Raw genomic sequence first — 70,315 nt, forward strand, 5'->3', positions numbered from 1 at the left:
TTTCAGTGAGCAGGAGCGTGCTGCGGCTGGACTAAGGCTTCCAAACAGAAATGACCTTACGTGTTTAAAACCTGTGTCTCAGCCTGAACTTTCTTGGCCTCAATATACAGCTGACGGGTCTTTTTGTAACTTTGCTGACTGGGATATCATCAGTTAGGCACAACATCTGCTGTCGCTTAAGAAGAGAAGCTGTTCCAAGTGTCCTGAGGGGAGCAGACCATAAGAAATGGCTGCACGGTGTCTAACCCTGTGTCCTGTTGCCAGTCGTGGCCACCAGCAGGTGCCTGGGGATGCAAAGCCTCCAGTGACACGTCCTGGTATGCACTCTTGCCAAGAATGTGCAGCTTATGGACCTCTCCAGAGGGATTCAGGAAAATCTTTGCATTTATTAGCTCAACAGAATTTCCTGTCCAGGCTTTTACACAGTGTCCTCTTGAGATCGTGTAAATGGCCATCATTCATAGCATCCTACAGCAAGGCTTTCCACCAGTTTAACTACATATTGTATAAAGATTCACCCGGTTTTGTTCAGTGTGAACTTGCCTCCTGCGAGCTTCATTGGCTGAACCCTAATTGTCCCACAGGGAAAGAAAATAAACAATAAACTTCTCTGGCTATTTGTGCTTTTATATGCCTCTGTCACATATTGGAGCTTTTCTGGGCTGAAGAGTCCTGGTCTGCACAGTCTTCCTTCACATGGAAGATACTCCATACCCCTGATCTTTGCTGTTCTCCTATGAGCTTTTTCCCACTCTGTCTTTATGAGATGAGGCAAATAAAGCAACACATTTAATAACTGGGTGTTGCGACGGAGGGAAGACACAGTCGCTCAATATGAGTGATCAGCAGACTTCGTTTATTGTCCCTTACAGTCACCTTTTATGCCTTGTTATAATTAGCTCATACATATTACAAAAGTTAAGCTCATTATTGGTTAGTTGCCTAAATACCAAGCCCGCCCCTTGTTTCTCTTCTGTAGTTTTCTGTTCCCATCTGCAACATTCTTTTCCCACCAAAATCTTCCTGTTACTGTGTAACAAGGACAGCCAAAGACAGTGTATTTTGCTTTACTTCAGATAAGCTGAGAGCGATGCGCATTTTTGTCCAGCCAGCTGGACTATGTCTATGTGACCCTTTTCAGCTAGCCAGTTATCCACAACTGGGTGCAAAATACATCTAAACAGTTTCTCAGTTTTGTTAGCAGCTTCTGCAGTCCTTGACAGTTGCTCCATCCTGAATAACTTCATATTATTTGTAAAGATCGATACCTCATCTGTCATTGATACCTACTCCTAAGTTGCTCATGAAGGTGAAAAACAGCCTTCTGACCATTTACTGAACGTTTATCCTTATCTTCTGTTCCCTGTCTTTTACCCAGTTATTTAACCATGCAACTGCCTTCCTCCTTATAATGTCTGAATTTCCTTAAGAGCCTTTGGTGAAGGACCTTGCCAAAAGCCTTCTGGAAAACCAGCAGTCAAGCCCCTATCAATATGCTTGTCAACTCCTAGAACCTGCAGGTTGGCGAAACAAGACTGCTCATCACAAAAGCCACACGAGTCTGGCTCAGTATCTATATAATGGTCCAAATCTGCATTAGATACAAATTAAATTTCTAATACAAAACGAAAAAGTCCCAGACATTTGATGTGCGGAAGGAAGAAGACAGAAACAGGGCAGTCAGTAATACTGTTGGAGAAGAGTGCTTCAGCAGAGATGGTGAAAAATTACGGAGGATTAAGAAATATTTCAGACGGAAATAGAAGTAGCAGTGATGAAATTTAACTTGGAGTAAGTAAACACACATTAGCCTAAAATAATCCCATACTTCAATTACTGAGCACAATTACTGTGCTCTAAGTAGGCAGAACCTCTCCATAGGAGCAAACATAAATAGCAATATCGATTTCTGCCCAGCCTCCACCAGAAGTTAACAATACAGATAACGTATTTTTTAAATGAGCAGAGGAAAATCAAACATATGACATCTTTATATTCTTCAATGCTACTGTTGTATTTGAAATTATTTGCTAAAGCAAAGATTTTAAGACAAAGGGACTAGCTGAAATGGTAGCAGGAAAAATAAGCTTTAGAGGTCCTTTTACTGTAATATTTAGCAGTGTCAATGGAGAGAAAGAAAAGGAAAGATGCAGCGTGTTTTACAGTTATTGGGAAATATATTTAACATGTGTAAGTAAACTGTGGGATTCACCGCTGCAGGAGGCAAAATATCTGTGATGACCTTGAATGATTAAATGACACATCCCAAAATATTGTGAAGGAAATCACATGGGCAAGGCCACAAACAGGAGTCAGAAAAAGATATTCCACATTAATCTGTAATATTAGAGAACTGACTAACAACAATAGGAATTATTGGTCCTTGAGGAACTTTTCACTGGATGGATCAGAACATGGTGTGTGTGGGGTGATTTTCCTTTTGAAAATTGCAAAGTAATAAATATGAAATGTAAAAAAATTTCTATTTTTCAAATGCTAACTTAATCCCCCCTAAATTATAGAAGCAGCTAAGCCAAGCAATGTGTGATCAGCCAGCTAGCTGTCTGCAATATTTATGGGTGTCATGGGAATAACAGTAAATGTCAGAACTGAATGTATGCTGTCACGGCCACTAATGCAAAGTCACAGCAACTTAATTCTTCCGGTCTTGTTAGTGATACAAGGCTTAAAATGGTTTTAAATGCATTTGGAGAGTTCTTCGTTAAAAACCTTATGAATGTCCAAATGCTGGCATGTTTAAAAGATTTTTGGAATAACGTATCATGCTAAACTGTCTGAGAATGGCTATGCATCATTGTAAGTATCAGCCTGGCTTATTCATCTCCCAGACACTGTGAATTTGGACAATGAAGCCAAATCCAGAATTCTCATTTTGTTGTACCTGCCCTGACTTCAGTGGAGGACCTTCCTGAGCATGATCACAGCATTAACTGAATACAGGAAATTAAGAACACATTCTGCGTGATGGTGAACGCCTTAACTTGGATTGATTTCAGAGGAAATTAACTTTAGGAAGAGCTAAGAATCCTCTAGGGATGACCTCTTTAAAAAAACCAACCACCAAACCAACCACGACCCCCCAGCCCCCGAAATACAAAATCAGACAAAATTCCCGACAATATGTATGTAGAAGTCCTGATTTGGTCATTCTACAACCTTGGCGAAGAGTGAGCTACCAACTCTTCCTTGAAGATGATCATACTCTGATCTCATAGCCATTGATACATGAGAGTTTCAAAGATGTGTAAAGAGAGCAATGAATTTCACTGCAACAATGATGTAGCCAGGAGATAGCTTTTAAGGACCAGATTATATGAGCATGTAACAAAGCCACTGACTTCCCTATTGTCATATTTTGTTTGCCATTTTACATATAGTCATATTACAATAATGGTAATTTTTCATTTCTGTGATTGATTTGTGAGGAACAAAACTTTGGGTTTATCTTGCCTGAGGTAGTTCAGATACTTACCCACCTGGATCTGAAATATCTATGCTCTTACGATCCAGCCACTTGTCCTACATCTTGGGAACACTTCAAAATTTTTCCAAATTATTTCAAAAAAGATGATCTGTGTGAATGGATAATTACAAGAGACAGCCATGTAAGGCTTGTCCTACCCTTAAAACTTTTTGTATCAGAAGATGCTTATCTAGCCAAACTGCTTTGCAACTCAGGCTGACCAGAGCACACCCGTTGCTACCGTAGCTCAGCTGACAGATAGTCTCTTTATGAAGCTGCATTAGCTTGGTGGATTAGGACCACCAACTAAATTCCTGCGCTCTGCACCCCAAAATCATGGTAGTAGTGCATGAATTTTTGGGAGCATGAATTTATAGAGCACTCGTCTTGATAAACATCAAAGTCATCAACCCTCTTTCCTCCACAGACAATGGAGTAGAGCCCTATGCTGGGAGCCCTCACCAGCATCTTCTGGTTCTCAAATGCTGAATTAGGGGGGCTGCCTGTCCTTGGAGCGAGTGTGCCCTGGGCTTGGGGGGTGTCACCTCAGTACCCTTCCTGTCCCCACCCCCACCCCCGCAGACTGCTCACCCATCAGACCCCAATTCACAGCACAGAAGGGTGCTGTCTGCATCCTGCTGACCCCACACCAGGGAACAGCAGGGAGTGAAATGAAACCGGTTTTATAGAGGGTGCAATTAAAGGAAGCAAGAAGTTCATCATCCCCCTTTAACAGGTGGTGAGTTTAGGTAAGCTGCTCTGATGACAGAACTGCTGTGCAGTTGGATAGCCACAGACTTCTGAACTTTGTGGAAGATAGGTCTTTGGTTTACATTTTGGTCACAAAGGATTTTTCTTCCCACTGACATACAGTCCTTGCCCTGACATACAGCAGACAAGCTAACAATAACATTTTTGTTCAGCTCTGCCGAATCAGTTTGCAAAATGTATAATTTACATCGTTAAGTTGGTAGGGTTTTTTTGTACTATACATATGTATAAGCAAGAGAAATGTAGAAAACTAGGAGGTTATTACAAAAGGTTGGAATGGAGGTTAAGTACTGGCAGAAGAGGATTATGAATTTCTGGCAAAGGCCCACCTTCTCGTCTGTACAATGGACAGATCTCTGGTGTCCCGCAGCAGGGAAGGAGAAAGAAAGCTAGCTGCAGAGAAAGGCACAGCTGTGAGAGAGGCAGACACCAGAGAGTAACTGCCATGGTACATGGCAAATAGGGGCGTGCGGGCTAACAGCAATTTGAGTTCACATGGGTGAAAAAGAAGGAAAGCACTGAGTTCATATGTCAATGATACAAATTAGTAATAAGCTATTTGTTCTTGCAGCTCCCATCACCTTTGGCTAATAACAATCTTTGACGATTTAAGTAACAATTTAAAGTCCTCAGGACCAAATTTAACCCACTGACCAAGAAGTGGCAAATGAATCCACTCTTGTGGCTGAAGTCAAGAATGGCCAGTGGTACGAAAGGGACCGCTGTTTCTGTGTGTTAGTTTTAGGGAATCATGCTCTGCATTTCAGTTATGGACTACGTATTGCTGGCTCTGCCCTGAGTTACGGATGATACACTAAAAACCTCACCTGTCCCACCATCAGGTAGTCATGGTCTTCTGGCACTCTTGCTGCACAAGGAGAGAGAAACCCAGATTCATTTCACTGAAGTAATGCAAAAGACAACCTCAGGAATGCCAAGAAGAATTTATTGTGAAATGGACATTTTTCTGGATTTTTCAGATTTGCTTTACTTAAGTTTTAGCTGTTTACACTGAGCAACATAATTCTTAATAAGTTATTACCGAGGGGAAAAAAATTGCAAAGCGTCTTGGGAAGATGACAGCATGAGCTTACTAGAATCGTAGGCCATTAATTCCTTGGGTAAAGCAGCATCCTTCTGTGGTGCTGGATTTCAGCTTTGATGACAACATTGACAAAATTTCTGCTTCTGGTTTAATTTGAAGTGTGAAACTCTGTTAAGCAACCCCACCCAAACATCATTTTCCTCACTTCAGCTATGCAGAAGAGCAGAGGGATTTTGCTTTCAGTTTAAAAATAGGAACAGTTTCCCATCAGTTTATTCAATTTTGTTCCCTTTCTGGAACTTACTGCGCTTTTACTTGCCTTGGTGGTTAGGGGCTGTGCTGTAAACCAAAGCAATAAGGACGACTTTAGTTAAAGAAGAGGTTTGGTTTTGTACCTTCTTGCTAAGAAAACTTACGACAACTCCAAGATAATGTATTTTGAGGTCACAAAACACACAGGTGCTCAGTCTTCTCACTACTGTCTTGCTTTGAGGGCAGCCAAGACAGAGGAATGTCGTTTTCTTCTGCCACTGCTGGTGACCTGTGGGCAAGATGCAAGCAGAGAGAGAGATCACCGCACTCTTCCTTCCCTGGCTCCCTGCTCTTCTTTGCCTGTTGGTTCATAGCAGATTCCTGTTCTGCAGCGGTAAGGATGGTTCTGTTGGTTCCTGCAGTCTGCCTGCAGTCACAGCTGACAGCACAAGGCTGAGGAGAGGGCAGATCTGCACCAGTGCAGCTCAGGCACCGCCTCAGAGCTGTGCCAGCGCACAGTGCAAGCACTCGCAGTGACAAAGGTGCCGCTTAAGAGTTCTGGCCTTTGTGAATGTAGCTAATCTTGTTCTTTTTTCCTCTCTCTTTTCTTCACACACACGCACCCCCCCACACCCTCCCTTAGCCAAGTAACATTGTGGTACCCAAAACATCCTGTGGCAATTAGTTCCCCGGTTTCCCTGTGATTAAGTACCTGATTTGATTTCTCCTGTTTGAAATCCTCCATGAGTCGTGCTTGCCTCCTTTACACTAACTACAACTTTACTACCTATATTTTTATATAACTGCCCCTCTGAAGATTCCTTCTTCAGTATTTCCTTCCGCTGAAGCTAGTTCTTACCCTCGCTGCTGATTTTCTCTGCCCCATTTTAACTCCACTTGATCTGTTCTGGCGTGGGGATCAGAACTGCACAGGTCTGGGGGGTTTTAGGGCAAATGTGACACAATTCCCGATTTGTTCCGTGTTCCTCTGCACTCCTTATAAATTCGCTTGTCCTTTTGTGAACTGCCAGTGGTTTTTAAGCCGACACTTTTGCTCTGCCGGCTGCATTCCTCCCGGAGGGGTACGCACCAGCCCGGTGCACCCCCGGCACATGGAGCAGCTCCCGAGCCCCCGCCGCCCGCGCCCCTCTCCGTCCCCGCCGCCCGCACCCCGCGGCAGCCGCGGCGCCCGGGCAGGTCCGGCTGCTCAGCAGAACCCGCCCCCGCCCCGCCCCTCCCCTCCCTGGGATTCGATGTTGTGTCACGTGGCCCTGCGGCCCCGCCCCCTTTCCCGCGCGCGGTCCCGGGGCGCCGGGCAGCCATGGCGGGGCGCGGGGCTGCGGAGCGCGTGTTCCCCGCTCTGCCCCGCCTGCAGCCGCTTTCCACGGCCCGGCGCCCACCCGCGCCGTGGTTCAAGGACGTCCAGGCTGCCCCCGGGACGGCTGTGGGCTGGCAGCGGGGCCGCCCCGAGCGGCAGCTTTCGGCCCCGGGCCTCAGCCGCCCGGTCGCTCACGGAAGCTACGGCAGATGCTGGTGGCAGCGGAGCTGAGGGGCCGGCGGGGTGAGGGGACCGGCGGGGCGGAGGGGGTGGCCGAGGGGACCGGCGGGGCGGAGGGGGATGGCGGGGCTGAGGGACATGGCCCGGCTGAGGGGACATGGGGAGCTGAATGGACGGGGGGAGCTGAGGGGGATGGCGGGGCTGAGGGGGAGCTTGAGGGGGATGGCGGGGCTGAGGGGGAGCTGGGGGGGGGGCGGGGCTGAGGGGGAGCTGAGGGGGATGGCGGGGCTGAGGGGGAGCTGAGGGGATGGCGGGGCTGAGGGGGGGCTGAGGGGGATGGCGGGGCTGAGGGGGAGCTGAGGGGGATGGCGGGGCTGAGGGGGAGCTGGGGGGGGGCGGGGCTGAGGGGGGGCTGAGGGGGATGGCGGGGCTGAGGGGGAGCTGAGGGGGATGGCGAGGCTGAGGGGGAGCTGAGGGGATGGCGGGGCTGAGGGGGGGCTGAGGGGGGTGCCGGGCTGAGGGGGGGCCGGGCTGCGGCCGTGCCGTGCCGAGGGACCGGGGCGCTGCGCGGACCAGCGCCGCGGCGGGGCTGAGGGCCGGGGGCCGCGCGCGGCGGGCAGCGCCTCGCAGGCGGGGCACGGAAGCGGAGGCCGCGCGGGCGGCGGTTGAGGGCGCGGCGGTTGGTGCCACCTACCGACACGGACGCGTCGCAGCAGCCCGTCCCCGTCAGTGCCGACACCTTCCCCGCCAGGCTGTGGCGGCTGGTCAACAGCCCGCGCTGCCGCTCCGTTCGCTGGGGCGCCTCCGGCCGGGGGCTGGTCATCAACCAGCCGCTCTGTGAGTGCGAGCTGCTGGGCGCCGGGCCGGCCGTCGCCGCGCAGCCGGGTGGCCGTGGGGCAGCGGCAGCCGCCGGTTTCTTCAAGACCAAGAACTTCAGCAGCTTCATCCGGCAGCTCAGTCTCTATGGCTTCCGCAAGGTGGGGATGTTGCCGGGGAGCAGTGTGGTGGGGCCCGGGCCTGGGCCGGGCCCAGAGGGTGGACAAGGCAACGGTGGCAACTGCACCGGGCCCCTGCATCGCTTCCGCAGCCCCCACTTTCGCCGCGACCGCCCCGACCTCCTCGTCCACCTGAAGCGCCTGACGAAGGGCAACAAGGCGAAGATGGCAGCGGGCCTGGATGTGACCAGCCGCCCACCCAACCGCTTCCAGCGCTTGCCTGGCACGCCACTGAACGGGCAGCCGCTGCCTCCGCCCTCGACGCTCAGCAGGCCTGGTGAGTCAGAGTGGGCCATGTGGGGCCTTGGTGGGTTTTTGAGAAGCGCTGGGTGGCATGGGATTTGAAAATCAACGCTCTCCTGAGGGAGAAGGGTTACCTGTCCTTGCCGGTGGCATCTCAGTTCAGCTGGTGTAGGGAAGCTGTTGTTGTTTATGCAGGTAGATCTGCTGCCAGTAAGCATGAGTAGCATGGTTCACATGTATTTCAGGTTGCCTGTAGACTACAGTACAGTCTCCATTGCGTGCTACACTAAGAACACCCTTGCTCGATCTCTGTGGAGCTGGCACAGCTCTACCAGATGAACGTTACTGCTTCTTGCCCGTCAGTAAGGATGCCCATCAGTAGGGATGCTTAATATGCTGTCAGTACATGTGTGTGAAGCAGTGAGTCATGTGAAGTGATAACTAGAGCATCCTGTTAGTTTTGTGCAAAGGAGACGAGACCTGGTAGTAAGATTTTTGTCAGTTGTCTCCTGAAAAAGAATTCACAAGCTACGTAGTTTTTAAAACTGATTGAATGAGTAGGTGAGAGCTAATTAGAAAATAATACTGCTGAAAAGCCCTAGAACGTGTTTTCTTTCTTTCTAACCCTCTTTGAGAGGATCTGAGTTTTCCCAAGACAAGTGTGAGCCCTCAGGATTATTCCACAAATTTTGTATCGGCCCTAAAGCTTTGTAGTTGGTGCTGTGTAAGGAAGATGTGAATATCTTGCTTTGCAGTGCTCTTGGGCTGCTGCCAGAAGAGCACTCCGGCTTCCCATTCCCTTGGTGGCGTGTTAACTGTCATCTTCCTTGCAGCTGATACAGCAACGTGTTGGTTCAGCGCAGTGATCGGAGAAGACTTTAATAGCCTGGCTGGCTCTTGGACCCGAGTGATGCACCCCATGGGTGCAGAGCTGTAAGGTGCGGTGTAGGAGGAGCGGCAGGACTGTGCGACCAGGAGAAGGGGAGAAGCAGTTGACGGTACTGCTGTCTGCAGCACCGGCTGGCCTTTAGAGCAGAGTAGGGTATCCCCATACTCTTGGTTACTGTGTCAGGGTAGGAACTGTCATCTAATTCAAGTGGTGTTTTCCGTGATGTGTGTGGAACTGCACGTGCAATACCAAGAAGACAAAATGAAGCATCTGAGAAGGGATGGAACTTATTTCAGTAGGGAGGCTAGGAAACATTTAAACTAATGATTTGATGTTAACCTTGTTAAGGCTAAGATGAGTCATTGCAGACTTCAGTGACATGGTTTGTCTGATGTAATGCAGACCATTGGTAAAGGAAATTATGAGAAAGAGATGACTTTCATTTTTTGTCCTCTGTTTTTATGGCTGCAGTTTCAGAGTTTTTGCTCTAGGAGTCTCATTTTCTAGAAAGACAGAACAAGGAAAACATTGGGGTTTCTATGCAGTCAAGTTCTGACAGGCTGACAATGCACTGTGCGCTCTGTACTGACTGTTTAGGGGCACGTCTGTTCCCAGTGTCTTGCAGGGTGTAACGCTCTGTTAAACATTCAGGAACAATTCCTGGACAGCAACTGGAGGTTGGTAACTTGGCATCCCGTGGTGTCTTGTTTACGTGTTAGAACTAGATAATCTTCATGTCCCTATCCAAAGGTAAAATATAAACAAAAGAATTTTCATACCCCTGTTCCTTCTCTGTTTATAAATGGTGAAAGTACTGAACAGGAAATAAACGGTCCTATACATTAAGTCTTAGCAAATCTTCAGGGTCAGCTGGTATTTATTTAGTGATTCTTAATGGTTAAATGTGAACTTGCAGAATAATGACTGTATGTTACTGATTTCATCAGAGGAGTGCAAGAGGTAAATGTGAGGCTATTTTTAAAAAAAGTCCTTTTGGGTGAGAATTGGAAACTACAGGTCTGAGAAAGCCTGGCTTCTAGATAAACCCTATTGACGTGAACCATCCTGAAACTTGTAATTCTCATGGCTAAATGCAATCCTGCAGGGGAGTCACAAATGCAGTAGTTCTTGCAGAAATCAATGAGCACAGGCGTTTGCGGTGTTACTGTCAGTGTTTCCACAAAGTCACCAAAACAGAAATTGAGCTGTCATGGTATAAAAGCAAATACCATTTCATGAAACAGTAACTGTCTGAGAGAGGAAACTATAAAATAATAGAGAAGAATAAAAGGACTGTCTAAGAAATAACAAAATGGCAAAGACTGGGATATTTTAGTCTGCACTGAACTAGTTGAGCTGAGAAAAAATTGGCTTTGAAATTTTTTTCTTGACCAAATAAATGACTTGTCATAAAGTACTTGCAAAGTCCATTGGAGGATTTTGACGTTGCCCTTCCCTTAGCTGTTTGTGAGCTGTCAGTAGTGGAGTTTGGTCAAATCTTGCTTTATGATGTCCCTTTTTTAAAATGTATTGTCTGATTTAACACACAGTATTTTCAAAATTGCTTTTGTTTGGTTTAGTAAGTTACTACACATTTTGATTTATAGCACATTTCTAAATATGGGTAACTCGTTACTGCCAGTTTAAGGAGATTGAATGCTACGCAGACACCTCTGGGTTGGCGCTTCGCTCGTGTGCCACACAGCAGTTAGTGCATGCTCGAGTCTAAGAGTACAGTCTCCTTTCTGGATTAAGTACGCTGGAGCAAAGGTAGTCTTCCCAAATCATGTTGTAGAGCCTTGGCTCCTCCTATTGCCTTTCTTTGCCTGTGAAAACTCCTTTCCTTAACACTTGTTTCGCTTTATTTTGTACCCACTGCAGGACTGCTGACTGTAGGACAGTTTCATCAACTTTACGGTCAAGGTGTTTTCCCTCCTTACTCCTACATGGCAACCTCGTGCCAAGCCCCCAGCACTTTACCAGCACAAAGATTAGATCCGACTCCAGTCCCTTCCACTTGGATCCAGCAGGGACCACTTGGGTTGCTGCCAGGGCAAGGGGCTTCCCCAGCTTTTCCAGATAAAGGGGCTGCGTTTCCTGTACTCCAGACACTTCCAACAGGAGCCACGTACACCCTCCAGCCTGTGGCTTCTCTTCCGCCACTTCAGCAAGGGACTCAAAGCGTTGCCGCATCCATTGCAAATTGCAGCAGCTCTGCATCTTCAGTGCCGTACTCACAAGCCTGCTATCCAACAGGTATGAAAAAAAATTTCTGCATTTGCTTTTCAAAAATAGATTTTAAAGTGAGACTTTCCAATATTTTTCTACAATACTCCGCCATGTGTATATCTCAAGTGAGAATTAGAAAGTGTCAAGTCTAAAAGGAAGATGGACCTAAAGCAAAAGGAGTTTCTGTTTGGTATTCGTGCCCTTCCTCCAGATTTTGTGTGTCCCCTGGTGATTTTCTGGATAGCCTTTCTGTTGAGGTGAAAGGGCGAGGAGAAGAATATTTGTCCAATACTAGTCGGTGTGAGGCTAACTTTCATTTTTGTTTTTTTAATTAAGCAAAACTTGGACAATGATATTAAAGCACTGAGACCTTGTTAAGAAGTAGTATCCTAGGCCTTGGTCTCATGTTTTTCCAGGTTAAGGTTTTAAACTCAAAGATCAGTCAAAAGTATTGTGCAGAACAGGGGTCCTCAAACTTTATAAACAGGGGGCCGGCGCGCGGATTAGATGGCAGGAAGTCATCTGCGTCTGCTTGGTTTCCCCCTCCAACCCCCGGCGCGGGTGGGGGTGGTGTGGGTGTTCTGTAAATAGGGGGGGCTGGATTGAGGACCCTGGGGGGCCATATCCGGCCCGTGGGCCGTAGTTTGAGGACTCCTGGTGTAGAATATTTCATTCTTCTCATACTATTTTTGTATCTACATTTTTTTTCTTGCTTAGCTTCTTTATGTTGTATTTTTTTATGCACTGAAAACTAGAAAGTACAAAAGTCTTGGCTCCTTTCTTTTTTCTAAATTATTTCTGCCACAATTGTCAGTCTCACTTAATCACTCAATTGCAAAGTAAATCAGTCTCACTGAAGTGTTTTTATTCTTCAGAAGAGGAGTTGAAGCAAATTACTGTTCTTTTCCTTGCCCTTACCTTGAATGGGAAAAATCACATGATAGGGTATTTTCTGGGGAGTGGTGGTGTATTTGTTGTGGGTTTGTGGTGTTTTTTTTTAGTTTCCCTAAAACTTCTGAAATTCAGAACAGTGACTCTTTCCTTGAACAAACTAAAGCTCAGTTGTTATTCTTTCCTTCTGCCTGCTCCTCCTTTGGCAGCCGCACCTTCACAAAGACAGCTATCTATCCCTGTTTAGAAATCCTACACAGTGAAATCATTACATCTTTTGTGCATGTCTTCTGAGACCTCTGCTGAGAACATTTCGGACAATAATCAACAGTTTCTGTAACGTCATTTTTGTCAAGGAAGGGTTCTGAGGAGCTGGGCATTTCTTGTAGACACACTTAAATGTTTAAGAGACAGGCAACTTCTGCCACGTGCTCCTTGCCTTGTGCTCCTTATGCAAAGATTTCTGTGGTGGCCAGAGTGTGGAGCCTGCCTTACCAGCTGCTAACTATCAAGTCTTCTCCCAGGAGCAGGTGTCCTGAGAGCCATAGAATGGTTTGGGTTGGAAGGGACCTTAAAGATCAGCAAGTTCCCACCCCCCTGCCATGGGCAGGGACACCTTCTATTAGACCAGGTAGCTCCAAGCCTCATCCAGAATACTTGCTTAATTAAGGTGGGAGGTGGTCCCCGCTTTGCGTTTCTATTGGTTACAGAGCATAGGCTGAAACTCATCATGATGAATTGTAGTTGTCTCTGTCTCAGCTAAGGCCCCAGCCCTCTCCCGTAGTCAAGGGAAGGAAAGGGGCGTCTCGGGTGCGATTTCACGTAGCTCGGTTTAGAGTTTGTCTTGGGGTAAGATTACTGGTGTCCTGGAAGTGCCTGTTTTGAAGTACTGCCTGTAGGGGAGCTGAGGGAGACCAGCGTAGATTTAGACATGAATATGGAGATCTCTCTCACTGGATGACGCTCGTTGCTTTAAGTTTAAAGGATAACTTGGCTATGTTGCTCAGGTAGAATCTTCTCGGGTGGGAGGTGGGTGTGAGAACGCAGTGAAAACATACCAAATTTTGCAAGGTGTAATCAAAACTAAAATACAGAAACTTAGGGAATCTGAGGCGTTTGAAACCTCCAGTGAATTAATTAGCGTTTCTGAGAGTGTAAGTGACATTTCACTGGAGTATGATAAATCTTTTAATTTTCACTGTCACTCTAGGACTGTCTCAGCGGTTTTACTTCTGTGCCTGTGTATCTCTTAATCTCTCTGCTATCCTTTCTTCTATATATTATAACATACAGAATGCTGAAAGCGTGTTTCTTCAAATGTCCACATGAAAAAGTCTGGTTTCCTTCATCATGAAAGCACAGCAGCAAGATTAGTTTGTTTGGAAAGTGATAGTTAACCTTAAGATATGTATTTAGTAAGTGAGAGAACTAAAGAATGTATGTTCAATCTTATTCTTGACTCTCTTCATTTCACTTTTGAAGTCCCATTAAATGAAATCAAAGTAGAACTTTGTCAAAAGATTTCTTTTTGTGTGTATTCAAACTTGTTTGTTAACTTCCGTGACAAAAAGATTTCCCTGGTTTTTCATTATGATTCTTATTGAAAAGTCAGTAACATAAAATACGCTCATCTAAGTCTTTTTTTCCCCACTAGCCTTAGACCATAATTAGTTTAAGGATTTAGTTCTGTTTACTTTCAACTATCTGCAAAACCTTTGACAGTAGTAGAATCGCGTCAAAGAAATGCATTGAAGCTTTATTATCCGAGAGTGTCTAATAATGAAAAATCAGTCATGGAGACCATGTGAGAAATATTAGTTATTGGTGCCACCTGACAGTGCAAGTCCAGTCGCGCCTTTTGAATGCATCTGTGGCTGTAGGGTTCATTTACCTATGAAGACCTTTCTGGTGAGTGGTAGTTTAGGAGTAGTCATGATATTCTTCGGAATGATACACTCTTGGTTAAGATAATTCATTTTCTTTGTAAGTCTTAAAATTCACATGGTCACAAGTGTGTATGAACACCTAGGCTCAGCTATGTGAATACGCTTTCTGTGGTGTATTGTGACAAGAAACTCAAGCAGCCAAATCAGAGAGGTGATACTAAGACACAAAAGACTCTGATTATGAGGTTTCTGCATGTATGTGTGTGTGTTACCAATTTTACAATATATATTTTTAATACATCTATACATATCTTAAATATTTTTAAGGTTAAGAAATTGGTCTTAAAATGACTTGGGAGGTAACAATAAATTTCTGGAATGTCGTTTACTGTGTGATTATTGAAATGTTTAATCAAAGTAAGCAATAGAACTGCACACCAGACACAAGTTCCGGCAGTCTGATAGCTGTGTTTGAATTCTTGCAGCCACACCGCAGAGTTGTTCAGCAGCAGCCCACACAGATCCTCTGGCTGGCTGTGCTGGTCCTACTGCTTCAGCGTGCACCCACGACAGCTTTCTCCAGGTGAGCGTAGCCTACTGAAAGGAGGTGAAAGAGAAGGAGATTGTATGAATGAACTGCAGGTTTATACACTTGTGAAATTAAGGATATAAATTTGAAAACTGATCTGCTTGATGAAGTGAAAGTGATGTGGTTTACAAATACCTATTTCAAAGAACCACTGAATGTTAAACGGGTAGTTTTGTAATTCAGGTTAGGTTTCAGGGTAGCAGCATAGTGGGTGTCCTCATCAGTGGAGTGTTTTTGCTTGACTTCACCAGAATCACTTTTAGTTAATGAGCCTGCATTTGTATTTGAAGAATGTTCTTGCCTGGACAAAAAGAGATTCTTTAATATTATGAAAATACTGAGAAGCAGCTCCACTTCTTTGTCCCGGACAGCTTCCTGCAGTCCTGAGTTTGATTTGATGAACGAGGAAAACTAAGGTGACTTTGTGGAATGGGCCCCACCTCAGAGATCTCTTATTAAAGATAACTCCAGTACTTCTTGTAAATGCTTTATGTAATTTTAGTGGAAACTGCGCCTTATTTGGAGGGCCTGGCTTATCAGATATCAGAAGATCTGAAGTAAAAATGCAAGAGCTTCCTTTTCTATTACAGCATAACGCATATACTTTTTTCCCCCTCACAGAGGACAAGCGAAGCAAGTTATGCTTATGCGTGTTGAAAAAGGGTTGACCTACCCAAGCTTGATCATCCAGTTTCCTGTCTTGCAAATATCAACCTTTCTCTTTTATTCGTGACTTCTTTTAAAAAATAAGCTTATCCAAGATGGGCAGGTTATGGCCAGGGTAACACGTTAGTGTAAGGCTATAAATAGCCAACAGCCAGTCATGCCGTCGATATTGTAGTATTTATTTTTCGCACAGTGCATCTTTGTCCTCTCACTTTCATTGTGAGCTGCTTTTTTCATCCAGGACATGAGGATCCATCTGAGCGATGGGCAGTCACAATTAAATAGCTTATCTCGGAAGGCCGAGATCCATGGGATAGTAAATCATTCCAAAGGAGTTGTCAGAGGTGGTGTTGTGGCTAGATTGAAGGATAATATACAGTGTCCGAAGGGTCTAGTAAAAATCAGTTGTTTGGAGAAGCGAGTCCATGGGCAGTGTGTGGAGTCAGAAGAGCTTTAGGCCACTTGCTAGTGGTTGCTTTGTTTCCTGGAAACCCCCAGCAAAAAGCTGCCAAGCATCTGGGCAGACAGAAGGCCAAAGGCAAGCAGTGCCCTGTATCAGTTCCACCAGGTCAGTAACCGGCTGTCTCTGAGCAGGGTAACACAGCTATCGTACCGCGTGGATCAACGGGACTTCTTGAGATTTCCGAGTCTTAGCATAGCCTAGGTCATTTCTCCTGGAACGTGGTGACAGGCTGTGCAGGTGGTACAGAAGACAGCAGTTTGCCTGCGGTTCTTGCTGAGCTGTGGGGAATAATCAGTTTGCCTTTTGTGTGTTCTGGGGCATATACTTCCCCAAACTTCTGCTGGGCGATGTGGCAAGCTGCAGTACTGAGCATCCTGCCCGGCTGGTGTACTGATCATCCATCAGTAACCACTTGCACAAATCCTCAAAAGCGGTAAAATTTATCAGCCCTGGCTGACTAAGCATTTTTATTGTTCTTCACAAAAAATAGAACTATTGCATGGTATATTTCCTATCGTTCCACTCGATACCTTCTACCAGTTGCAGGAATTCAGTGCGATGCTGTTGAAGTGTGGTTTGCGGGGTGTTTTAGGCTGTTTGGTCCCGCTGTGTGCTGCTAGGTAGGAGTGGCAAAGCCTATACGAAACTGCTGGACCAGTCCCGAAGACAGCGAACCGTATCGGCACACTAGTAGTCAGCAAGCTGGTTACCAGCCCCGTTTCTGTTGGATCCAGACGGTGCTTTGTGGTCTCAGAAGGAAAAGCGGGCACTCTTGGACAAGGAAGCCTAACCTTGTGCTGTTCTTACTGGGTCTTGCAGAGAGCATCACTTTTAAGTTTAGGAGAGATTTAAGACAGGTGGAGTTTCTGGGTCTTGGGGGCCAGCTGCTGGGCTTGTACAGTACGCACCTGAGCTGCTGAAAGTGTTAGGTGACCCTGACTGGAACATGGGCAGACCAGGCCGGTAACTAACTGGTTGGTTGGCTGCAGTTTGCTCTCCAGGAAAAGCTACAGAGAATTACTGCATGGAATGGCAAGGGGACATAGGTGGTTATACCCAGACATGGTGGCTGATGATGGTGTATCTCACCAGGTTTCTGAAATCGGGGTTTCAGAGGTTTGTATTACACTCTCATCACGGTTGGTTACAAAACAGGGAGCTCAGGTACAACTTCTTACCCATTTTTTCATTTGGGTTCTCTTAAGTGGGGTTTGGATTAGTGTGATGAATCAGTATCCTTGGGTAGGAATGAGTCTTTTGAGAGACCTCCTGCTATCTTCTGCAACAGCAGTGCTGGCAGCTCACAACCATTAGCTCAATACTTCCCCGCTGCTTTATCATAGATGTGAACTGAGGCTACATATGGGATTTCAGCGATTTTTTTTTTTTTTTTTTCCCTGCCCCCACCTCGTTTTGTTTTTTTTTTAATAGCAGCCCTGCCGTTTGATTATTGCTATTACCGTGGTTATTAAGCTGTCGGTATTTCCTTGTGGAACTGAAGCAAGAGGTAACGGGAAATGGAAGAAATAAACGTGCAAGAAAAAAGAACAACTTTCTGACCTTAAAAGCAGTCCTAAGTAGTTTGCTTTTATTTGTAATAAGGAATGATAATCAGCCATGTTATTTCAAAAAGAAATCAAGTCTGAACTAATTCCGATTGCCCAAGCACTCAAGCCAGATTTGTGTAGTCCTAGCGGTCCCTGAAAAGGTGTGGTTGTGCTTTAATTCCTGCACACGCTACGCTAATCTTGTAAGTGAAATGCCCGTCTTCTCTTTCACCACTTCTGCTAAGTTAGACCATTTTTCCTCTTGAGCTTGAATGACCAGCAAGCTATTAGTCTTTCAGGCCCTGACTTCTCAATCTTTTATCGGTTTTCCTTGTTTCATTGCTGCCTCCCCCCATCCTTCTCCAGGTGAACTAAAAGGATTTAAATTGTACCTTTGTGTGGCCCCTTTCTCCTGTTGGAAATACACACGAGATCCTGTAGTGCATCCAAGAGGACAATATGTGCTATAACAGCTTCAAGCTGAGGTCCCCTAAGAAGGGGCAGAAAAAGCTTCAGTATGGGTGGGTTGGTTGGTTGGTTTTTGGCAGGGATGATCTTATTCCTGGATGGTTTGGTAATCCAGATCTTACTTAGAATCCTGACTACTTATGACACTAAACAAGCAATGCAACAGAAATGAAACACCTTATTAACATTTTAAAAAAATAGAACTGAAAAAAAAATCAAATGAGAGGAATAATGTTTGAACCTATCTCATAAAAACATAAAGGTGGCTTAGCCTTTAATGAAAAGATTTTGCTTAACTAAACCTAAATTTCTCAAATTCCAGGTTTTATTTCCCCCTCCGTTTCCCCCCACCCTCCACAGTTTGTGGCTATCTGCAAACTGGCACATCTACACGAATCCACGCTAGGACTTGACTTCACACACCCAGGAGACAGGATCTCATCTCTTTGTGGTATCTCCATCAGGGAGAGACCAAGTCCTTCACTGGCATTTGATCTGATACGGCTTTCCTAGTAGGTGATCCTGTAGCTTCCTGTTCTCTAATTTACTCGTCTCTGGAAGTAGCTTTTCATTAACCATGACCTCAGCTAAAAGGTCTAAGGATAGTCAGGCACTAAGGACTACTCCTTCATACTGGATCTCTTCCAAAAGAAGGCTGTATTTTAAATAGACCTGAGTTTCTGTTCAACATCATTGTATGACTTGTATTTGTCAGAAGAAATGACCCTTCTAGTGTCCTTTGACTGAGTCACCTCCAGAAGAAGTAGCAGTACAGACACTGGCTGTTAAAATGCCATCTATCATTTCACTTGGGTAGGACTTGCTGCTTTGGAAAAACTCTTTCATTGTCTTCATTCTGTTTTAAAGGTTATTCGATATATAGGAATGCTACTAAAAAAATCATCACTGGATTGCTGATTGTGTCCTGTCGTCCTGTGATGTCATTACAGTGAAAAATTTTAGTAGTGTTCAGACCTGATCTGTGATGGCAAAGGCAGTCTCTGTAGGTTCTACAAGAAGTGTTTCTGACCTGAAATTCTGTCGGGTTTTTATGCAGATCGATGCAGACTTTGGGTTGTGCCTCTGTGGGACATTGTCATGACCGGAGAGTCCAGATGTGAGGCTGTGACAGGCAGGGCAGTTTTGCAGTATTTGCTTTCACCGGTATTTGAACTCCCACTCATCCTGGGACTGGGGCGTTCCTGGGGGGCACCCCTTGTGTAGATGTGCCTATGGACAATCACTTGAGGAGGAAAATGGTATTATTGGTTAAGAAGCGGTGAGTTCCTCAAGTTGTGTTGTCCATATGCACATTTACAGCATGTGGACCTTTTTCTTTTGCTTAAAAATGATGTGGTTTATACTGATTTTTTTATACTACAACAACAGGAATGCTTGAGTTTTAGAAGGAACTGAAGGCGGGTGGATTTTCTCTCTCATTTTCTATTACGTATGTGGCACGTGAAGAGGGTGGTTCTAGTGTACCCCCACAGGTCCTACTAAGACCAGAAGTCTCTGATTTGAATGCTTGGGTATATTTAACACCTGCGGTGCAAAGGGTGTGCAGACAATGCATCTGCAGGCATACACCAGCTCCTAGTAAGTAACCTTCTCTCCAGGATAGACCATGAATAGAAGAAAGGAAGCGTGCCAAGAGTAAGGTGGTTAATGAAAACCAAGACAAAGCAGTAGCTTTTTTCTTTTTTCTTCTGGTTAAACTTGCTATTAAACTGAGAATAACGGACAATCTTTCAAGCTTTTGGATAAATGGATAAACAGAATCAATACACATCCTGTCATGGTAATTTTTTGATACACAAGTTCACTGTATTTTGTTTTTTCCAGAATCCTCCAATACAGTCATCTTATGAAGCTGAACTGATGCCGTCTGACTGGCTATGTAATATATCTGAAGAAAACAAGAAGGCAGAAGTCAGTCTTGAAGCCACGTTTCAGGTTGCCGCTGAGGTGCATTCATCATGCAAAGCTGAAAAGGTGGGAGTGGCACCTGTAGAGAGCCAGTATTCGATCCTGGAGTTTAATGGAAATCAGGCACCGCCTGTTAATAGTTACGCACCACCTTCAACTGAGGAAGGCCAGCTGGAATGTCTCACTCTGTAACTTCAGACACATCATTTCTGGTGGAAGCAGATGGAGCACTGAATTTGTCTCCATTACAGCCTTCTGACATTCTTTGTGCTGCCGATCCCACTCTGTCTATAGAAACTGCTGCTGCTGCTAAAATACTACAAGAACTTCTGACCACACAGGAAGCAGATGAAAAACGGAGCAAAGAACCAGATCACCGCCCAGCTGAGTTCTCCCTCATGTTTTTTCAGGAAGAATTGTTCAGTCCAGAGCAGGTAAGGGGAGGTAAACCAACATCTTTCTTGAGCTAACTATATTTGATAGTAATGCTAGGGTCTGGACCGGTAGCTTTTCAATATTCTTGCCTGCTTAAGAACTGAAGGCTTCTTTAATTAAGCTTTTAATGTACAGTGAAGGGTTTGCTTGGTAAAACAAGATATAAAAAGACGGAATGAAAAAGTATCCCATGTTTCCCATGTTAATGAGCATGACATGTGTCAGCCTGTTGGCCAAGTTAGGGTGCTCATTTGCATGGGAAACATGCGTAGTGCAGGTGTATTCGTGGTGATGAAGTGGATGCTTTTTTAGGTTGTAACATACCATCTTTAATCTCCAACAAAGAAGAGTATTTTGAGAATTGCTGCTGGAGGCAGATTTTTGCTTAAATTTAGATAAACGGTTAGATTGTTTCTGATAAATAGTTGTAAGTTCTGTTTTCTGTGGAAAGTATAGTTTATTGACATTTGACTGGTATAAAGCATCTTCATTGGTTTATACTTTGTGGTGTACAACAAGTTGTAATTGTACTTCGGTCTACCTGTACCTGGTCTTCCCGGTATGTAAAATTGTAAGTCTCATGAGGGGTGAGGGGCATTCTAGATGTTACTCTGTTAAGGCAGCAAATGCGTGCTCTGCTTTTTGTTTTGTTTTGTTTTGAAAACAAGGTAAGCTCAGGAGATTGACTGCATCTGTTTCTGCTGCATGAGACCTACCTTGCATGTAGGCACTCAATCTCATTTTTGTGTGTGCATTGAAGCTACTGTCTTATTGTTCTGTCGGTAGCTTGACGCCTTCACTGAAGTTTCTAGATCGGAAATCATCAGCTGGCGCAAACCTCCCGTTGTTGCTTTCAGCGTTATAAAGATTAGTATCTTCCTCTTGGGTATCTTTCTAGAAAGGGGTGTGTATCCTGATCAAGCCTCTGCATAGCTCAAGCCTAGACTAGACCTTCTGCTCAGTACCGTGTAGGGAAGAGCACATCCCTGTGCTAGTGCATAGAGTTGGCAGCACTCCTTAATTGGTGCCCACTCATTATATTAAGTGTTGACCGCACTTTAAATGTTGTCAGTTTTAGAATTTTGGAACTGCATTTTTAGAATGATAGGTTGTCCCTTGTTGAAGGCCTTTGGAGTCCGTGACCCGAACTTCCTTGTCAAGAACTGGGGGAATTAAGCACACGAACCACGTAGTTGTTTGGGAGGGAGGTTTTGTATATTTGTGAGAATCCTGATGTTGGTCCTGGACTGTAACGGGTTAAATAACTGGCCTCATTTTTTGAGCAATTGAAAAGCAATTCAGGGACTGTTCAGCGTTTTGTTTGACAGATTCCCTCTTTCTGTTAGAACTACTCTTCAACTAGTCTCCTCCTCCCAAAGTCGGGAGAGGGAAGGTTAACTTTAACACCCTACTTGTCCAGAGCCTGGGGTCATGGCAGGTGCAGAACTCTCCAGAGGAGGCTTCGGTGCCTGTACTCCTCACATCAGGCTCCAGCACAGTTTTCTTCCTCATCCCTGAATCTGGAAGCACTCAGGCTTTCAGTGGCTGTTGGTACCATGTGTTTTAGAGCAAGCTTATGACAGAATAGTGGGCGTGCACAGAAGACCGCTCTATTCCTCTCTACACAAGCAGAGGGGGAGCAAATTCCTCCACTGTTCATACAAGAGCATCAGAACAGCTCTGCTGGGTCAGATCAAAGGTTTGTCTTGCCCAGCGTCAAGTCTCAAAACAACAACTGTAACCTGATGTGTAGGGAAGAGCAAGAACAAGGAGCGCAAACAGAGCAGGGCATTCCTGCTTACACATTCCAGCTACTTTCAGCCGGAAGACTTGCGATGATACTGTGTACTTCATCTTGGGTTTCTGCTCTGTGGACTGAAGTCAGCCCTTGAAACTGTCGGTTTTAGCATACGGGACCTTTTGACCAAGCTGGTACTGTTTTGTTTTCTGTTTCGTTCACAGTATTTCCCAGCATTTAATTATCTTGTGACCAGCACTGAGCCTTGAACTGTCTTCCTTGTAGAAGTAACAGTTTAGTAGAAACCTGCTTTATTCTGTTTTCCCGATTTCCTAAAAGACAGCAAATTAAAGAGCAGCTCTTTACATGAAAAGAGTTAGTACATTCAACAGTTCAGATCCAGCGTTGTCCTCTCAGCCTCAGTGAATTTCTGTCCTAGACTTTTAGAGGCTTTGGCCTTCTATGGGCACCTCTTATTCCACTCCTACTCCTAAGAAATGTTTTATTTTCTTCTTAAAGTGGAAATAGAACATTTCTGTAATGCTTGATCAAGAGGAATTTGCCTCTGATTTCGTTCAGTCTCCTTGGCAGCATACCTATGTGAAGGCTGAAACGCTTGCTTTCTTTGGGGAAGGTGAATCCAGCAAACCCCGTTCATGCGAGTTGCTAATTTTAGTACCTCAGCTTCCCATCATGGTTCCAGCTGGGTATAGGTATAGTCCAGTCAGTGTCTCGTAAGTCGTGTAAGTAGTGAGATGCAGCAGTTTTGGCGTTTTTCAGTAACTGAAGTGAAAAGGCAAAACTTTCACGTCTGTCAGCTTTGGTAGCTTTGCTTGATTCTCTGCCAAACAATGTTTTGGACTCTGAAGTTGCAGAAGTATTAGACCTGAGTGGAGGGTCTGTCCACAGGTGCGGTGAATCCATGGTCAGAAACATGTTCGCTTAAAAGACCGAACAATAAAAAAAAGGGATAGCTTGGGAACCAGACTTGTGTGGGCTAGGCTGATGCTGTTAGGATGAAAATGGTATTATTACCTATTACATTAGATTACTGAAGAGTTGGTGTGTAAGATTCTATAAACACAGTGATAAAAAGAAATCTGAAAGGGGTGCTGTGCAGTATGACTGCTCTTCAGTTTCCACACACGCAGCTGTAAGGGTTAAAATTGGACACAGCATTGGAAGTACAGGTTCACCAGTGAGGGGGAATGAAATTTCCTCAGTTTGCTGGCCACGCTCGTCCCGGTGTAGCCCAAGGTGTCGTTAGCCTTACTGGGCACTGCAGCATCCCCAGGTCCTTTGCAGAACTGCTAGTTAGAGTGTCTAGACTACTTTCACCACGTGTGCTAGTAACAGTTTCTTGATAATGGTTATCCCAATATGCATGTTACTTGTTTTTTCTTTATCAAACACTGCAATTTGGTATCTACATCCCCTGCCTGGTATTGCTTTTCATTAGTCTCTTCTTTTTAAATAATGAAGTTTGCAGAATTGTTTCTAGAGCAGTTGTCCGGTGGAATATCCGGTTTAGAATGCTTACCTGAGAAATCTTCCCTTCTCTCACTACTTGATGAAGGCTGCTCACTGATTTTTCTAGAACTTGCTATTATGGAAATGTCACCAGGAATAGAGAAGTCATCATCACTCGTGAGACTTGGATTCTAGCTGGTGAAGGTAGTGACCTACAGCCTGCCTGCCTTCTTTGTTTTTGTGCCTGGGAAGGAGTTGTGGTTCAGACATCAGACAAAAGGCACTGCTAGCCACGTGTTTTTCACGTGGCCTTGTTAACAGTACTAAAGCAATACATCCAGACAGCACATTTCAAAGAGGAAAAACTGAGTCAAATGGGTATCCAGCAAGTGCAGGAGGTGTGTGGGAGGGAACTAGTTCTCCCTGGAGTACTCCATTACTGTATTTGCACAGGCCTTTTTGAATGTTATTATACAACTTTGTCAAGCAATGTATGTGTGTTTCTATTGATACGTATACACATAGCCTGTTATATACTCAACATTGAGTAATGACAGACTCAAGGTGGTGAGCATGATTTTTGGAAAGACTATCTTATTACCAGGTGTGACCTCTTGTCTTCTGTAAACTCACACATAATGGTTTTCAAAAGCTTTTTTTCCCCTTAATAGAAGGAAACATTGCAGGCTCTGAGCAGTCATTCATCTTTAGGTTATTGATGTATAAGATATTTGCAGAAGAGATGACTATTCTAGAACAGGTGATACTGTGAAAATTTTTCTGTCTAAAGGTAGATTCCAGGTGCTTAACTTTGGGCCTGTACTGCCTCAGTGAAAATGAAACAGAACTTGGTCGTCCGGGTCTTTTTTTTTTTTTTTTTTTAAGCTACAGGTTTTTGCCACATGATCATGGAAATGTACCAGTTTGCCAAATGGTTGCCTGCAAAATACATGTAGAGCAGCAGCAGAGGGCTCTAAAAAGCAAGCAACACGTTGTAACTTAACGTCTTAACGACTGTGTGGGGTGGGGTGAGATTCCCAACCAGAAATGTGTGGTTCACGTGTGGTTCTGCATCACACAGCTCTGTCAAGTTGAGCTAGATCTGTCGTTATTATTACACGTGCTGGTAAGAATGAGTGCACCTATATTTCTTCTAGCTATTTTAATAACTGAGGGAAAAGTTCAGACTGTGGGGACATGTACCCTAACTTTGTGTATTCTAGTTTTCTGATCTCATATTTTGCTTAATATGATGTTTTGTAAGAGGTTGTTTCAATTTAGCAACCTTACTTCTGAGTTAAAAACACTTACTATGTCAACTGTCTAGGCAGTGTTCACCACCTGTTAGATGCCCTTTTGGAGTGGAGAAGAATAGCTTTTATTTTGTTTTATTGGTTTTATATTAGTTTTATTACAAGATAACATTGAGTGATCTTTGGTTTTATTTCTTTTGGTGTTGTGTTGTGTTTTTTTAAGGAGAATACTAGTGTTAAAAGTGAATCCAGGACATCGGAGACAGAAGAGAGACAATTCACTTCAGGAGCTGAGCCTGTGAACGAATCTGTAGAACAGACAGATTCATCTGTAAAATCTTTCTCCTGGAAAAGACGCAGTTCAGACACAGGCAACTCTCTCGGTAAGAAAGATTCTACGTTTTCTCAGAGATTACGGTGACAGCTACTCTGAAACTAACTATTACAGAAAGGGGAGAGTAGAAGAATTGTTGTCTGCCGTGTGAGTACTTCATTGTTCCTTCCGTTAAAATACTAAACTTGTACAACCTCTTAGTGTACTTATCAACACACTTCAATAGAGACATGTATGCTAATTACTCTGATGTGGGCAAGGGTATAAATTATGTAAGTAAATAAAACTTGAAGTTCTGGGAGTTGTGCCAGAAACCTGGATGTCACAATATTGAGATTAAGTCCATAGACGTGTTCGCTGGAGGGCGACAGTGCTGTGAAGGAAACACTGAGTAATGAGGTAACTATGGAAGTTCCAGGGGCAAAACCCACCAAACTGATGAAGCTAGTGTAGAAGTCTGAACTCTTTGTCTCAGATCACTGAACACATTGTACCAGTCTGGTAGTGTCCTGAAGCACATGAGAAAAACAAGCCACAGAGTATCTGAGGCTAAAAACTTCACAAATCTAGTAACTGAAGGGAAAACCTAAATGTCCACAGATTAGAGAGACGTAAGAGGACACAAAAAGTACTTGGGATCCATTCTAGAGGGGAATTTGGTTCAGCCTGCAAGTCTCTAAGAAGCTGTTTCCCTCACAGCTGTTCATCAAAGAGCCGATGGTGGGGTTTGAAGAGCTGTTGCTCACTTCAAAGGGTGGTTTCTAGATTCCAGATCATGATGCTAGTTAATAGTTCAGCTCATAATGCCCATCAGTTTCAAACATTTAAGTAAGGAATAAAGTCTTTCTGTCAGGAAGCTGAGAAAAAAGGTGGGATGCCACCTTGAAAAAAGACAAGCTTTTGTTTAAAACACATAATCAAGAGTTCTTGTTCAATTACTTCCTGGTATCACAGATAACTAGCAACCTTCTCAGCTTTCATATCTGAAGCAAAACATTTGCTTAACGTGCCAGTTGTAAAGTTATGTACAGGAACATGTTGGAAAGCATTCCCATGGGATTGTTCCACAGGGATGAAACACTGTTGTGCTAACGCTTATTAGCAACGATTGGCATAGTCTACTCTCTGGGAAATGTGACGGTCATCCAGGTCTGCATTTCCACTGTTGTACCTTTGGGGCTTGGTGTGCGTGTTAAGGGTAGAGATAGACAGCACACCTGAGCCAAACGTGATCAGGCTCAAGCTAGCCCAAAGTCAGTTGGGTGCATGATAGAAGCCTCCAAGCTGGCATAGCCTGTCGGCTGCATGTCAGCTGTAAGCCTGAAGCAGGCAGGCTCAAGTGCAAGCTGACTTCTGCTGCTCTGACTACACCTTTGTCTGTCAGCACCTCCTGTCCTCTGTGAGACTCTGGAAACAACTTCTTTTTTAATCTCTCTGTGCTAAAATGCATCACGATGATTTCCAGGTGTTTCTTGGCAACTTGCCCTCTGAGTGTGATGGAGTCCTCTCTGTTTTCCTGTTTTCCTTTGGGCACTCCTTTGCAAGTTTTCTGAGCCTGCACTTTGATACATGCACCCTGCTGTGAAAAAGGCTCTTCTTCCATCTATTTCAGTAGGCTGTTTTTTTCTATGTTAATGTCACTTTTCTTTAACATCACTTTTCTTTGTTACGTGGTGACACCAAGTTCTAGATACCACACAGCGAGAGCCAATATAATGTGGTACATTTCAGTGACTGGGAGCAGCTCTGAGCCCAACCCGAGCTGTTAATCTGTAAAAACGCACCAAGAATCAAACCCGCCTTTGTGGAGAAGGCATTGCTTCCCTCCAAAGAGTGGACTGGACTTCTTTGCATTTCACAGCTGTTCTGTAGCAAGAAAAGACAAGCGTCCTTTCCCTAAAACATCGTCCCCAGGGTTTCCCTCCGTAGCTGCCAGCCCATCTCTGCAGCACCATAAATCACTGAGATGGGTTATCTGCTTCCTTCAAATGGAAAACCAATGTATTTAACCAGCCTTCTCAGCTAAATTCTAGTTTACCAGTTTTAAGAACATTCTGCCCAGCAGAATCTAGATGAAAGGTGTCTCTAGTTCATTGTCCTGTCTCCAACAGTGTCTTCGGCATTTCTGTACCATTAAGCAGAAAAGGCCTCAGTAACCTTCAGTTGATTTTTAGAGTCCCTTTTTGAAGCTGTGCAAACATTTAGCATCCACTGTGGTTTTTGTAAGTTAATGTCATTAATGCAGATTAACTACACAGCGGGTGAAGAACCCTCCTCTTCAACTACTTCTGAGTCCTCCCGGGAGCCAGAGTCTGCTACAAAGGGTGCAGAACTTAACTCGGCGCTAAGATACATCATTGCAAATGATTACAGGCTGTGCCATCTGTTCCCTTCCCACTCTTTTTCTTGAGAGGCGATGGGTATGGTGCTCTAGCTCCTGCCATGTTTATCACACGGAGGTGCAAGGAATAGGTCACCTTTCAGGGACTGCTTTTTTTCAGCCCCAAGCTCACTCTTAGGACATAGATTTGAAGGTGCTGATGATGCGTCTGCTTTTCCCACTACTTTCTAGCTGAGCTTGTCTGTTAAAATGGGAGTTTTGAAATAAATCTGTCCGCTTTTGTTGGCAGCATACACACTTGTAACAGGAGTCCTTTTGGACTTCACAAAGGATTAAGAGGAACTCTGTAAATACTTTGAGTCTCCTTCCCCATCTCCTCTGCATTGTGCTCCACAGGCACACTCAGCTAGTGAGCACAGCTGTACTGGACCTAATATCTGTGGCTTGTGCTTCCTCTTCTAAAAGAGCACGGGAGAAGGACCAGATTCTGATGGGAGGAATTTTTGTTTGCAGCCCGTCTTTCTGGAAATAGGCATCTCAGAATGGAGCAGGGGGCATTTGTTACTTGTGGATTGAAGCATTTAAGCTGATGCTGAGACATTAAGCAAAAAATCTTTCTTTCTCGATGGCTGACCATATATTTTCTGTGAGTCGTCTAGTCCTGCAAATAATCTGATGACTTTCTCTGACTTTTTTTCTTTTTTATGCTGCAAGGTGCCCTAGACATTTACCACCCACTCCCATGCCGCTGCAGTTGTGTCACTGTGTGTTCTCTCTCATTCCCTCCAAGGTAAATAGATTTCTAGGTGCAATTGCTAAGGGCAAATCTTCATTCAGGCAAGGTCTCCCATGCTGTCATCTGTTCCCTTGAACTGTTTCCTGCACCTTCCAGCCAAAAATACTGTTAATGTTCATTTAGTTTTCCTATCCGGTCACAGTGAGATCTCTTCCTACAAAGGTGTTAAGAGTTAATGTGGGGACAGGCCTGGCCCTGAGCTCTTGAACATCTGTGTGAAGCCCAAAGCGAAGTTGCTCTCGGGAGTCCGAGTGGCAGCTGCTTGCTCCAGCTCAGTTGCCATTACCTTGACGTCATTATATATTCATTGAAGGCATTTCAAATTGCCTGTCCTGGCAGTCTGCTCTTTGGGATGAGTGGGTGTCATACCCTGTGTCTTAACTTGCCATAATTTAGAGGTGCATTGTTACAAGCCCCCTCATTTCTCCATCCCTATGCGTTTTCAAGATGTGTTCCCAACAGAGTCTGCTTTGGCAGGAGACAGGTGTCAGAAAGTGCAAAAGTGGTGCCTATTGGGCAGGAACTTTGTAGTACAGAGAACGAACAGAGGCTGGAAGATGTGAATGTGTTTGTTTAGAGGTTAAATTTCTTGTGGGTGATGTTTGCAGTGGTAGCGCTGTTGTGACTTTATCGGGGTACTTGTTCACTTTCTTGACCTGCAAGATCTGGCCATACGTGGGAAGTATCTCTGTGTTGCTGTGGATCGAGGTAACTGTCAAAAAAGGAGCCTCTTGTCTGTCCTCTCTGTGACGCCACGAGTTTTTTTCTGGGATCCTGGTGCTGGCTGTGGTGTGCTTTGAGGCAGTTGTGCCTTTTCTGGGTAAACAAAGGGATATGGCACAAGCAGGTCAGGCCTTTCTGTAGATACTGCCAGGGGCTTATAGTAATTAATGTTTGGCTTTTGGTATCCATGGTGGCAAAGGCATTTCTAAATAATACATACTGAAGAAGGGGAGCACTTTTCTTATAATCTGCTTTGGGGTTTTATATTTAAATTTTTGAAAAATTGGAAGAATTCCTGTTTCTTTAAACAGTAGGCCTCAGGTGATCAGGTTATAGTCTGACATTGAAAGCATATTTTATAGTACCTGATAGAAATGCAATTGCTCTGTATGCTGCCAAGGGAAACATATCCAAGCACTGATACGTACTCGGTATTCCCTTTTCTTCCTAGATCTCCGTCTACCGGTGGATGTACCTCGGAAGCAGGGGTGCTTTCTGGAGGATGAAATAAGAGAGTGAGAAGTGGGTGACAAATGTGCAGCAGCTGCCAGCTGGATTCCCCTGTCAGACTCCAGCAGCCGTGGAGCTTTGCCCACAACAGCCACTTTGGATCATTTCAGCTGTGTTTAAAAAAAAAACAACAAACCCCAACAAAACACCAAAGACCACACACAAAAAAGCCCCAAACAAAACAACAAAAAACCAGCAAAAAAACCAGCCCCACACCACTCTATTTTTTGCTTTCTTTTTAACTTGGTAGGGTATTGTTTAGTAGGCCTCTTTCATTACATTTTCTACCTGTCAAGTTATAAAGCACCGAGTGGTCAGAGTAATTAATATGAAGTAATTCCTTAGCTGTTTGTATTCTTTAGATTTGGAAAGTCTGAACTTTACAGGAACCCTTAAACACTTTCTTGAGACATCCTTACTGGGAAGCAGATGGGTTTTAGTGCTCTGTTAGGAATCTGTTTCACTTATTTATTTATCTATTTAACGTTGTTGGGAGCTACAGTATGCTCGGCATAGGTGGTGGTTGGTGCTCTCGCTGTCTTTGCTTGCAGTCGTACCGTGGCCCTTTACTGGGGATCGTGTATGAAACAAAAGCATTGGAAAGTCGCAAGATTCTGGGTCTGAATGGGTCTGAGATTTCAGGAGAGCAGCTAAAGGAAAGATGAGCTAATTTTCTAAGTGATTAACCAGGAAACCTTCTTCCTTCCTGAACCAGCTCTCTGTTTCACCAGCAAGTGTATGTATGTCACAGCTGCTGATCTTTTACGTTCCTGGGGAATTCTTCTGGTTTAATAATTTCCTTTTGATGCTAATGGTATCTGTAATGATAAGTTATTTATTATTCTAGTACTCTGTTCTAATTATGTCTTGAAAATATTTTTTAAACTTTTAGAGGAAGATTGTACTTATGTTGATAGCAGATCTTAAGTTTTTAATAGCTATACATTTGTGTTCATGTTAAAATACTGTTTGAAGGATAAAGGGGGCACATCCTCTACTTGTGGTGTTCAGGAGATCCATGTGGAAGAGCACCTAAACCATCCATGTAATGGCTTCATGCGTGTTCATACGAGCCAGCCCTGAGCAAAACGCACGAGAAGGGAGCAGAGAAGCTGTCAGGACCGCCTCGGCTTGTGTAGCTCCCAGCTGTGGCCGGGATGTGCTAAGGGAGCACCGGGCAGTAAGATGAACTGAGGCGAAACCTTTCCTTACAGCTTCTGTAATAAGATCTTTCTTAACCAGTAGTAACTTCTGTAATAAGATGGTTTGTAACAAGATACTACTTTTTTAAAAATAACTTTTGTAATAAGATGTTTTGTAATAAGGTATTTTAAATAAGTAGCACCTTCTGTAATAAAGGTGTTTTTACCGATAGTCTTGTTACCGGGAGCAGGGTGGGATGTGGTTTCCCATGTGTGCCCTGTTGTACCCCTGCCCAGGCAGGGTCGGCCTCAGGTGATCAGGTTCTAGTCTGCCGTTGGAAGCGTATTTTGTAGTGCCCGACAGAAATGCGGTTGCTCTGTACGCTGCCGAGGGAAACATACCCGGGCCCTGCTGTGTACTCAGCGTTCCCTTTTCTTCCTAGATCTCCGTCTGCTGGTGGACGCCCCTTGGAAGCGGGGGTGCTTTCTGGCGGTGACAGATGTGCAGCAGCTGCCAGCTGGCTTCCCTTGTCAGACGTGTAGCGATGTTGCAAGAAATGGAGCTTTGGCACGGCAACGGGTGTCGCATCGGTGTTCTCTCCGTGTTCTCGATGACCAGGGGTGAGTGTGTCACAGCTGGAAGAAACAGCTGCTTCCTGTTCCAGCGGTTCTCGCTGACACGTGTATCACCCAGCGGCCGCTGCCCGGCGGAGCAGTTCCCAGGCCGGCGGCCGCTCTTCCTTTGCACCCCGTCCCAGTTCCTGCGGGGCGGCTGCGGCAGCGAGGGGGGGCGCCCCGCGGGGGGGGCGGTGCGCGGGGCTCGCGCTGCTGCGGACACTCCGCTCTGCTCGGCCGCGCTGCCTGCGGCGGTGGGTGCTGCCCTTGATGCTGCTGGGGGCTCTGGGCTCCGCTGGCACCTGCCTGCCTGCTGCCTGCGCGCCACCGCGGGGACTGCCTGCTGGCTTTTAACCCTTTGTTATTAGAAATACCGACTGGGGGGGGTGTGGGTTTAAAAACAGCGACCAGACATCACCAGACCCACGCAGTTTTCTTAAGCTGCAGGAAATAACTCTGGCCCAGGATTTACAGCCCAGTTTCCACCCGCCCCGGCCCTGGGCTTCCCGGGCTGCAAGCACACGTTTCTGGGCCAAGTTGAGCTTCTCATCCACCAACACCCCACAGTCCTTCTCCTCAGGGCTGCTCTCCATCCGTTCTCTGCCCAGCCTGTGCTTGTGCTTGGTGTTGCCCCAGCCCACATGCAGAACCTTGCACTTGGTGCTTCTTTCCTACTTTCCGTTAGATCTAAAGATGTGGGTGACTTCCCTTCTATGGAACATGCAGCAAGAGCACTATGTCAAATCAAGGTTCTCTCTCTTTGAGTTTCAGATTTTTTTCACAGATTGGTACTTGCGTAATGGCTGCTTAGAAAAGAAATCTTTGCCCAGAGGAGCCTGCTGCGTGGCCCAGCCCTCAACGAGGTGTTCAGGCCTGGACATAACTTTTAATACCAAAGTGCAAACCAGTTCTGTTTTGATGGAGTTCTGAGAGTTCTGACACCGTTTAGGTAACAGCATGAAATGTTGGCATGTGGCTGAACTCTGTTGATTCAATAGCTGGTAAATATTCCCTGGCCAGCCTTCCAAAAGTAATCTGCCCAGGGGGATGCAGGAGGCTCGGCAGCAAGTAAAGCAGGGCTTTGCAGGGTGGGGGGTGGTTTCTCATTGAACGTGTCCTCAGGGAGACTGACATGTTTGAAGCAAACGGGAGGCTGGTGGAATAGGTGCACACAGCCAGTGTGCGTGTTGTAAATAGATGTTATGATTGCTAGCCTTAGACTCTGTGTTAGCAATTACTATATCCAAATATAAAAAAATTGGAAAATATCAGAGCTGCACAACAAAGGACAGCCCTGGGAAGCACAAAAGCCGGGAAACAAAACCAGTGCATTTACAGGTACCTTAACTCTGCATCTTCGTGTTATATGGTTTGCTGTTAGATGCTGGCAAAACAGAGTGTATTACTTCTGGAAGAACTAAATTCTGCAGCAGAGTAATAATGGGTGCTGCTTATCGTATGGAGCCTTTCCCTCTTTGTAGACAAGTCAGCTAAGAAGTTAACTGTATTTGTGATTGCTTTTGCTAAAAACGGTCTGGCGCTGGAGGCTGTCCCAGTGTGCCTCCCCAGCCGAGGGCAGAGCCGTGTCTTTTTGCTACTCTAACGTTGTTCCTTACTTGATAATACCGCTGTAAGGGTACCCAGTAATTCACAAGTGGAGCTGCGACCCTTTGCAGCCTGGGATCAGATGAGAGGATGCCAACAAGTGATGTTGCAAGGTGGGACGAGTGCTTGCCCCTGTGTCTCTCTCACTTTCATGCACTCTTCAGCCTTTGCCCTCAAGATCGAAGTCTTTTGGCCAGGAGGCTCGGTGAGGCCGTGGCTGCTTCTGGAGTGCCTTGTGCTGCATGAAAGGGGAAGAGATGAGAAGCCCTACGCTCAGTTCCTCCTCCTCCTTGCTCATAGTTCAGGAGAGAGCGCAGAACCCAGCTGGAGTGTGTGCATCCCTGTAGGGACTCTGTAACCGTAAGGCTGGTAGACTTCAGAGCTTTGGGAGAGCAACTCTGAATTCATTGGGTCACAGATCTATACAACTTGCCACCAAAGGTACCACGTGATCAGTTTTCTATACAAAGTGTAATTTAGCTGTTAGGCAAAGCAGAAGTTCAGGTCTCCATCTCTGGGTCCTCAGTGGAGATGTACAGCAGAGATGCAGGAGCCTCCAGGCACAACAGTGAATTGTGTAAAACAACGCCAAGGATGCAATTAACTATTCAGCTGACTGCAGAGGCAGACGGGCACTGTATGCCAGCCGCTCCTCGTTATTACTCTGTCTGCACAGCCACCTTGAGAAGACCTTGGGACTATGTTAGCGAGAGAGCTCCTCACAGACGCTCAGCATCACCTTGCCTTGTTCATGCTGCAGTGGCTGTCGGGGCAGCAGCGGGAAACCAGCGGGCGTTGCTCCAGCACCATGGCTGAGCGCTCAGTCTCGGGCTCTTCAGATCACGCCAGAGTGAGCCAGGAGTTTAGTTGAGACTTGAGAAACGAAAGCACCTGTAGACGTGCCTCTCAGCTGGGAACCTTTAGGTGACAGCTGTGTAAACCCTCTCTCGGCTTTTTCTTGTTTCAGGCTAAGCTGTTTGGCTTTGCGTTGTGGATGAGCACTTTTACAGCCAGAAAATAACAGAGAGGTTACTTGATGCTTTCTGGATGATTGCTGTGGGCTAAATGGCATGTACTGATGGTATCAGATGCACTTTAGCCTTGTGCTCCAAACGAATCTGGGAGTAAAAACTCAACTGATAAACTACAAATGCACCGCATACTCTGGCTTTGGGTTCTTGAGTCATTAAAAGTAAACTGAGGCTCTCTAAAGAATAATTTTGTCCACATATGTTAAAACACGATGGCACCTTCTGCCATTCCAGTTTCAAGAAAGGAGCTTTTTCCTTTCCCCCCCTCCTCCTCCTCCTCCTCTGCGGTGCGCGGCGGGCGAGAGGCACGGGCATCTCCTCTGCCGGGCAAGCTCAGCCGGCAGCCTCTGCACTGCGAGGCCCAGCCAACTCGGGTGAGTCGCCAGAGCCCCGGCGCGGCAAAGTCCCTTCAGTCCCTTCTGGCCACCCTGTCCGGACTGCGCGGCCGGGCTGAGGAGGGGGGCGGCTCCCCCGTCTCTCCCTCCCTCCAGCTCCCGGGCAGGACGAGCAAGCCAGCACCAGTGGGAAGCGCGCGCACCATCATGTCAAAAAAAAAGAAAAATGGACTCCGAGTGCGGGGTGTTCCAAGAAAGGTGGACTTCTGATTATTTTTTCAGGGAGTACAAAGAGCGAGCTGTTTGTCTGATATGCCAGAATTCAGTGTCTGCGTTCAAGGAATACAATTTGCGTCAACACTACGAAACTCAACATAAAGATAAATATGATTCTTTGGTCGGACAAGTGAGAAAAGTTAAAATATTAAGACTGAAACATGGGTTGACAACTCAGCAAAATACTTTTGTGAAGCAAAAGCAGCTCAATATATCATCACTTTGAGCAAGCGATCAAGTTGCCAAGCTTATAGCATGCGCTGGCAGAGCATTCATAGAGGGAGAATTTGTTACGTGTTTTGGTAAAGCGTTTAGAAGAAGAATTAAATTATTTAAACTAACCCTGGTACTGAATTGGAAATTATAATTGAAAACCATACCTGCATTGTGGCAAAATACGTAGATACACTATTCATGGTGGGTGGGTGGGGTTTTTTTGTTTCGAATGATCTATGCAAGTGAGTAAAGTGCTTCATATGTGAAACTGTATTAGGAGTCATCTGAAAATACTGAGGAAAAATAAAATATTGTGGAGGCAATATTGAGGCAAAACCCATCACTTGGATGCCTGGAAAAGGCAAGAGCACGCCTGCAGTCCAGGCAGTGAGGCTGTAAAGAGGCTGTGTAAGGGCACTGGTGATGACTGATAGGTTGTCCTCTCTAGATGCAGACTTGTGTGGTTTGCAGCAAAACAAAACAGCACGTCAGCACAGGATACGGATGCATTTCCACAAGTCATGACAAAACGAGCTGGTTTGCCTTTACAATTCATTTATCAAAGCCGTGGGGGTCCCGGTCCCGGTCCCGGTCCGAGCCCTGTGGTTCCCGGTCCCGGCCTGGTCCGAGCCGCAGGGGTCACCATCCCGGGGTTCCCGGTCCCAGTCTAGGTCTCGAGCCCTAGTCCGGTGAGTCCCAGTCCGAGCCCGGGGGTCCTTGTCCCGCTCCCGGTCCCGAGCCGCGGGGGTCCCGGTCCTGGGGGTCGCGGTCCTGGTCGTCCAAATCCCGAGCCATGGGTGTCCCAGTCCCAGTTCCAGTCCCGAGCTGCGGGGGTCCCGGTCCTGGTCCCGACCTCAGAGCCTCGTCCCGGTCGCGGTCCCGAGCCGTGGGGGCGCCGGTCCCGGCGATCCCGGTCCCTGTCCCGGTCCCCAGCCGCGGGGGTTCCAGTCCCTGTCCCAAGCCGCGGGGGTCCTGGTCCCGGTCATCCTGGTCCCGGCGGTCCTGGTTTCAGGCCCGGCCTGAGCTACGGGGGCGCCTGTCCTGGCTGTCCCGGTCCCTGTCCCGGTCCGAGCCGCGGGGGTCCCGGGCCCAGACATCTCGGTCCAGGTCCCGAGCTGCGGGGGCGCCAGACCCGGCTGTCCCGGTCCCCGTCCCGATCCGAGCCGCAGGGGTCCCGGTGGTCCTGGTTTCGGAACCAGCCTGAGCCGCGGGGGTGCCGGTCCCGGACCCGGTCCCCAGCCGCATGGGTCACGGTTCCGGGGGTCCCGGTCCAGGTCACAAGCCGCAGGGGTCCCGGCCACGGGGGTTTCGGTCCCGGTTCGAGCCGTCAGCCGCAGGGGTCACGGTCCCAGGGCTCCAGGTCTTGGTCTCGCTGCGAGACGCAGAGGGTCCTGAGCCGCAGGGGGTCCCAGTCCTGGTCCCTGATCCAAGCCGCGGGGGTCCCGGTTCCGGCCGTCCCAGTCCTGGTCCCCGTTCGAGCCGCGGGGGTCCCAGTCTCGGTCCCTGATCCAAGCCGCGGGGGTCCTGGCCCAGGGATCCCGGTCCCGGTCCCGAGCTGCGGGGGTCCCGGCCCCGGAGGTCACAGACCTGGTCCCGGTCCGAGCTGCGGGGGTCCCGGTCCCGAGGGTCCCGGTGGGTCTCTAGCCGCGGGGGTCAAGGTCCCGGGGTGCCGGTCCCGGTCTTGAACCGCTAGGGTCCGTGTCCCCGGGGTCCCGGTCCCGAGCCACGGGGGTCCGGGACCCGGTTCGCTCCCGAGCCGCGGGGGTCAAGGGTCCCAGTGGTCCAAGTCCCAGTCCTGAGCTGCGAGAATCCCGGTCCCAGTCCCGGTCTCGGTCCGAGCCGGGGGTCCCAGTCCCGGGGGTGCGGGTCCCGCTCCCGAGCCGCGGGGGTCCCGGTCCCCGGGGTCCCGGTTCGGTCCCGAGCCGCCGGGGTCCCGGTCCCGAGCCGCGGGGGTCACGGGTCCCAGTGGTCCAGGTCCCAGTCCTGAGCTGCGAGAATCCCGGTCCCGGTCCCGGTCCCGGTCCCGGTCCGAGCCGCGGGGGTCCCAGTCCCGGGGGTCCGGGTCCCAGTCTCGGTCCCCAGCCGCGGGGGTCCCGGTCCCGGTTCCTGGTCCGAGGCGCAGGGGTCCGGTCCCGGGGTCTTGGCCCCAGACCCGGTCCGAGCCGCGGGGGGTCCCAGTTCCCAGTCCCGAGCCGCGGGGGTCACGGGCCACAGTTGTCCGGGTCCCAGTCCTGAGCTGCGAGAATCCCGGTCCCGGTCTCGGTCCGAGCCGCGGGGGTCCCAGTCCCGGGGGTCCGGGTCCCGGTCCCCAGCCGCGGGCGTCCCGGTCCCGGTTCCTGGTCCGAGGCGCAGGGGTCCGGTCCCGGGGTCTTGGCCCCCGACCCGGTCCGAGCCGCGGGGGGTCCCAGTTCCCGATCCCGAGCCGCGGGGGTCCCGGTCGCGGTCTCGAGCCGCAGGGGGTCCCGGTCCGAGTCACGTGGGTCCCAGTCCCGGTCTCGAGCCGCAGGGGGTCCCGGTCCCAGGGGTCTAGGTCCCGGGCGGGTGCAGTACCCACCTTTGGTCAGGAGGTGGCAGCAGGTCCCCACCAGCCCTGTGCTGAGCACAGGCCGGGCGAGCACTGGGCCGGGTCTCAGCCCAGTTTACACCACCGGGCCCCGGGAGTGCTCGCTGCGGCTGCGGGGTTCCCTGCGCTTTGCCCTTTGCCCACTCGCAGCCGGCATTCACACTCATTGCCTCCGTATGCAAAAGCATCTACGTGCCTCAAGCATTTCAGTCCTTTGCGTATGATGCGCTCTGTTTCGCTGTGGGGAACGGGTGCATTTGCTCTGTTTGCATTTGGAAGCAGCTGTTAGTAACAGCACCTTTAAATTATTTTTTTACAAAAGAGAAGAGACTTTGCAAGACTGCACTTTCTGAGTAGGGAAAAACGAGCGGTGTAAATGTGTGGCTTAGGAGAAGCCCCCACTAGGTTTCCCCTTGCACCACTAAGCCATCACGAGCTCTTGTGTTCAGAGCCGCTCCCTGCGACGGGAAAGTGAGCCGTTACCGGAGTGAAGGGGTGCAGAGCACGCGGCAGGGCTGAAAGGTGGGACAAGGGAGCGGGGTCTTTCCTTCACCTGCCTCCCTCCCTCCCCCCCACCCGCCGCCCGCCCCCCGCCCCCCGGCAGCGGGTACCCTCCGGCGAGGATTTGCTTTCCGCCGTGCCAGCCGCTCGCAGGGGCAGCTCGGTTGCTCTCGGCAGGGCGTCTGTAAGCAAGTGCAGCGCCTTGCAGGGCGGGGTCAGCGGCGGGCCGGGGGGCTGTGACACCGAGCGGCAGCTGCTCTCGGCCAGCAGCTTCGCCTCGGGACCGAGCCCCCCCCAGGCAGCCGCTGTGGGCACAGCCCGCACCCCGCGGGCGGCCCCCGCAGAGCCCCGGGGCCGGCAGGCTGAGGGGAGCCCGCGGCGGCACCGAGCCCCGGCCCGGCGCGGAACGGCAGCCCAGCCCCCGCCCGCCGCGGCTCTGAACGGGCGGCTGGTGCTTCTTCTCGTGGTGGTGCTTCTCACTTTGCCCTGGTAGCCATGTGCAGCGCACCACAAGAGCTGTGCTGCCCGCTTTCTGGGGCGAGATGCGGAACCGCGGCCTTTTGCACTTGTCCGCAGCCAAAATGCTGCGTAAGCCTGGTTTTGGCTAGCTAACGACTGTGAAGTTGTTCTCGAAGCAAGTGGTGGAGTCATAGTGTTACCGAAATCTCGGAATGAAGAACTTATCGACACCAATGTGATGTAGATAAGCAGACACTTCTTTATTGACGGTCGGGTGCGTGAGCGAGTCCTCTCACGATCAATGCATGCCAGGTCTCAAAATCAGACACCATATATAGAACTTATTCATACATATTAAGTATTCATACATAATCATAACATTTCCAGTAAATCATTAACATACTCTCCTCCTATATCCGATTCTGCGCAGTAGAGCTTAGAAAGGTCTAGAAATGGGTCTGGGGTACGATTTGGGTAGGTGGTATGTGAGTCGGTGGTTGCGATCTCCCCCTGCCGGAATTACCTGCTACTAAAGTTCACGGTTTCTTGGCAGGTAACCACAAGCTGTGCCAGTCGACTCTTCCCAATTTCCATTAATCTCATATTCTGACATCTCAATACACTTTCTACATACAGAAGACTGGTCAGATACAAAGAAACCTTTCAAACCCTAAATTATTACCGAAGTTTCAACAATAATTCCAGCCCATTCTTCTGGCCTTGGTACAGGATGTACAGAGGGTCTCATAGCAGCTTTTACTGAGCAATTATAAGTTTCCTCAAAATATATTTTTATCCTTCTATATTTCTATTCTATAAAATAATTCTATAAAATCAAATAATCAATCAAATAAAGTCAATCAATCTTAACTTATTAACAAATCGATAACATTTCCCCCCTTTGAAAGTGTTGAAAATCATTATTTCAATACTTTCACATTATTTACATATCATTTGTTTCAACATATTTTGGTGGTGGCTATACCTTGGTGGACTGGTTGATACTTCTCTCATAATCATATGATTGATTGCAGTTCTATTGGTAAACTGCTTCTTCAAACATGCATATACCAACATGATCATCAAAAAGACAACCGGTAACAAAAACAAAGTTTTGATTAGGGATTGTATCCAAGAGCTCAAGTGTTGCAGAATGGCTGTGTGATCACGGCCATGACTCCCTTAAAGATCTTTGTGAAACAAAGTTAGCGTAAGTTAGCTGAAGCAGGCCTTGCAGCTATGCTGAGGCATGCTGATAAGGAAGCTGAGAAAAACTGACCTTGTGCCTAATGTTGTAAATAACTTTGAGGAATTCGCGTAGACAAGAGAGAAAAAAAATATGTAGCTAGCTAACCGCAGAAACCGCAAGTAGGAGGACGTATGAAAATGTAACCCTTTAGAGCTTAGCCAATCAGCAGATGACTTGTAGGCATAATTAACTGGAACTGTATATAAGACATAATCGCGCCGTAATAAATCGAAGCTTGCTCTATCACTCATATTGAGTTTGCCTGCTTGACTTCCCTCGCCGTCAACACTCAAGTTCCATCCTAATTTGTTAAAAATTTTTCCAAGCCAATCTCTTCTGACATATCCTTTTGAATTGTTTCAGTTTCTTTTTCAGTTTTTCCTAATAGGTCTAGATCATGTTCCACATCCTGAGTGGCATTTGGAATGTGGATACAACAGTGCTCCAGTTCATCCTTGAGATATCCACATACTCCATGTTCTTTAAGTAGGAGCATATCTAGTGCCATTCTATTTTGTAAAGTCATTCTAGAGGTCGCCTGTAATTGTATGTTCAATTCCTTAAACCCCTTTTTAGTAATGTTTGCTAATTTTTCCACTTGACCAGTTAACTGATAGAGCCATGCTCTGTTTCTATATGATGCTATAGGATTTAAAAGTGATTCACGTGCCCAGCCAATTTTCACTCCTGTAGATGGTTCATTCCAAGTATCATCATTTGTCTCAGATCTCTTTGTTCGTTTCAGTTCTATATTCTCTAGGGATCCTCTAAATGGTGATTTCTTCCAAATCGGACACAATGTTGGCACGCCTAAAGTTATTTGTTTCACTTTACCATCTAATGCTAGATGAGTGGTCCAGGTTCCATCTCTTAATGCCCGAACTAAATGTCCTGGACTTCAAATAGTAGTTTTACTACAACTAAACAAAGTTCCTTTTCTAACTATAAAAGTGCTGGTTAAATTGAGAGTGTTCTTAAGACCTCGACAAAAACAACCATATGTTAAAACAGTGGCCTACAGAGGAATTCTTTGGATTACTAAGTCTGCATTACTGCAATCATACACTTTTTCACATTTCCACCATGGCACTATTTTATTTTCCTTCTCTCCCGATGAAGTTGACCTATCATTGACCCAGGGTAATACTGAAAAAACTTTTCCATCCCAGGTAAAACACCAAGAAGTTCTTGCCATATACTGAAAATGGGAATATAAGGTCATAGACCATATAGAGTCCCATTGTGCTACTAATTGGGTACCTTGGCCCATTTTGTTACACTTCCATTTCATGATACTTCTGCTCACATTGGTTTTAAGTTGTTCATCATAAGAACACCATCCTAAGTGGAGATTTGGACCCCCAGGAAGAAGAACGCAAGCTATGGCACTAGGTCAGGATCCTGTTATAAAATCATAATTCAATAGTTTGGTTGTTTTTTTTTTTACAATCTGTTTCTTTACCTGGCGACTTCCACTGTTTTCTAATAACCTTTACGTGTTCATACCATTGAGTCACTGGCCTTTGTTCACAGTAGGTGGTTTCATTTTTATGTTCCAGATTGGTCAGATTCATAGTTAAAATTCCCCATGGAATAGGTTCACCTACTGCCCTCGGTATTGGCAAACAAGCAGTGATCTGCGTGACATTTTGTAAATTGGCAAATTCTTTAATCAATCCTACCATCAAATTTTCCTCAGCCATTTGTTTGGGAATGTCAATCACTTGTTCTGTTTCTATTTGTCTTTTGTTCCTGTCCACCAAGCCGGCCCATGATCCCACCAACACTACCGACCAAAATAAAATCCAATATAAAAATTAGACATGTTTCAGTGTCAATTTTAAAGTCTCTGGGTCACGATTGACAATCTTCCATGGAATAGGTGCTTTCTTCACTCGAGTATAATGGATCCAAGCATCTGATTCTGCTATCCTGATAGCTGTAAAAGTGGTTAACAGTATCTGGAAAGGTCCTCTCCAGCACTCCTGCAAAGGTTCAGAGGCCCAGGTCTTCACATAGACATAGTCTCCTGGTTGGAAATCATGCACTGAATTTTCCAGGGGTAAAGGTCTATTCCAAATTACTACACTCCAAATCGCAGCCAAAGTTCTCCTTAGAGAAAGCAAATAGTTATATACATCCTGCTTTCCTTTTACATGTACGTTTGGATTTGGTTCTGGAGACTCATATGGTTTTCCATATAATAATTCATAAGGACTGAGTGAGGTTCCACTCTTTGGCTGTACCCTGATACGTAATAATGCCAATGGAAGTGCCTGAGGCCACTTTATAGACTGGTTTCTTGACAAATTTTACTTATTTGTCGTTTCAAAGTTTGATTCATCCTCTCCACTTTTCCACTAAATTGCGTTCTCCAAGACGCATGCAAATCCCAATTAATACCCAATGCTTTGCTAACACTTTGGACTACTTCAGCAACAAAGTGTGGACCTCTGTCAGAGGAAATTCCAATAGGAACTCCAAATATCAGAATTATTTCTTGTAATAACCACTTCACAACCTCCTTTTGCTTGTGTGGTGCGACAGGGAAGGGCTTCTGGCCATCCTGTAAAAGTATCAACCCCTACCAGGATGTACTGGTACCCATTCTGTCTATAGGTAACTCTGAAAAATCTACTTGCCAATCATCTCCAGGTTCTGTACCAGATTTCAGTCTACCCTTTTGAACCTTTTTCTTAATCACTGGATTATTTTTCAAACATACTTCACACTTTGAGTTACCATTTTAGCTATTCCCAACATCTTAACTGATATTACTTGCTTTCGTAAAGATGTTACTAAGGCTTCTGCTCCCCAGTGACATTCCTGATGTCTCGTTTGAATTCTCTCTCTCATCACAGGAGGTGGAATTACTACCTGTCCATTAGGAGTTACCCACCATCCCGCTAAGTTTTTCTTAGCATTTAATAACTGACCCAATTTGTCATCTTCCTCTGAATATCTCGGTTTTTCCCTAGGAAGGGTTACTGTTTTAGAAGGAATTATTGCCATTTGCGATGCTTGTTTCTTTGCTACCTTTTTTTTTTTTTTGCTGTTCTATCAGCTAAATTATTCCCAGCTATTATTTTTGTATTCCCAATCTGGTGTGCCTTACAGTGCATGATTGCTACTTGATCTGGCTTTTGAACTGCTTGCAATAATCATAAAATTTCTTTTTGATGCTTAATGTTTGATCCTTGAGAGGACAATAACCCCCTCTCTTTCCACAAAGCTCCATGGACATGCACTACCCCAAAGGCATATTTTGAATCAGTCCAAATATTTACTCTCTTTGCTTAGTTCTAAGGCTCGAATTAAAGCGATGAGTTCCGCCTTTTGGGCTGATGTGGTACTCACCAATGCTCCTGCTTCTATAACTGTGGTCTCTGTTGTTACCGCATATCCAGCGTATCGGACTCCTTGTTCCATGAAGCTGCTTCCATCAGTATACAATTCCCAGTCTGGTTGCTCCAGTGGTACATCCTTCAGATCCTCAGGACTGGAATAAACATACTCGATGGCAGCCAAGCAATCATGTTCCAGTCGTCCTTCTTCCTGTATGGAACTTAAAAACACTGCAGGATTTACCAGGTTAGTTGTCTTTAGAATCACATCATCCTGTTCAGTCAATACCACCTGGTACTTCATCATTCGGCTGGGAGACAGCCAGTGTCCCCCCTTCTGTTCTAGGACAGTTATCACCATGTGTGGACATAGACTGTTATTGTTCTTCCCAAAGTCAATTTCCGAGCTTCTTGTATGAGCATCACTGTTGCTGCCACTGCTCAAAGGCAGTTTGGCCACCCTCTACTCACTGTGTCCAGTTGTTTAGAGAAATATCCGACTGGTCGTTTCCAGCTTCCTATCCTCTGGGTTAACACGCCCAGTGCAAGGTGTTGCCTTTCATGAACAAACAACTGGAAATCTTTGGTTGGATCCGGCAGTCCCAAGGCAGGTGCAGACATTAAGGCACGTTTCAACTCTACAAAAGCCTTTTGTTGTTGTGGGCCCCATGCAAAGGGAGAGTTCTTTTGGGCCTCGTACAGCGGTTTAGCTATTAGCCCATAGTTCATGATCCAAAGGCGACACCACCCAGTCATTCCCAAAAACGCTCCGAGTTCATGAATATTTCTCGGCTCAGGTATACCACAAATAGCTTCTTTGCGATCTTTTCCTAATTGTCGTTGTCCTTTTGAAATCTCAAAGCCCAGATATATCACAGTCTGGCAGGCTGTCTGGGCTTTCTTCCTGGACACTTTGTATCCATTTAGTCCCAGGAAATTCAAGAGGTCGATAGTCACCTGTATACAGGTAAGTCTTTCTTCTGTAGCAATCAATATGTCATCCACATATTGTAAAAGTAAATGCCCAGCTCTTGATTTATCCTGTTTCCACATTTCAAGTTCCTTGGCTAAGTGATTTCCAAAAATAGTTGGACTGTTTTTAAATCCTTGGGGTAATCTAGTCCATGTCAACTGCATCTTTCGCCCGGTTTGAGGATTTTCCCATTCAAAAGCAAACAGTTTTCTGCTTCCCTTTTCCAAAGGTATACAAAAGAAAGCAGCTTTTAAATCAAGCACTGTAAACCACTGATAAGTCTCCCTCAATGCCGTTAACAGTGTATAAGGGTTTGCTACTACAGGATAAATGTCCTTAACTATTTGATTTACTGCTCTCAAGTCTTGTACCAGTCTATATTCACCCAAAGGTTTTCTGGCTGGTAAAACAGGAGTATTATACTGTGATTCACATTCTTCCAAAATTTTATACTCCAAAAATTTATCACTCAATTTCTTCAATTCCTGTCTCACTTCTGATTTGATTGGATATTGTTTAATTCTCACTGTTCCTGCGCCTTCCTTCAAATCTATTTTAACCGGTTCTGCTAGTTTTGATTTACCAGGAATATTTGTTTCCCATACAGTAGGGATCACTGCCAAATCCACCTCCAGTGGAATTTCTTGATCCTTTACCTTTTCTTGTATCATCAGGATTTCTCCCGGTTTTGACTCAGGTATTTTCAAGAAAAGTTCTCCTTCGTCAAAAACAATCTGTGCATTTAATTTGGATAACAAGTCTCTTCCTAAGAAGGGTATCAGACATTCTGGTACACACAAAAATTCATGTGTAATTATCTTATTTCCAAATTTCAAATCCAGGGGTTGCAGGAATGGCCTGGTTTTGTTCCAATTTTTCCTTTACAGGTATTTAATAGAAAAAATGTTGCTCCTGTATCCACTCCCAATCTCACAATTTGAACAACACTTTTTTCCACTTTCTTATTATCAGAAGTTATAGCCATTACCAAATTATCTCTAATAGTTAGCTTACATTCATCCTGCCAATCCTTTCTTTGTCTTAAGGAAAAAAACCCAAATCCACATTTGGCATTTTATTCCATTTCCCTTCTCTTTTACAATACAGCATTAATTGCAGAATAGTGTTATAATTCAGTGTCCCATTCGTGGGCCACTTTTCCTGATCATCCAATATACACAAAGGCCACCAATTATTACAATACTCAAATTATTACAGTACTCAATCATCTGGCTCTTTTGCAGATCATCATATAAATTTCCCCAATGTGCCAATAAACATCCCAACAAAAAATTTTTCGGGATTTTGTCATTTACAGCAAGATTACCCATGCTTTTACTTTTAAACAACCGAGTTAATTTAGTTGCCATTGTGTAATCACTCACAATACAATACACAATTATTCAACTCTGTCACTCCGATCCGCGGATCCACACTCCACACTCGCTTTTGTTCTCAATTACACATCTCACCCTTACAACCACACTCACACTTTCCCACAGTTACTTTAAACAAACATATAACACAATATTATACCTCTTAATTTTCTTCTTAATACACAAACTCACAAAAACAACAAAAAACCCCCAAAACTTCTTCTAACTTCTTGTTAGAGGCACTACCTTAGAGAACACTATAGCATGTAGTTTCTCTTGTTTCCACTTTTGTCCAACCCTGCAATAGCTTTCGCTTATGTCTTACGGGCAGGCGCCTAGGCTTCCTCTTCCACAAGGATCCTTATAGTCCAACCCTGCGCAGCTCTCACCGCGTCTGACAGGCAGACTTACTCAGTGATACTCAAACCCACTGGTGGGTCTCCAACCCACTGCTTACCATACGCTTATTATAGTGGGACTCCTACCCACTTACTACAATTACAAGAAGAAGTGTCTTACCAAAATCCAGGGAACGTCGCGAAGAGCCTTATGGATCGGGGATCGATGGGTGTCCCCGAGAAATCCTCGGTGCCGGCTGGAACCGATCAGGTCCCCGACTCCTCCGGTCTCCTTCAGCGAGGTCCCATCTGGGTCGCCAAAACTGTTACCGAAACCTCGGAATGAAGAACTTATCGACACCAATGTGATGTAGATAAGCAGACACTTCTTTATTGACGGCCGGGTGCGTGAGTGAGTCCTCTCACGATCAATGCACGCCAGGTCTCAAAATCAGACACCATATATAGAACTTATTCATACATATTAAGTATTCATACATAATCATAATATTTCCAGTAAATCATTAACATACTCTCCTCCTATATCCGATTCTGCGCAGTAGAGCTTAGAAAGGTCTAGAAATGGGTCTGGGGTACGATTTGGGTAGGTGGTATGTGAGTCGGTGGTTGCGATCTCCCCCTGCCGGAATTACCTGCCACTAAAGTTCACGGTTTCTTGGCAGGTAACCACAAGCTGTTCCAGTCGACTCCTCCCAATTTCCATTAATCTCATATTCTGACATCTCAATACACTTTCTACATACAGAAGACTGGTCAGATACAAAGAAACCTTTCAAACCCTAAATTATTACCGAAGTTTCAACAATAATTCCAGCCCATTCTTCTGGCCTTGGTACAGGATGTACAGAGGGTCTCATAGCAGCTTTTACTGAGCAATTATAAGTTTCCTCAAAATATATTTTTATCCTTCTATATTTCTATTCTATAAAATAATTCTATAAAATCAAATAATCAATCAAATAAAGTAAATCAATCTTAACTTATTAACAAATCGATAACAATAGTATACTACCATGTGTGGGTGAGTGTCCCGCAACCCAGGGGAAAAGTGTCTGAGCTGCAGCAACTAGCAAACTAGTTGTCCGATACAACAGTTGAAGGGAAAGCCTCGCGCTTCCCCTGTTCCAGCCTTGCAGTCCTGCTACTGCTTGTTGTGTTTGGTGAGCATAAGGACCGCTGAGCTGGCTGGAATTGACTGAAATAAGGACTGGTTGAGCTGACCGAATAGCGAGTCTCCCCTAGAAAAAGACCATTACTATAGTTATACAGCAAACACCCTAAAAATCATTCTTCTTGTTTAAGTTTTATAAGAAACATATATATATATATATATAAAGAAATATTTAAAGAACTGTATAGATCTGTGCTAGAAAACCTAGGACATCTACTTACAGGTAGTAGAGTAGAACTCCTCCTTAGTGATTCAAAACAATCCATCCAAGACACAAGCTGAGGAAACACTTCTGCTGTTTTTGAGTCGGTTACTGTACTCTGTCAGCAGCACATTGCTGGAGACAGAAGAGAAGAATTAATGTCTTCTGGAAGAATACAGTGTCCAACAGAAACGCAAACCCAGCATCACTAAATTTGCACCCCAATCTAGAACGTTAACTGTGTCCTCAGCAGCATCAAAACAGGTTTGCAAATGCACGAAATTTATAACTATTGCATGTATTCTTGTGATGACGTAATGAAAATAAAAAGGCATGCCCAGTGACTAATGTTCACTCAGATTGAATACTTATTTCCATTGAATTTTAAACTCATTGGATGAAAAACTTGCTCAGCAACTTTTTTTTTTTCTGGAAAAGAGCCGTTTATCAAGTGTTGTGACCACTCCTTAAATGGTTTTCAGTTCATTGTTCCCCCTAAAGAGTTCTCCAGTTAAGCTCATTCTATTATGCAAGTGTGAAATATTTTTTTTCTTCCTAGCCTGAAGTTTTCTTTTAACCTAAACGTAGATAGCTTAAATTGATATCACCTAGGCTCTTTTATCTTTATGCTACTCTTTTCCAATAGCCATGATGTTTTGTTCGCCTCTCAGATGGGAAAAGTGTGTGGTTGTAGAATGGTAGTGCATTTTTTTCTGTGGGGCAAAAAACCAAGGGCGTATTGGAACCCTGCTGTGACAGGTCTGAACGTTAAAGCTTGATCTAAAAATAAAAGAGTTAACAGAATAGTGATTTGAATTTAAAAAAAAAAAAGGGAAAGGCGGGAGGGTGGGGAGACACGGACACGACACACCAGAATACAGCAATATTATCCAGAAATCCTGCGTCTTTGCATCTCACGTACATTCTCATTGTTTCTTCGCTCCTTTCCTGTTTGCATAGGTGAAATGGATCAGCACTTCATCTGGCAAGCTGTTTTTCTTCCCGTCCTCCTGAAGGGGAGGCAACTCCCTGGTACTCTTGGACTTCTTTGTTTCAGCGACACCTTGATGGAGCAGACAGAGATAAGGAGCATTAGATGCGGGAGCTGGAGCAGTATCAGAAGACTGAAGCCTATAAATCTTTAGCAGGAAAGCACAGGACAGACTAAAGGCAAATCACACAGACAAGGTATTGAATGGGACAAAAATATGTGCCTGGAACAACACAAGATTCCCAGCTGGTTGTGCAGACTGACACTCGTTTACAGCCTTTGATGTAAAGGCTTGTTAAAACATGGATGCTCATCTCAGGGAGCTCATCTGTGGGTGTGAAATAGAACATTTTTCTTCCGGCAAATCCTAGTTTCATAAATACGACATACAGCAACCTACACCAGAAATAATAATTGTCATTATTTTGTCACAGCAGTGACCAAACCATTGTTAATTGTTCTCCATTGTTCTGGTATTGCTTGTTAAAGAAAATGTGTTTTGAATTCAGAAATTTAAAGTGCTAAAGCAGCTAAGTGGCAGAACCAGGCCCTGTCCCCAGTATAGCCCTAATCCAAGGCTGGTTTAACACCCAGTCCAGTTAATCACTGGGAGAACAGAGAAACAACAGATGATCACCTTGTGCACACAGGTGCTCACAGAAATGCAGGTGTTTCAAGAAAAAAAAATCAGTATATGTGAATAGGAATTGCTGTTCAAAGACTAAGTGTGCTTGAAGGAGTGTGTGAGTTAAAGCAGGCAGAAAGAAGATCACGATCCGAGGAGGAGCTTGGAACCGAGGCAGAGACTGGAAGCAAATAGATGAATCAACAGGGACAGGGTCAGGTGATGGATTTGCAGAATGGACAAGACCAAAGGAAACTTCTAAAAACTTTGGACGTTGACTAATGATTTGATAAGTGTATATAAGCTGTGCTGTATCCCTTTGCTCTCTGCCACTCGCTGGGGCGGTGGCCCAGCTCTGAGTGGCGATTAAAGCAAACCTAGTGGTACCCACGTCTGTGTAAATTTCTCCTTTAACACTATATGTGAAGCATATGACGGAAGTGCTGGTAATCCACCGGTGTTGTGACTGTTGACTGATGTCCCGTGTTAGAATAAATACAAGTACAATGGCTAACAGGCCTCACATGCATGAAGAACACGAGAACGGTGGTGCTGGGTCAATGGGTCTGTGCTTTTCTCTAGTGCTCTCCTTGCTACCACCTAGCACTCAGCTGGCAAGCTCATGGGCACAGCCAGGACCAGTCCAGCCTCTTGTTTTCCAGGGAGCCGATCACAACACATATGGGAAACAGACAGTAGACAAGACGTAGTTCTTCATATCCTTTCCGTTGTTTTGCTAGAGAATCTAAAGTTTGATAGACCTTATTTTGTTTGTATTTACATTGGCACTTCAGTGGGTCCAGACCAAATGGCCACTCTCTACCTGACTGCTGCAAAAATTGGTTTGAGCCCTCGGTTAGTAACCAGCCGTTGGTTAACTTTGTCTTTGAAATACAGCAACCTATGGTGGAATAGGAAACTGAGACAGTTAGGGACATCGGTTGTATTTACTCGAAGGAGGTGGAAAATTTTCTAGGGAAATTTTTTAATAGTGTTAGCATAAAAATCCTGTATGTGGCACATGAGTGACTGCTCTAGGCATATGACTTTTTAGAATTAGAAGCCATCCCTGCCTTAAGTGACACATTTAGAAAAAGTCTCTACGTGAATATTAAGCTCACACAGCAAAGCTGCAGCTACCTGATAGCACAGTATTTTTCCTGGTTTGGAGGATTTTTTTATTCACCTAAAACTTTCCAACAGTCGTCACAGCTAGTTTATTCCCTGTATGACAAATAAGTAGTAAATGAAGGTGTTTTCATACAATGGAACAATCTGCATGCTTGCATTTTTTTCACAGCTGTTGCAAAGGTGTACTTGAAACCCTGAAGAACTTTTGCTTTTTATACTACTGAAAACCACACTACACAGCTTTTTGCAAATTTCCAGTCTGGAGAATCGCAGAGTAATTGTTCATTTGTTTCCGTGAAAGAAAAAACCCCAACACATCTTCCTTTAGAGGCAATATTTTGCTGCAGATTTTAGTTCTATCTTTTCTATTTCATCTACCTCTTCTCCAGCTCAGAAAGGTCTAGTTCTTTAGAAATTCTTTTCATTTGATGTGTTAGAATATCTCTGTGTAGTAGTCGAAAAGGAACTGGACCTGCCCTTTGTCTCACTAAATTCTCATTTCTATAATACATGCAGTTTTCCTTTACTTACTAAAGAAAAGTACCAAATCCCATACAGCTACCTGGGATCATGGATCAATCCGAATATGCGTGGCCCAGCACTACTTTTTGCAACTGATCTAATATTCTGTGCCAAATTCTATCATAACCCAGGAATGGAAATAATAGGGATGACATACTTTGCATATCTTCTCTGCAGGTTGTTACGACCCGCTGCAAGTATATAAGAAAAAATACAGGTAGTGGACATTTCTCAATAAACCTCTGACATCTGAAGAAGTCATTTTAATATCAGATTTATTCTCACCATACTTTCTGCATGGAAGACCAGAAGAATCTATGCTTTTAATACAATTTGTGCAGGAAAGCATTGGCAAAAATACTAGAGTACTTGTAATGTTTGTTCCTACACCAAACATGCTGAGGTGAGGCTTAAAAGCCCACCTGTGAATTCACATTTGCCGCAGTGCTGTTAGTAAAAGCTGTAACTATCCGTATTTTTTTGAGAATGCTTAAAATGAAACACAACCTAACTCTCAGTTATAGAACAGTGTAGCACAGCAAAGACGTTATCATCTAATTTTTTCATTATAAGATGTGGGTGCATAACCAGGAAGAACACTAACAATTATTTCTTAGTAAACCTTTCCAGCATAAAACTATTTAGTAGGGCAGTGCAAATCAGAACATACTCTGACTTTAACACGAAAGAACACTTCTGCTGTATAGGTAGACAAAAAAATTGACTTAGTGGGATATTTTCGTTCTCACAGTGCTGTTTCCTCTCCTTTCATTGTCAGTAATGCAGTGATTCTTGTGGGACATTAGGGTTAGCATAGATGTTAGGTTAGCTTTAGATGCTTTACATGTTAGAGATGTATTCCTCGTGATTCTGCTCCACGCACAAGAAAAAGCCCGGTTTGCCTTTGCCTGGAGCGGGACTCAGTATGTTTTCAAACAGTTTTCCGCAAGGATACGAACACTGCCCCACTATCGCTCACAATGCTCTGGCCACAGCCTTAGCACAGATCACCATTCCACCTGGCCTCACAGTCTATCGATACATCGATGGCATCCTCAGCAGGGCAGACGGGCCAGAAAGCATTACAGGTGCAATGAAAACCATTTGGGCAACACTAATCAAGTTGGGACTGGAAGTCCCAGAGTCAAAGTGCCAAGGGCCAGCACGAGAAGCTAAATTCCAAGGAGTCTGGTGGGTTGCAGGAGCTGCCTCTCTTCCACCAGACACACTGGAAAAGAAAGAATCTGGGCACAACCCATCCAGTACGCTGGAACTACAACAAGTTCAAGGGACTGTGAAGTACTGGCGTAACCATATTCCTGCCTTTTCCGTCATTGCTCGTCCCTGGTAGAATTTGTTATAAAAGGGAAAATCATGGCAGTGGACATCTCATCAGCTCTGTGGTACCGTCAAGTTCCCCTTCCTGCAGGAGCATAACAGGGCCTGGCCGCGGGGTCTCCACTCCGCTCCAGCCCCCGTTACTCCTGTCAGCACGTGCTGAGGTTGCAGGCTGCGCTGCTTAGGGAGCCGTGGCAGCACACATTTAGGATGGTGAATGCCAGCCATCCTGAAAGCGATAGCTGTCTCTTACCCTAAAAAGTTTCCTGTAATACTATGCTTCTCTGAGGTCCCACTTTTCTCGAATTGCCCCCACCCCAAAGCAATTTCCCCACAGGGTCCCTAAGCAAGGCAGTGGAGGAGTGGCTCTCTCAAACTCCCTCCCAGCCCTGCCCTGGCTGAAAGAAGGCAGAAAGAAGCCTTCAAATGAGGGAAGTTCTGGCTGCAAGAGAATACAAGCTGACCAGGTCTTGGGATCCACTGACATCAACAGAAATTTAGGTGAAAACTCCCCTTTGACATGAAACTCAACTCCCAACCCAAAAAACAGTTGTGATGGGAAACTATGGTGGGGGTGGGAAATCAGCGCTGAGGGCAGGAAGGCATCAGCAGGATGGGAAACCATTGAGTTGGGAAGTTGTTCTGTCATTAAAAGTCAAACTGTCACAACGCTGGCTGACGCAGGTGCTGGCATAATGATCGCCATGGAGATGGAACCCCAGAACACTGCCCCAACAAATGCCACACTGGCCAACTGCCGCAGCACAGAGCAGCACGCTCCTCGTGGTGCTCCTGCCCTTCGGGTAACCCCCAACCAGCTGTGCCGGCCAGCACCTCACCACATCACCCCCCTTCGCTTCTGCCCACAGAGAGGTTCCCCCTCCAGCTGCCGACAGGACCAGAGGTGCCCAGCATGAGCTTCACCACCCTGACCATGCCGCCACCGGTCACTTCTGGTGTGCTGCCCTCTGTCCCGGGGCTGCTGATCACCGTTCGGCCTTCCCAGCTCCACATTGTCACCCACCAGCCCGCCCAGGCAACCTGGCAGGGGGTGCAGGGCCCCCTGGGGGACTCGGGGCAGGTCGTGCAGCTGCCACACGTGCTGCAGCTCCCCAGCGGTGTGCAGCTGCCCCCTCTGCCTGCTCCTTGTCCCCCTGCCTATGGCCAGGGACAGCAAGTGGTGATGGGGACACTTTGCCCCACCAGCCAGTGGGGCTGGGCCCATGGGACGTGGGCCAGGGACAGCCCCTCTACCCTACGGGCTGCACTGTGCTGAATGTCCCTGCCCATGCTGGGCCCCTGCCACCCCAACACCCTGCGGCTCAGCACTGCGTGCAGGTCTCCCCTGTGCTCCGCACCCATCCTGGCAGCGCCCAGAAGCTGTTGGAGGCCTTTAACAACGACGTGGTGGCCAGTGAGGATGGCGTCCCTGCTGCCACCCCCTGCCAGCCCGCCCTGGATATGCTCTCTGGCAGAAGCAGGATCAAGCACCAAGGTGAGGTCTGCAGGGTGGCAGAGCCCATAGGGGGTGACCTGCACCAAGGAAGGCTTGCATCACCCTGGGGGTGGCTTGGCTTCGTTTGCTTTTTCAGAAGTGGTGACCACCCCGCCAAGCCCAGAGAATCTCCTGGACCTGCCCGAGCTGGGGCCAGATGCCTTCAACGAGGCCTTCCCTGAGCTGGCAGAGGACAATCTGCAGTTTCAGGATGAGCATTCGTCCACCGTGGACAGCAGCGACCCGCTCGCCTGGCTCGACAGCATCCTGGAGCTCCCTGAAGTTCTCAGCAGCTCCTGCTTGACCACCCTCCTCAACAAGTTCCCGGAGTTCTCAGAGTACATGGCAAAGGGCGGCTGCTCCAAGGAGCAATCGCTGGTGGCAGGGCTGGGGGACAGCGAGGACACCAACCGTGGTGTCCCTGATGTCCCTGTCTTGACCACCACCCTCAACAGGATCCCTGACCTCTTGGAGTGCATGATGGAGGGCAACTGTCCCAAGGACCAAGTGGTGGCCGCAATGCAGGAGGACACCAACCCCTCCTGGCAGAGGGTGGCAACATCCCCCCTGCTGGACGCCAAAGGCAAGCAGGGTGGGCTGGCAGCGGTCTTCCCCACCCGGCTGCCAGAGAGCCCCATGGAGCCCTCTCAGGAGGGTCCTATGGACACTTCAGAGGAGAGCCCCTTGAAGGGATGCTCAGAGGGTGCCCACAAGGGTCTCCCAGAGGGTCCTCAGCAGATCCTGCTGAATAGTCCCCTGGCCAGCCCCCCGACTGCACCCCAGCATCATCTGCCCCGCATGGCCCAGCTGGTGGAGGAGGTGCTGCGGAGGCAGCCCCCGGTCATTTTGACCCGCTTGCCACCACCACCGGGCATCTTCTCCTGCCGGGTGGTGCCCAGATCAGGCAAGGCTGCTGGTAAACAGGCCAAGCGCCCCACATTGGCTGACACCCTCGGGATGCCAGAGATGTCCCCATGGGGCAGCATGCCACCCAAGAAGAGGAAGAAGATGGTGGTGTGCCCGGTGGCAAAAAGCTCCAAAACCCTCTGGGAGGGGAAGCCACACAGGGATGCCACGGCAGTGGGCTGTAGTGGGGAGCAGGGGGGCAGCAGCAAGCAGAGGCCATCCAATAGCGACTACGTGCCCAGCAAGCGAGCCAGAACCCTGAGGAACACTGGGAGACAAGGTGCTCCACGCTGCTCCAGTCACCGTTGATATATTGATAGAGAAGGTGTGGAGCACAGATCCCTCTGACGTGTGACCTGCACCCACCCACTGCAGCCCCAGCCCTCTACCAGATCTGTCTTTCTTAATTCATTAAAGGTTTGATGTTCCTTGCACAGTGCCTCTGCCTGCGGTCATTCACGCAGCGGGAGATGAGGGTTAATGCAGCCCCTGCCACATGCAGAGATCTGACGCTCCACCTTCTCCTCTGTCGAGGTGACACCTCCACCGAGCTGACCCACTCTCTAAAGTATTTACAAATGAAGGGACTTCCCATCAAGGGAGGCAGCCTTGGCAGGGGTGAGAAACAAAGAGCAGGGAGCGAAAAGAGCACCGTTATCTAAGTTGCGCAGGAAGAAGACTTCCAATGAGGAAAGTTCTGGCTGCAAGAGAACACAAGCTGATCAGGTCTTGGGATCCACTGACATCAACAGAAAATGAGTTTAAAATAGGACAAAGATAATGGTGGCAGTGGGAGATGGGGACCTCTAACTGAAATAGTTCTGCCCCAAAGAGGCCAAAATCCCACTTGGGGAGCATGCGTAGTCCGTAAAACACTTCAGCAGTGCTACTGAGGATGCGTACGCGTTTGCATTAGAAGCCAGAAACCAGCCACCAAACCTGTGTATGACACATGACTATGCAACGTGCGGCGCTCTGAGAAAGGCCCCGAACCCCTTCTCAGTGTTCCAATTGGACCTAAAAACTTTGCACGCACTTTTTAATCGCTGCCCCCAAAGCGATTTCCCCACAAGGTCAGTAAGCAAGGCGGTGGCGGAGTGGCTCTCTCAGACCCCCTGCCAGCCCTGCCCTGGGTGCCGGTGCCTCTGGCCCTGCCCCAGCAGACGTTGCTGTGCTGATGGAGGGGCTCCCTCCCTCTCCACTGCATTTGCAAAGGGAATGGCTGGCTCACCCTTTGCTGCCCACGCAGCCAGCCCTCACCTTTAGCTGCTGTCATTCCCAGGGGCGCCAGCTCTCTCCCAGCACCCTCGCACCTTCTCCCTGCGACACTGCGAGAGAAGCATTCGCCAGGCACACGGGTGCCATCACTGCCCTGCGCAGCTGGGCACCCCAGACTGGCCCTGCCTGACTGCCTCCCTCACCAAGCACCTCCACCTCCACAGTCTCAAGCTCCATCCCTTTAGACGGAAAGGGGGTCACTTTATTTCGAAGTAACCGTTCCTCATGAGGAACACAGTCTCTTCAGGAGGCAAAATACTTCAATAGGACTTAGAAATAAAGCTGGGGCATCTGGGGGGCCACCTCATCACTACTCCAAACAATGTGTCCTTTGTGGAGAAAAACTGAGGAGCTAGACAGTTTCCAGAGGACAGCAAAACCTGACCTGCTGAGAGCTTAGGACAGTGCACATCATGTTCTTCTTCACACTTGGTGCACGTTTGACAAGCTGCGAGATGATGGTAAATTACTTCCTTCAGAGAGGACAGCAAGACACTGTTGCCAACTCAGCTTAGGGTTTTTTGGCTTTTTTCTCTGGTTGGCTAAGCAAAGAAACGGAGGCAGTTTCGAAGTGCGCAGAAGCACAGCTGCAGACATAATTCCTGCTGTCACACAGGCAGGAGGAGTGAACTTCATCCCTTTGGGTCCTTTTGAGAACACCAAGCACCCAGATTGTGCTGAAGGATGCTTTGTACATAGGGGACCCTCGGAGAGAAGCAAACATGTCCAGTTTTATTCCCTGGGAAAGTGTCCTGACACTGTCCTGCCTCTCAGGTGGCATAGGACAATTAAAATACAGGAACTTATTAGTAAGCATGGGCTAATTCCTGGCCCACTGTGATGCTAACAGTAGCCCACAAATCTCTCAACTAGTTTTGCTCAGCCTGTATTTATGACAGTTACATTGCTCTGTGTTGTGGGGGAAAGCAGATGACATAGCTTGCCCCTTTGATGCGCAGGGCTGCGTTTCAAAGGACTACGACAATCCCAGAAAAGCACAGCATAGAACAGCTTATATGTAATTAAGTATCACATCACGAAACATACTGCATGCATCTATCCATAAAAATGGGGTTTATGTAGGCACATGCAAAATGGGTCTGCTGCTCAAAACCCAGCAAATCCTGATTTTAAAAAATCATATACTGAAATGTAAGACGACATACGTTTGGATTTGTCTCTAAATCCCCATGTCGATGTAATTCCTTCACTGCCATCTGAAATCGTTCAGGTTAAGGCACTTTCCACGTCAAGCAAAGAAAGCTCAACTCAGAAGGGAAAGATCCTTCTTGATGGGACACATCATCTGTGACAACCAGACACCTTCCCTCTCGTTGAAACATAGCAGCAGAGTTAAAAGCAGTTTTAAATGCCAAGTGGAGAGGTGCAAAGTTTGAAAACTACAGGACATTCCCTTCCTAGCACAAAATAATCAACTTTTTCCCACTTCTCTGCAAACCTTAACCCCAGTGTTTTGTGTTTTTCACACTGCAGCACAGAAAGCCAGTACCCACAGCTGCACAAGGACTTCCAGTGCCAGTGTGCAAAGCATTGAGGAGTCTGGGCTCAGTCCTGGCAGTACAGGAGTGATCCACCTCAAATGCACTGCACAGTCTGCACCTGGGGGTATCACAGGCCAATAGTTAATCACTGCTTTTCCTCCCAGTAACAATAAAAAGAGAAAAAAAGAAAATCTCCTTACATCCATGGCTCTTCTTTACAGGCTAGAGGTTTATGGAAGTGATGACCCATTTCACCCAACATTCAAGACACCTTTTGAACAATTTTCAGAACTGTCCCCAAACCCCCAGATCTTACACAACAATCAGTTCAAAGAAAGTACAGAGGTCTCTGCGCTACTGGACACATGCAGGAACACTTGTGTTTACTGGACACCTTTGTAAAGGGAAAAGGCATTACACCAGCGTACCAGATCCTCGCCCAAAAGACTTTTCAAACCACCTGTTTGTTGATTCAGTCACTGCACTTCAACCCTTCCACCCACGACAACATCCTCTCAGGGGGCAGACTTGCCTGCTCTTGATCACAGAATCAGTCAGCAGAGTTCATACTGAACCAAGCTAAAAACTGGGCCCAACCTCTACGTTCATGGTTGGGATACACGGCTCCTATCACAGGGCTCACATGGCAGTCCCACCTGGGTTACGTATCTGAAGTTGCATTTCCCACGGGTCAAATATTCCTCTTCACATCTGCCTTGAAACTGAGGGCTCATGGTCAGCGAGAGAAGAGAGTTCCTTGCCTCCTGTGCAGTCAGGTCATGTTCCCCTGCTAAATGCAGCCTGCTCAGGCCTCCCATTTGTGTACAATCTGTTAAAAGAGTAAAATCAAGTCTGAAGGTTATTCATTTGCTTCCTTAAACATTCTACCATTTGCAGCATTCGGCCCCCAGAAGATGACTTCAGACATAGCAACTTCTCCAAGCAACCTGCTATAAAAGGCAGTTCAACAGAATCACCAACAGCCAGGTCTGTACCCTTGGGGAGACACTTTCAAAGCTCTTTGGAGGATCGCACTGGATCTGTGTGCTTTAGACCCCACTGCGTGGATTTACTGTTTTACTGGCAAAGGTTTTATGTACCACACGTGAACATCTTCAAAACACCTACTGTAATGGTCTCATGCATAAACAGACACAATGATCCTCTAATATCACACATGAAGAACTCAATGGATGCTCCCACCAAGGCAGTGGTTCCCTTCTGTAGCCACTGAACAAGCAAAAGGATGGATCAGAATGACATTATCAAGCTCTGAAGCAAAACTTCTGTCTTCCTTTAGCTGTAATTTAGAGCTTCATTGAGTGCTGAAGAGTGTCAGCCTGAAAGCTCTGAAGCATGAAGAGCTTGATCCTCTGTGCCAGAACCACACTGGCACTGGCCACACAAGCTGCCTGCGTACTCGCAGGGTCAGGGTCAGGGTCCGGGTCCGGGTCAGGGTCTGTACTGCCCTGCCACCGCAACACAGAAGTGAGGAAAGTGAAATGGAGATAGAAGTGTTCATTCTCCACGTAGTTGATGCTGGCAGCTTCTTGCCTCCAGCATTCCTGCACCTCAGGAGCCTGGGAAATGACAACAAACGTGAAGGTTCCTAAAAATAATTTGCCTAACACACCACAGCGTAGCACTTCCATATGCCCACACCACACTTCTGGCTCCCAGCTGCTCTCCTGTACTTCCCTTTAGCTACCTGGGAGGCACCTTTTCCATCTCCTCAGATCTCAGAACACCCGACTCATGGCTCTAACATTCTTCCCCTTCCTCTCAACATCTTCCTGGTGGTCTCAGCTTTCTGCCCTCCAGATTAGGGCCTTATCATAACAGGACAAGGATAGCACTGGGGTTTTTTTCTGTAAGGAAGCCAAATACTTAAAACTCTTAATTAAAATATGAAAATTAAGAGGAAGGGAAAAGCCAAAATGACAGCCAAGTGGAAGTTTCATTTGGTGCTCAAACCACCTGAATACTTATGCTGCAGCTGCAGCCAAGAGCTGGCCCTTAGATGCCTGATCAGGATAAAGCCCCAAATCCTGCCACTAAGGTTTCAAATGACAAAATAACATCATCTAAGGGAAGGCAAAATGGATAAACACAAACATCGCCGTATGTTTACAGGGCCTTCACAGCACAGTGGTTCTCTGATGGCACCCAGAACTTAGCAGTATGAAGAATTACAAAGGTCAAGTGCTATTTATAAGCAATGCACCCTTAAATCAACACTAGTGACAAAAGAGCCAAGCACTTGACTTGCAGAACGGCAGATGATTCGTGACTTTCTCCACAGCTTCTACTACTGATGAAGCTTACAACCACCTCACCATTTGGGAACGACATCCGTTGCTAGTGTTGCTCTGGTTGGAAACTCAGCAGGCTGGCACGTTCATTCCTTCAGAGCCAGAAGGAATTTGTTATTACAGGAATTCTCATGCCACTGAACTGGCAGCAAGGTACACAAGCCTCTTAATCTCTTTTTATACTTCTACACTTGTGCCATAAAACCATTCTCCACTCTCCATCTCACTACCTCTCCAAGCAGAAAAGTCCCATCTGCCACACACTTGTCACAAACTTCGTAGGATATGACACAGGTTTCAAATACATCAGAAAGTATCAAATCAGAAACTTTAAAACATAAAAGAAAATTAAAAAAAGGTGGCAGTGGGAAATTATTTTCTACCTTTAGGTGTTAGGTTCACAAGCTGCTAGTAGTTAACATTAACGGCTCACTATTTCAAGGTCATGATGGCAACAGTTCTGCAATGTGTGGATATCAGCAAGAGAATTGCTGCCTTGCACCCGTTCAGGTGCTCCACCTATACCTTGTCACAGATTTGATTTTTTTTGATTTTTTTTTTTGTTTTGTTTTAAATGCTTATCAGGGTAGGATCTGCCTACCAAGACCAGATTTTAAGTGAAGTTACATTATGCTCCTCTTGATTTAAATACAGCAAGATAGCTCCACTGCTACATTCAGCCACAAGAACGTAAACACCTCCAGCTCCATAGTCACCCATACATTATTTTTGTAAGGAACAAATGACTAAACATGGAACAACACTATGAAAAAGCAAAAGAATGAAACAATCAGCATTTCCCTATTTGGACCAAAACCCGAACATCTCTAACAGCAGATAAGTCTGAATTAAAAATCAACCACATCCAGATCCCAAATGGGGTAGGGGTTATTGTATGCCACAGACCTGGACTTGACTGTTGAAGGAAATCACGCACTATGGAAAATTTGAGGTGGTTCTGCAGAAGTTTAACTAGAGCCTTGGCAACTTCACTTGGGACATGAAAGGTACGTGTGCTACAGTACCACCCACAATAAAGGAAACTAGTCTCGCAGTTTGAGTTCAACACCACATCCGCAAACCAAATGAGGCTGCTACGTTTGAGGAAGACTGATGGAAACCTCACCTGCCATCCCAAAGTTATGCTACGGCATTTCTTCCCTTTTTGCCAATTTCCTCAGCCTTGGTACATCTTTTGCAGAATCTGAAGCAAGGGCCCACAGCTTCTTCCTGTTTCTAACAGTGAATGTCTGGGTTTCACACGTTGGTTTCTTGTGCGGCGCCAATAAGACCCAACACTTGCCTTCATAAATGCATCCGTACACTAGGCAAGAAAAGGAAAATTACCAGTCACGACACTGTACTGCCCACAGGGCAACAAAGTGCCCCACTCGTAAGAGGATTGAAGACAGTAAATTACCCTCAAATATCTTCATAAAGAAGCACAGTTTAATCATGTGCTTTTAATCTGACTACCGACACAATCTAACAAGAAGACACATTAAGGGAAGCAGAGCTGTAGTTAAAAAAGTGGGGCTTCTCTTTCCTCTCCTGAGGGTTTACCATCCAGAGCTGGCTGAAGTTCTGAACCTGTAAACCGCTCCCCCATGCTTGTATGCTCGCTCTGGGAAACAAAGACGGCCGTTTGAATTCTTTTGCAGGTACAATCTTTCTTTACTTTTGAGTTGGAATGAAATGAAAAGCTACCAGCAGTCCCACTTACCGCACCATAGAGACACACCTATGGTCCATGCACATGCCTGCCCAGAAACGCATGCAGAGGGAAACCATCCCTTGGGTATCAAACACAGAAACAGCACTGAAAACCTTGACTTCTGAGAGTCCCTGCAGCGTTCTCCCAGGTCAATACACAGCATGCTTGTGGCAGGCTCACCATGCGTGTGCGTCACTTGCTTTCATTTCCATCTTCATCTCTAACCTGGCACTTGCCACCTCCAGAATGCAGCATGCATAAAAGCAATTGCGTTTACTACAAGCACAGCACCGTGTGAACCTTCTGCACGAAGCCCGGTATTTAAAAAAATTGCTATAAAGAATAAAAATCTGCCGGCACCACTGACACACAGACACGCTGTGTTTTCTGAACAGGGCCGATACATTAAACCTGCAAACTAAGGACTGGGACAGCTTGCTCCTTGCCCCTCTTCTTTTGCCCTCAGGCTGGTGCAGGAGCTCCTTTCACCAGAGCAGGCACACCACAGACACAGCCTCACCGAGGGGAAGGGTGGGGAGGGGATAAGGGCAGAGGGGGAAAGGAAAGACCCACAGAAGCAGCTTTGCCGCCCACTGCCAAGGCCACAGCCTGCTCATCCTGTCCCCTCGCCCTGCCTGTGCTGGTCTGTGCCTCTGTCCCCCTTCCCGCCCCTCCGCTCCACTCCCTAGCCCTCTCTCCTGCTGCTGATCCTGCATTCTCTGCGGCACCCCCTGCCCCTCTATCTCTGTCCCGCTCCACCCCTCTGCCCAGTCCCTGTCCTTTCTCCATCCCTGCCCAGCCCCTCCTGCTCCCCCTGCCCCTCTGGCTGCCTCCTGTCCCTCTCCGGCCACCCCTCCGCCTTGACCCACCTCTCCCTGCCGCTTGGTGCCTCCCTTCCCCTCGTCCCTGTCCCACGGGGGCTCCGGGGCCGGGGCCTGTGCTTGGGCAGCCCTGGGAAGGGGCCATGGGGCCTACAGGGCCCGGGCTGGGGGCTGGTGTCCCCCCAGGGCCCAACTGCAGGGCAGCGATGTCCCATGGCCTGCTGGGAGAAGGCGTGCCCCGGGGCATGCTGGGAGCTGTAGGCCTGGGGCTGCCCCATGGCCAGGTTGGTCCCGGGGCATGCTGGGAGCTGTAGGCCCGGGGCTGCCCCATGGCCAGGTTGGTCCCAGGGCATGCTGGGAGCTGTAGGCCGGGGGCTGCCCCATGGCCATGTTGTTCCCAGGGCGTGCTGGCAGCTGTAGGCCTGGGGCCGCCCCATGGCCAGGTTGGTCCTGGGGCATGCTGGGAGCTGTAGGCCCAGGGCCACCCCATGGCCTGGTTGTTCCCGGGGCATGCTGGGAGCTGTAGGCCCGGGGCCGCCCCATGCCAGGTTGTTCCCGGGGCATGCTGGGAGCTGTAGGCCCGGGGCCACCCCATGGCCAGGTTGTTCCCAGAGCATGCTGGGAGCTGTAGGCCCAGGGCCGCCCCATGGCCCGGTTGTTCCCAGAGCATGCTGGGAGCTGTAGGCCCGGGGCCGCCCCATGGCCAGGTTGTTCCCGGGGCATGCTGGGAGCTGCCATTTCCCACCCTCACCCTCCTGGCAGCCGTGTTGGGCTGGGCAGGCACAGCCTGTGCTGGGGCTGTGGCCCGGCTGAGGGGATCTGTGGCTGGCCGTGGGGCGAGGGATGCCCCTTGGGCTAGCACAGGGGTGTCTGCTGCCTGCTGGCTGCCCGGGGGTTCTGTGGGGGGGTTCCAGCCCCCTGCTGTGCCAGGCCCCGGGGCAGCTGGAGTCAGGCCTGGCCGGGGCAGCCCTGGGAGTGAGCTGAGAGCCAAGGAGGGAAAGAGGCGCCGGCAGGTGCCCCGGGCACCCCGACTCACAGAGCCCCCTGGAGCCGCCCCGGCGTCTGTAGGTCCTGCAGGAATAGGGCCAGCGTGTTTTTCTGCTGACTCTGACAGGGCTCTGGCTACACCTGTCCTGCTGAGGGACTGGGAACATGCAGCTGCCTGGGAGAGTCACCAGCCAGAGTATGAGTGCTCCAGCCTTGTTTCCCTTGCTAGAAAACACTTCATTTTTAAATACAGCCTCTCAGCGGCCAGATCCAGGCAGTCGGGATTGCTTCCTGTAGGGAGCAGCCTGGTGACTCGAGGCTGCTGCCTTCAGTGGCAGAGCTGGACACTTCTCCTCGCTGACAGGATTAAGTTATGAAGAATCACTCGGAGAGGCTGCAGCTAAAGCAGTGATTAACTCGACTTATTGAATAAGCTCAGTAAGGGGTGGCAGCTTTCTGAGGCACCTGGGCTATACCGATAGATGAGGGTAGTGGGGTAACGGTGCGTTGCCTTCAAGACCATACAGCACAGAGAAGAAATGAAGTTCTATAACCACACGTAGAGTACAGGTGCCCCAGGAAAGTTCAGCTGAAGTTCACCAGGTTGTTGACCACCAACAATCTCTAAAGACCCCAAGAAAGGCCCCCAGGAACAAAGTGACATGTGCAAGTGCCTTATGCATATGTAAATAATTTTGAGGAAGTAGTTAGTGCAAAGTACATCTTCCCATCTGAACATGCTCAGAAAGGACCCTGAGGGGCTGGATATTGAACGGTGGAGTGTGTTGATGGGTTGTAGCATGTTTTTTTTCCTTCTCACACAAAATTCATTTTGTTTTGTGGGTAAGCAAAACTGCATATTGCAATGTGTTTCCTTGATTGGTAGTTTTTGCATAACACGTGGGATCTCCAAACCTGCAAACCTGTTCTGCAAACGTGTTATGCAGTTTAAACCCTGGTGCCTGAAAATCCCAACAAGGACACATGCCTGGAATAAGGGTTCGCAAGTCTGGGGTGTACCATGGTTCTATTCCACGATTCACAACAAATCGTTCACGAACAATTCCTGAGCGCAGTGTTCTGATGGGGTGGGGGACTTATTCCGTGTTTCAACTCAGACAAATTTCAGTCACCAAACCCACTTTTTTTTCCCCTTTAAATTAGCCACCCACTCCTTTTCTATCACGTTCAGCCTTCTCTGCCGGCTTTCAAAGAAATCCAGCAGGTCTGTGATGACAAGGCATTGTCCCACATTCCCTTATCGTTTTACCTAGAAGGGTTCCCAGAAATCAAACCTCTTCCACGTGCGGTGTCGCACACGGACCCCGTACGCTGCTGTGCCTGGCTGCGCACACAGCCCTGACGGCAGCTGCCAGCGCACAACCACGGAAGAGCAGCTCTGAGGCCCCAGCACAAGTCACCGCTGCCGGCCGTGGCCCAACCGCCTCACTGGCCGCCTGCGCCATCGCCAGCCGGCCGGTCCCCGGTCCCCGCGCCCGCCGCCCCCACGCACCTTCCATGGTCTGGGCGTTGGTGACCTGCAGGTCGCAGTGGGTCGCCTCCAGCCTCTCGCGGCCCATGATCTGGTGCCTGAGGTCGCGCAGGGAGATGTGGGGGCCGTGAAAGGTGACCACATCGGAGTTCAGCCTGGAGGAGAACTTGTAGTGGACACACGACATGGCCGGGGCCAGGCGGTGCCCGCTCCGCGATGGCACCTCACGCAGCAGCTGGCCTCGCGGCCCCCACAGCAGGTCAGGGCCCACCGAGGGGCTGGGGCCAGCAGCGTGGGCTGAGCCCGCCGGCTCCTCCTCGCAGCCCCGGTGGGAGGACGATGGGGACAGGCCCTGGCTCGGCCTCCGCTCCCTCCTCGCACCAGCGCTGCCAGGCCAAGCTGCTCGCTATGGCAACCCAGGCGGCTCCGCATTGTGACAGAGGGGCTCAGGGGGCCACTCAGCGCCCCTGGGGGAGGGGCCTTCATCAGCCCCGCCTGGGCCGCCGGTGTCCCTGCTGTCCCCCAGCCTGTCACCGCCCCGTGCCCTGTCACCCCCCAGGGCTGCGGTGTCCCTGCTGTCACCCCCTGGGGCCTTCACCACCCAGTGTCACCTGTCAGCCCCTGTGCCTGTAGTGGCTCTCCCAACAGCCCTGGGCACATCACCGCCCCGTGCCCTGTCACCCCCCAGGCTGTCACGGCTTGCTGTCCCCTCCTGTCCCCCCTCAGGCTGTCACTGCCTGCTGTCCCCTCCTGTCATCCTCCATGCTGCCACTGCCTGCTGTCCCCTCCTGTCACCACGCAGGCTGTCATGGCCTGCTGTCCCCTCCTGTCACCCCCCACGCTGCCGCTGCCAGCTGTCCCCTCCTGTCACCCTCCAGGCTGCCACTGCCTGCTGTCCCCTCCTGTCACTCCCCAGGCTGCCACTGCCTGCTGTCCTCTCCTGTCACCCCCCCATGCTGTCACAGCCTGCTGTCCCCTCCTGTCACCCTCCATGCTGCCACGGCCTGCTGTCCCCTCCTGTCACCCCCAGGCTGCCACTGCTTGCTGTTTCCTCCTGTCACACCCAGGCTGTCCCCAGCCACTGACCCTTCCCATCACCCCCAGGCTGTCCCAAACAGTTGTTCCCTCCTGTCACCCACCAGGCTGTCCCCACCAGCTGTCTCTCCCTTCACCCCCCAGGCCTGTTACTACCAGCTGTCCCCTCTTGTCACCCCCAGGCTGTCCCCACCTGCTGTCCCCTCCTGTCCCAAGGCAGCCTGGGGGAGATGCTGGGGCTCTGCCGAGTGGCACTTGGCTGCCTGCACCGCAGGGACAGCGCAGGGAGGGGACATCTCAGGGTGTCGCAGTGTTGTCCTTGTTGTACTCCTCCATGGTATTAATGATGGTTCCTTTTGTAACTGGCTTTTATTCACTCTGTCTGACGGGGCTTCCTCTGGTAGAACCAGTGCCAAGAGGAAAAAAGGGCGCAGTCCAGTCGCAACGGGCGCGGTGCACACTGTCATCTTTTGTAACGCTTCATAAAATAGCTTTTATTTAAATTCTGTATCTGCAGTATTTTTTCCAAAAATGTTCAGTTAAGGAAGACGAGAGAAAGGGTGAGTCCACTAGCACGAGCGGGGAGAGCCATGTGACCTTGACCTTGAGCGGGGATAACCACGTGACCTTGACCTAGAATGACAGCCCCGACTCTTCTCTCTGCCTCTTCTTGGATATGGTGCTGATCGTGGGTAGGAATGAGAGGGGGCATGACTAGATGATTGAGAGCAGCAGCGAGGGTGGGAAGGACCTGATCTTGACTTGCAGTAGGTATGCGAACTTCTAGAGCGAGAAGAACTGGCATAGGGAGACCTGGACCTTAAAAAACAAAACGCAACACAAAGGAAATGAATGAAGTTAATTCAAAACAGTCACTCACACCATTTTTTTTTCTCCCAAATTTGTTTGGGTTTGGGGTTTTTTCCTCTCCATACGCTTATGTCAAAGCTTCTTTCAGCTGCTGATATACTGCTGCTGCAAACCGAAGAGCATGGCGGCGTGTAAAGGTTTCTGCTTACGAGCCAGAACGGCTGCTGCTGTGGTAGTGTAAAAACACGCAGGAAGGGTAAGTCTGTTCCCACTCACTTCTATCGCATGGACTGCCCTAGCTATGGATGGATTTCAGGGGTGTCTACTGGTCTCTGCTGGTACATGGACATGCAGATGTCTCACTACCCAGCATCCACCTGCAGCGCAAATCACTCTTGTTGCCGTAAGATGCAAAACAAGTGAGTCTCAATGGCTACAGCGCAGTATCAACTGTCAGGAAAGCAGGGTTTAGCCTGGAGGCAGTAAAGCTCCATTTGAAAATGCCAGCTTAGTCTATTTAACTTCACTACGTATTTGGCAATTTGTACAGCATGCAAAATGCCCCACTTCTAGCCAGTGGTAGCCAAATTCTGCACATACCTCTAGCTCCAGCCAAGGCCGGTGACTGCATTTCAAGAAAAATCCTAGCTAAAAGCTTCTAAACTCAGTCTCCAGTAAGCTGACGGAATGCCACTACTCTGGGAAAGATACTGACAGCATTACTACAGAGAGCTCTTCAGATTCCTGCCCAAGGGCTTTTTAAGGACAGAAGACAGCAGCTATCTTTAGATTTTTCTTCACAAGTTATTCCACGTATGTTCATTCCTCCTCCAACTTAAGATTTCCTTACGCAAGTCTGATCTTTTAATTTGTAAGAAAAATTTAAGGATGTCAGCAGAATCTGAGCAAAAGGCGCCAGTTTGCAGTCCAGGTTGCAATCCGTCTGTGCGAGATTAGACGACAGAGGCAACAAAGGCAATTCCTCTCACATATCTCCTCCAAAGTGCTTTGAGGTAACAGTTACAGTCAGAGCACGGAGGCACAGGAATCCACACCTGTCCAGTTTCTAGCCTCCTCAGGGCTGTCAGGAGGCGAAGCATGTCACTACAGAGAAGCTTTGGCAAAAGAGACACCCGTTCCTTCTCAACTGCTGCCCAGTTATAACTATCAGTCACCTGTAATCCCTGCCATCTTTGAGCTAGTGACCTACATGTGGAGCTCCCATCACTGCTCGTCCCTTGAACCATCCAACCCACCTCAGGATAGAGAGGTGGACTGGAACTCCTCCTGATTCTTCTAGACAATCTGCTTCTCCGTTAGGGACATGCAACGCAATTACCTGGGAAATGAATGCCTGCGCTCCTCCTGAAACTCCTCACGTGCCACCAATTCCATAGAAGAAGTGTTTGTGAACACTTCGGGTCTGGGCTTTTTCTCTTCCCTGTTAAAATCAGTTTGACCATTATTACAATTATAGTTGGATATTTATTCCAAACAGACACCAAAATACAAAACACGGCCAAGATGAGAAAATGTTTACTGCATGTAATGCCAAACACGAACATCCTAGTCAAGCAAAACGAGTTTAGAATTCCCCCAGGATTCAGGGAAAGTTCTACAACTCCATTTGTCTTGCTTGAGTTTTGCACATTTACCATCTGCAATGAAAAGGTCTGTTGGATAAAACACGATGCCATTTTTGCTTCTGCCAGATGCACTTTAGTGTAACTGCAGTCCAAGGTGCTAACGAAATACCAAAGCGCAAACCCGTGCAACTTCCTGGAGCCAAACACTTACTCCTTTTGAAGTCTCCATTGTTCCCGTAAAACTCCTCCCTAGACAAGGGAGGCCAACGGCATCCTGGCTTCTGCCTGAAATACGGTGGCCAGCAGGACCAGGGAAGGGATTGTCCCTCTGTACTCAGCCCTGGTGAGGCTGCACCTCCAACACTGGGTTCGGTTTTGGGCCCCTCACTACAAGAAAGACACTGAGGTGCTGCAGTGTGTCCAGAGAAGAGCAACAAAGCTGCTGAAGGCTCTGGAGCACAAGTCCTGTGAGGAGCAGCTGAGGGAACTGGGGTTGGTTAACCTGGGGAAAAGGAGGCTGAGGGGAGACCTCACTGCTCCCTGCAACTACCTGAGAGGCAGCTGTAGTGAGGTGGGGGTCAGTCTCTTTTTTTCCCAGGTAACAATCGATAGGAGGAAAGGAAATGGCCTCAAGTTGCGCCACAGGAGCTTGAGATGGGATATTCGGGAAAATTCCTTCACCAAAAGGTTTGTCAAGCGTTGGAACAGGCTGCCCAAGGAAGCGGTTGGGTCACCATCCCTGGGTGTATTAAAAGAAATGTAGAGGTGGCGCTTAGGGACCTGCTGTCATGGCAGACTTTGTAGGTTTAGGTTAACTGCTGGACTCAATGATCTTAAAGGTCTTTTCCAACTAAACCTAAATGACCCTGTGATTCTATAAAGAAAGTGCTGGTGTCGCTGGGAGGGTATTTGAATGAGTCGCTGGCCGTGCTGTTGGCTGATGACATGTTTGCAGGAGCTGGGGGATATTCTGGAGCGGGGCGGGGGTATACCCAGCAGATGGAGGCTGACCAGGTGGAAACTGAGGAGGTAGTGGTGGTGGTGGTACCGCCAGCGGGAAAGGAAGCGCCTGGGGTGGGGGAGGATGCAAGGGAGGTGGAGGCACAGGTACAGAGGCTGCTGTTGATGATGGCAGTGTCGGGGCCTGAGTCCTCTGGGTACGTGTGCTACGTGGATGTCCTCCATTTGAACTCCCAGAGAAACCCAAACCCGCGTGTCACTGTCACACTCTGCCCTGATTTTAAAGAGGAATGTGAATGAAGCGGGAGCACGGTGGCGAGCCCTTCTTGTTCTCAACCTGAGCATTTTTCTGGCAGCTTCCTGTCCATTTGAGCCTACCCTCATTTCTGGATCCTCACACTTGCCTTCCACATCCTCACCCCAAGTAGTTGCCTCAGGCTTCTCCCCCTACATTCAGCTTTGTGACTGTGGGCAGAGGCTGCCCATGCTTAAAGGAGACTCCTATCTCCCAGGTGCCAGGTGCCCACGGCTCCTCTGCCACTCCTCGATACACTTCCTGCTTCACACTTCCGAGCTTCAAAGTACTGCACAGATATTAACCAAGCTTCTCTCCAACTTCCTTTCAATTCTTCCCCACAAACTTCCTAGGTTGTTGCCTCGTGATGATCTGTTTGGCCTGGTCTTGTCCCTGAACTGTTCTTTCCTTGCTTACTGAACCTGAGAATTTTAGGTATCTCTGGGACGGATTGCTGTGTTTTCTTTTGATTTATCTTTAAGATTTTATAAACACGATGCACACTTATAATCTATCCATAACAAATACATACCAAAAGGAAGAACTAACTGGTAGGGCAATAACAGCAAAAACAGATTCCTCTCTCTCCAACGGAGAGAAAGCAGCTTGGCTATTTGAGATGACTAGACTAAAGAAATTCAAAATGGTCATAAAAAACCAGCACTGACTCTTCCAACAATTTGCTCCATCACTAAGTCATTAAGAATCAAATGTTGGAGGCTGACTTCAATTGGGAAATCAGTTTCTTCAGCCCTATCCAGCCAGTAAGTAATTCGAAAGGGTGGCTTTGCACCTCATCCTGTCGTTGTGTTTAATTTTGATATATACTTACGGTTTCCTCCAAAAGCGTTTCTTTTTCAGAGTCTACTTTTGGGTCACATACTGGAGTTTTATTTGTAATCGTTTTACTGCAAGCACAGATCCCCTTTGTTAGAGCCAACTCAAGCTGAGCCACTTAAAAATGAATTGCCACTTGTATTCTCCACAGCTATCTGTGCATATGCATTTCATTATAAATCAGCTACTGTAGAAGTAATGTAGGTGTTACAGCCTGGTTTAACAGGTTACAAGTCGTCAGAGACTGAATTTCTGTGAAATACTTACAGTCCCCAGCCTGGTCTGCCACCTGCTGAGCGAACCGCACTGGCTCTCATCGGATGACCTTTTGGAGTGGGGAGAGGAAAAAGAAATAAATCCCATTCAGTTCATCTGAAGATAATTTTTTTAGAAGAAATTCTAAAGTTACGGTCACTCACCAGGTGTGGGTATTTTTTGCTCTTGGGGGCCCAGAAGACATGGTACTGCCGGTTGTCTTGCTACAGGAACCAGAAAGCCCTTGTGAATAAATGCAAACAGTTGGAAAATAAGCTCTAATAAATACTGTATTTCAAAAGCATATGTTGAAATAAAACTTAACAGACCACTGACTGACAGAGAGGAAGATTTAGAAAGTTTGGTGGCAGTCACCTGAGCAGCAGGTGTCACAGTCACAAGTGGTCGTGCAGGCGGTGACGGCGGCTGTCGCTGCTGCTGCTGAATCTCCTTATGGAGCCCTGTTGTGTAGCCGGTTCCATTGTGGAAGTTGTTCACAGCCTAGAGGCAGAAGAACATGGACAAAAAGATCAAAGTGTCAGATTATGATGACAATAGATG

The 70,315-nt window shown here is 47.4% G+C and overlaps 2 protein-coding genes and 2 long non-coding RNA genes across 6 annotated transcripts in view; 2 read left to right on the top strand and 2 right to left on the bottom strand.

Moving 5' to 3' along the window:
- The first annotated feature begins 6,805 nt into the window (after positions 1-6,805).
- Positions 6,806-30,817, top strand: LOC130153371 (heat shock factor protein 5-like). Its single transcript, XM_056347999.1, has 7 exons — positions 6,806-7,113; positions 7,802-8,322; positions 11,059-11,433; positions 14,669-14,766; positions 19,762-20,279; positions 24,965-25,124; positions 29,387-30,817. The coding sequence occupies exons 1-5, from the start codon at positions 6,806-6,808 to the stop codon at positions 20,035-20,037; spliced, it is 1,578 nt and encodes a 525-aa protein (XP_056203974.1). The 3' UTR covers positions 20,038-20,279; positions 24,965-25,124; positions 29,387-30,817.
- Positions 30,818-52,173: 21,356 nt separating this feature from the next.
- Positions 52,174-54,179, top strand: LOC130153701 (uncharacterized). Its single transcript, XM_056348926.1, has 4 exons — positions 52,174-52,272; positions 52,356-52,587; positions 52,638-52,964; positions 53,062-54,179. The coding sequence occupies exons 1-4, from the start codon at positions 52,174-52,176 to the stop codon at positions 54,177-54,179; spliced, it is 1,776 nt and encodes a 591-aa protein (XP_056204901.1).
- A 2,295-nt stretch (positions 54,180-56,474) lies between these two features.
- LOC130153870 (uncharacterized) lies at positions 56,475-61,681 on the bottom strand. Of its 2 annotated transcripts, XR_008823524.1 has the most exons (4): positions 61,546-61,678; positions 60,089-60,286; positions 57,307-57,479; positions 56,475-56,768 (listed from the first exon to the last, which is right to left on the bottom strand). It is a non-coding gene; the product is annotated as an uncharacterized LOC130153870 (long non-coding RNA). The 2 variants fall into 2 exon arrangements; XR_008823523.1 differs by lacking the exon at positions 56,475-56,768 and having other exon boundaries at positions 57,268-57,479; positions 61,546-61,681.
- Positions 61,682-70,131: 8,450 nt separating this feature from the next.
- LOC130153871 (uncharacterized) overlaps positions 70,132-70,315 on the bottom strand; it is a 1,498-nt gene continuing 1,314 nt past the window's right edge. The window contains exon 3 of one of the 2 annotated variants that reach the window (XR_008823525.1): positions 70,132-70,255. This is a non-coding gene — a long non-coding RNA (uncharacterized LOC130153871). The remainder of the gene's footprint in view (positions 70,256-70,315) is intronic. The other variant, XR_008823526.1, reaches the window with a different exon arrangement.

This window comes from Falco biarmicus, chromosome 8 (genome assembly GCF_023638135.1).
Source record: "Falco biarmicus isolate bFalBia1 chromosome 8, bFalBia1.pri, whole genome shotgun sequence".
Taxonomy (NCBI): domain Eukaryota; kingdom Metazoa; phylum Chordata; class Aves; order Falconiformes; family Falconidae; genus Falco; species Falco biarmicus.

Coding starts and splice junctions, on each gene's coding strand:
- LOC130153371 (XM_056347999.1), top strand. CDS start 6,806: ATGTTGTGTCACGTGGCCCTGCGGCCCCGCCCCCTTTCCCGCGCGCGG. Junction 7,114..7,801: donor GGAGCTGAGGGGCCGGCGGG/GTGAGGGGACCG, acceptor CTTCCCCGCCAG/GCTGTGGCGGCTGGTCAACA. Junction 14,767..19,761: donor CCCACGACAGCTTTCTCCAG/GTGAGCGTAGCC, acceptor TGTTTTTTCCAG/AATCCTCCAATACAGTCATC.
- LOC130153701 (XM_056348926.1), top strand. CDS start 52,174: ATGGAGATGGAACCCCAGAACACTGCCCCAACAAATGCCACACTGGCC. Junction 52,588..52,637: donor CGTGCTGCAGCTCCCCAGCG/GTGTGCAGCTGC, acceptor GCCTATGGCCAG/GGACAGCAAGTGGTGATGGG. Junction 52,965..53,061: donor AAGCAGGATCAAGCACCAAG/GTGAGGTCTGCA, acceptor TTGCTTTTTCAG/AAGTGGTGACCACCCCGCCA.